Below are 72089 nucleotides of genomic sequence, written 5' to 3' on the forward strand. Positions count from 1 at the left end.
TGGGAGTGGGAGGGGCTACTCCAGACAGGTGGTCAGGGAAGGCTTCTCTGTGGAGGTGATATTTGACCTGAAAGCATTCCAGGCAGCTGGACCAGCATATGCAAAGGGCCTGAGGTAGGAATAAGTTGGCCTGTTCAGAAGTCAGGAAGTTTAGTGATATTAACATGAAACCACAGAAATAGTACAGGACAGATTATGAGGGTCCATAGGCCCATGATGGAAAGTTCAAATTTAATTGTAAGTAAAACTGGTAGCCATTGAGGATTTTAAAGCAGGGGAAGAACTGATCTGATTCACATATTCAGAAGACCAGGGGATGGATTGTTAGAGGCAAGAGTGAATGGAGATATAAAATCAGGGGAAGGGTAATGTGATGGTTAGTTTTATGTGTTAGCTAGGCTAGTCTAGAAACCCAGTTATTCAATTACGCACTAATCTAGGTGCTGCTGTGAAGGCATTTTGTAGATATGGTTAACATCTGTAATCAGTTGACTTTGCATAAAGAAGACTGTCCTCCATAATGTGGGTGGGCCTCATCTAAGCAGTTGAAGGCCTTAAGAGCAAAAATTGATTTTCCCAGAGAAGTTCAGCCTTTCAACACTGCAGCATCAATAGGAGTTTTCAGCCTGCTGGTCTGTCCTATAAATTTCAGGCTTGCCAGCTCCCACAATCATGTGAAAAAATTCCTTAGCAAAAATAGACAGACAGATAGACAGATAGATAGATAGATAGATAGGTAGCTATAGAGATAGACATGTATCCTATTGGTTCTGTTCTCTCAGTGAACCCTGACTAATACAAGTAGTTAACCTCTCAGAGTTTCTCTGAGGACTAGAAAAGATGTTTGTGAAAGTGTCTACTATGTGCCCAACTCACAGTGGGCACTCGATGACTGTTATTCCCCTACGTTCCTTCTCCTATAAGGCTCAGGAAGAACAGAAGTTTGATTAGGTCAGAAAAGAAAATAAAATCCTAGAAGGAAACATACTAAAAATCTCTCAGGGAGAGAGCTGAGGAACAGCATAGAGTGTGTACATGAAGTTTTCCATACCTCTCAAATTCATATGATTATGCATTTCTTTTATCATCACAAATAAATTTGCTAATTGAACCTGGAACTTAAGGTTTTCATTTAAATATTAATTTAAAAGAAACATATTAAGTCTCACTGAATTCCCTGTTCTACCATGAGGAAACTTTCATCTTGTGATATATTCTGCAAGATCTTTGATCAGCTCACGGAACTTTTGCTATGCTCAGAAATGTCCCCCTATCTTTGCTGACTTAAGCGTTGTTTCATTTTTGCCATGCCCTGAACAGTTCAAAGTCCATATTAAAATGCCAGTGTTCTGCGACCTTTGTCAATGCTAGACTAGCAAGAATTCCCAAGCCCTCAGTTTCCTTATCAACAAAGGTGAAAAATACTACTTTAGCTTCCTTGAAAGCTCTTTCCGAAAGATGTTTATTTAAAACAATGGTAGGAACACACGTGGACACCTGCTTTTTATTCTTTAAACCTTAGCTCATTTCTTCTTCCTTCATCTGCCTTCTTTTCCTTGATTTTTCAAATTTGATTTCATTCAGCTCAAATGTCACCACTTCTGTGAAGCCCCCAGTCAGTTAGAGACAGAACTTCAACTCAAAAGAGCTTATGATTAAAAAAAAAAAACCTGTATGTGGGTGGATTTATTGGCTCTTATAACTGGAAGCTTAGGAGGCAGACCTAGCTTCAGGATTGGCTGAGCCCAGGGCCTGCAGTGATGTCATCTGAACTCTCTCTCTTGCCACCTTTCAGCTTAGTTTCAATCCTTCAAACAGGCAAAAAGAGCAGCCCTGGCAGCCCCTGATCCACATTCTCCCAGCTTAGCAACCCCTATAGGGTCAGAGGAGGGTGATGACTTCTCTTTTTCCCAGTGTCTACATATAACTTCAGGGCAGGATTCTGTTTAGCCAAGCTTGGGTCACATACCCATGGCAGTGGCAGGCATGAGAAGATAAAAGTCCCATGACTGACAATCTGACCAGGATCAAATGAAGTGAGAGTGAGGAGATCCCCAAAAGAAACTGGGATGCTGGGAAGGCAAAATACACACAAGAAAGAATTTTTGAAAAAGAAAGCCCCCAAATTCTCCACTTGTCTATATATCACATCTATTTATAATGTCACTTTGCAGCTCATCCCATCAAGAGATAAAGACTCTGGGCTGGTCTTGTGACTTGGTTTGACCACTAGGCTAAAGCAGAAGTGAAGGCAGCCTTGAATATTCTCTCTCCATAACTTTGCTGGAAAAATGAGACCTGGAACAGAGCCAAGTCAGTCCACATGTCCTAGCTGGAGCCTCAGACAGTGAGCAAACCCTGCCAAGACCCACAAAGCCACCAACTGAGGAAGCCTTGCAGAGCCCAGCTCTGATCAGCAGAACTGCCAGCCAACCCATAGATGCAGAAACAAAAATAACCTTTTTTTTTTTTTTGCATACTCCTGAGGTTTTTGTGGTTCTGCTGTAGCATCACCGTGGCAACAGATAATGGATACACTTTGTATCTACCAGACCTCTATCACATCACCATTCTGCGGGCAGAGCGGGGCATCCCTCCTGTGCTCTCATAGCACGCACTTACATAACCCAAAGTATGCTGTTGCAATATTTATACTGAGTTGTAATCACCTATTGTAACTACTTGTTTACATATATATCTCCTTGGCACTAAGCTCTTTGAGGTAGGAATTTTTAAAAATCTTTTTGAGCCCAACACTTGGCACAGAGTGTAGTAAAGAACAGAAACCGGTTGAACGTTCCTAGGAATTCTGAGGATGAGGAGTCCCACCAAAAAACTATCTGTGAAACCTACGCTGAGTGCCCAAATCCCTAGCCAGGTTGATTTTTTTTTTTAGGTATCAGGGTCATTTGTTTTTCCTTCTCTGTGAATTGCATGTTTCTTGTTTTTTATTTGTTTATCTATTGGATTGTTTCTCTTTTTTCTTATTAATTTGAAAACTTTTTAATATTTTCTCCATATGTATTCTTTGCCAGATCCATGTATTGAAAATATTTCCTGCCAGTCTGTGAACTCTTTCCCTTTTATTATGCTATCATTGGTGAGCATGACTTTTTTAGCTTTAATGAGGTTTAACTTTTCAATCTTTCCTTTATATTCCATCCATTTTGTGTTTATTTAAGGATGCATCCTTAACCTCAGTCATAAAGATACCCTCCTATATTGTCTGCTAAAAAGTTGGGAGTTTTGTTTTTCATATTTGGGTCTTTAATCTGCTTGGAGTTCAGTTTTATATATGGTTTAAGGTAGGGGTTCAATTGCCCCAGCATCATTTAATGAATATCTAACCTTCCCGTTCACTTGGGATACAGCTAATAAAAGGTTTCTGTATGTGCAGGGTGTGTGTCTGGTACCTCTTATTTGGCTGCACTATTTCTTGATCCCTGCACAAACACACAACCTCTCTGTGTTCATAGGATGAGTCACTCCACCCTGCTTTTTCTTCAAAATTGTTTTGGCTATTTCTGGCTCTTTATTTTTTCATATACATTTTACAGTCACCCTGTCAAGTTATACACCAAACTCTTATACCCACTAGAGTTGACAGAATTTTGTTTGGTATTGCATTATATTTTTAGGTTAATTTGGGGAGAATTTACGACTTTAAAAATGGAATCTTCCTATCCATGAACATGATGTAATTTCACTACCTATTAAATTTCACTTGTCTCCAAGATATACCAAGAATCCAGTAATTCTCATCGCCTCTCCTGCTACCAACCTGGTCCAAGCCACCATCATCTCTCCCCTGGTTAGCCCCGGTAGCCTCCCTGCTGGCTTCTCTGCCTCCACGTCATCTCCTCTACAGCCTATTCACACAGCAGCCAGGATGATGATTCTTGTTTAGACATAAATCAGGTCGTGGCCCTTGTACCACCTAAAATCGCCTTGTAGCCCCAGTGGTGCCAAATTCCACACTTTGGGAAACAATGGTTTGAATGAATGAATGAGAGGATGCTGACTGTATGTAAGACCCTGGGAATTGAGAAATGATCAAGTAAGGGGTCGGTCTCGGGGAAACCAAAATGGGAAACATGGCACGGAGCCCCGCACCACGGTGAGGGTGAACTTGGGAGTTCATGATGGAGCCAGAAGCAAAAGCGCGGGCACAGAGGATCGCGCCGGGACCAGGCGGAGGCTGCTTCCAGAGCGCAGCGACTGCGAGGGCGCGTCCGGGGCCTCCCGCGCGCGGCCGCCGCCCAGCCCAGCCCAGCCGGGCCTCTGGGCTCCGCGCGGGGACGCGCTCTGAGGGCGCGCTCCGGACGGCGGCGGCGCGCAGGGCCGCCGTGGCGGCAGAAGCGCTTCCGGTGGCGGCGGAGGCGGTGTTGAGCGGGTCCCGAGAGCGGCGCGGGCGGTGGCCGGGGGGGAGCGGTGAGTCGTGGGCCGCGGACCCGGGTGCTGTGGGTTGGAAACGCGCAGGGAGCCTGGCGGAGGGGCGCGGGCTGGAGCGGGGGCGCGCTCCCGCGGGCCGGCTGCCGGGAGACACCGGGGCTGGGAGGTCAGAAGCCCCCTCGCCATGCCCGGGACTTCCCGGGCCAGGGGTCCCTGCACCTTGGAGACCCCTGTCATCCCGCTGCCTGAGCTCCCCACCTCCAGCAGCCTGACCTCCTCTGAGCTCCCCCTGAGCCCCCGCGGTGGAGTGGGTCTCCCGGCATGGGAGGGGGCTCACCCATCCACGCCCGCACGCGCCCTGCCACGCTGTCCCCGCGGCCGCGTGACGAAACTCGCCGCGGGGAGGACACCCAAGATGGCTGCCGCGGGGACAGGCCACGGCGGGGACTGGCGCGAGCGATTGCTAGGTGGCCCGGTGGCACCGACCCCCACGCCCCTCCAGCTCCTAGCTCCTGGCTTCTTCTCCTGGCGCAGAGGCGGGGCTCGGAGGTCAGAGACCACCTGGCCCCTGCCCTAGAACTCGCAATCTAGTAAGGAAGAGGAAAGCAGGTAATGGGAACAGGAGTGATCCTGCCCGGACCTTGCATTTCCGTGCTGACCGCCTGAGCTTTCCCACTTGTCACGAGTCTCTGACCTTCTCAGAATGACAATAGCCACAGTGCCTACTAAGAGTTTGCAGGTGATTCAGGTCCATCTACTTTTACATTCCTCCAGCCCCATGAGGTACTTGGCCTTGCCTTCCTAATCCAGATGGGGAAGGAAACTGGGGCTCAGAGAGGTTGTGTAACCTGCCTAAAGTCACACAGTTGGTCATCTGTAGTCTCAGCTTACATGTTACTTCCTCAAAGATGCTCTCCCTTGGCTGTGTTGTTTGAAATTGCCCCTTCATGCACACATCCTTTGTTAGATTACCCCTGTGATTTTTCCTTAAGAGAATTTGTCACCAGGTGAAATTAACTGTTTACTTGCTTGTTTGATTCTCTGCTTGTGATCAGGGCCTCTGTTTGTCTTGCTCATCTGTCTGTTCCCTGCACCAGGGAGACCCTCACTGAATATTTGTTGAGTGCCTGAATGAAAAAGCTCAGCATGAGTGACTTCAGAGCTCGGGCACTTAACCACTCCATGGGCAACTGCCTTCTGAACCCCCATGGCATTTTGGTTTTACTTTTCTCAAAGTCATAATCTCTCTTCTGCCTCATCTTCTAGATTTTTACTTGCGTGTCTCTAGCTTTCCTCTTCCTATGCCCATCCCCAGTTTGCTGAGCTGCTTCCGTGTTCCAGGCACTGTAATAGGTGCAAGGTGGGTATACAGGTAAATAAGGAGACTTCGCAGCTCTTGTGGTGCTGAACTTGCCATATAAGAGCTGTAAGCTGAGAGGGAAATCTGTGAGGATGAGTGGAGGCTCCACCAGGAGGTTCTGGGACCTCAAGCAGCTCCTTTCTCCCCTCAGGACTGCAGGTGTCTAGTTTGCAAAAAATGATGGTGTTTGGAGAGGAGGATATATCGGTTTCTATCCAGCTCTAACATATGATTGCTTTAAGTATGTATTCAAGGGTTTGCTTGAGCAGGCAAGCATTTAATTTAAGTCCCATGGGCTTTCAGGAAAGGGATATCTGTGGTTGCAGTTGTCAGAGAAGAAGCTGTATAGCAAGGGGTAGATGTAACTCAGGATCAGCAAAATATTTAGAATGCTTTTAATATTCTGTAAAAGTTTATGAAGTCCCATGTGGATGAGCATAGAAAGATTTTGTCAGAGGGAGGGGAGCCCTTCTTCCTCCTCACTTCCTGCAAAGGAAGCTGAGAAGACAACCAGAGCAGCAGTGACCCTTAGAGCAGATCCATCATACAACTTCTTTGCTCTCTGATGCTTTAGAATGAAATATGGCATCTACATCCTACTAAGCAAGCCGTGGTTAGATGCATTCGGTTGGAGTATAATTGTGAATGGAACCAACCTTTTGTTTGAGGTTAAAGGTAAGAAATCAGCACTAAGTCATTTTTTTAAAAGGCTGACTCTTGCCTAGACAGTGAAAAATTATTGTCAGAATACATATCAAACCTATAATTATACAAAGTTCAAAGTTATTAAGTTTTTAGTTAACTACTATTACTTTGTGAAATAGTTTCATACACAGTATATATAATCTGTTACTTGATTCTTTAAAGTAGATGGGAAAATATTCAACTGAATATGTCCAAAATACTACAGTTCGGGAGTACTTTATTATTTTTACAGGCTGATACCACCATCTCAAATAAAAACTAATAGAATTTTTTTTTTAAAAAATGGATAAGAGCTTCACTCATCATAAGAAATAGATTAAGAAACCCAAAGTTGATCTTGAGGTTCACCAGAATATGAACAATGATTGTATTGTTACCTGGGTGTTTTAAAGTTCATAGAAGAATGGGATCTGCCTTGTGGATGGGGAGGTGGAGGCAGGGAGTATGGTGGCAGGGAGACAGACAGAAGGCAGTCATTCCCCATGGCTTCCTGATTCTACACAGGCCCCATGTCTCCATGCAGACCTGTCCCTGGAATAGAGGAGAGTATGCAACAGAAAGCCATTGCTGAGTGGAAATGCCCTTTGAAAGAATCTACTTCTTAGCACAGGATTCAACTTTCTGATCTATAATTTGATCTCTTGTGTGGCCATGCCCATAAGAAAGGAATGCTGCGTGTGGATGACCAGCACAAAGCCAAATTAGGAAATGTGCTCCTTCAGTGAACGTGATTGCCCTTGCCAGACACATCACTTCTGGCCCCGCAAGGGTCAGAAGTGGGGTATAAAGTCAGGCCGAACTGCCTTCTTGGGCATGGCACTTGATTTCTCTGAGTAACTCTGCAAAATAGGGGGAGATTTCTTAGAGAGCTGAAGTGAGAATTTAGCAGTCTAGTGACACATGGAACACCCTGTGTCTGGCACACAGTGGACGCTCAGCCATGTCCCCCTACGGTGACTTTGATAGGGTATATCACACCCCTCTGGCCCTAACTAAATAAACCAAGAGCAACCAGACTCTTTTCCAACTCTTTCAAATGCAGTAAACAACTGCATTATGTTAGTTAAAACATAACTAACAATAAGTTTCCAGTTTAATAATTTAATTATCGTTGTTAATCTTTAGCCAGGGTTAAAGGTCTTTCTTACCAAGTCCCTGAGAAAGCACATTCCCTGCTAGTTTGTCTTCTGTGAAGTTTTGGAAAATTCCTCTTTTTTTCCAGTAGCTAAGCATTTTCTTGGCATGTAGCTAAAAGTTTGAAATAAAGCTTATCTCAGAGAAAAGTCATTTTTCTTAGGCATCGTCTTCAGGAAGCTCAGGAAGCCAAGTGCCATTCCATTCCCCACCCTCCCCCCACCACCAACCCCACCAGTACTACCAGCCACTATGTTTCTGGGCAGGACTTGAGCCAATGAGGGCAGGAGATTCCTTGCGTGGAGAATGACATGTTAGTAATGACCCTACCTTTGTTTAGCCCTTTACACTTAATAAAGGTCAATAAAGCCCTCTTGCACACCTCAGTTTCCTGATTCTTCCCACTGTGTCAGCCAACTCTCATCTCCATCTTACAGACGAGAAAACTGAGGCTGAGAGCGGTGAGGTGACTCACCCAGTGACATGCTTAGAAAGGAAGAGGCAGAGTCAGGACTCTAATCCACATTGCAGTGGTTCAAGTCCAGTTCTCATTCCGTGGGTTGTCAGCGTAGGTACTCAGCGGACCAGGCTACAGGGCAGGGAGCCTTTCTCGACAGGACTCAACCAGCAACCGGCCTGAGTGGCCATGGGGTCATCTAAATATTTATATTGCCCCTGAAAGAGGGTAAGAATCTTTCCTTAGCTGGTAGGGCATTTGGTTATTTATTTATAAGTTTTATATTCTTTCCCACATAGTGTTTCCCAAACTTAGCTAATCATAGGATACCCCTGGTGTATTTTTTTTTTTTAATTTTTTTTATTTAGTTGTGCTGGGTCTTAGTTGCTGCATGTGGGCTTCTTAGTTGGGGCATGTGAACTCTTAGTTGAAGCATGCATGTGGGATCTAGTTCCCTGGCCAGGGATCGAACTCCGGCCCCCTGCATTGGGAGTGCAGGGTCTTAGCCACTGCGCCACCAGGGAAGTCCCCCCCCCCTGGTGTATTTCTTAAAGATCGCCTTCCTAGGCTCCACTCCCCGCTTTACTGAATCAGGATTTCCAGGAAGCTGCTTTCCAGGTCAGAACCACCTCCCCAGGGAGCAGGGATTCTGGAGCCAGGTAATAAAACGTCACACTCCAGCAGCACCGCTTCCTTGAGCAAGCTCATTAACCACCCTTGTAACCAAACCGTTATGAGGGTTACATGGGGTAATATAAGGCAGACTCTTATGATAAGTGGTTATTAAACATTAGTGTTATTATTAAGCAGCATCCTAATTTTGCTGATAAAGATGCAGAAACTTGGGGCAGTGGAATAATGTGTACAAGGTCACAGAGTCGTCGGTGGAGCTGACATTTGAACTCAGGTCTGTTGCCTCCACAAGCATAAGCCCCTAACCACTACACACCCCTTCCCTCATCACCTCCATCGGAGGATTCCAGGTTACAGGGCAGTTAGGGAGGTGCGGCTTGGAGCCAGAAATTCAAGTTCCACTAACCAACTGGTTCAGTAAACTTATTTGGAAATGAAACTGATCACCGTTGTCTAATTGGAACAGACTGTTTACCAGCCATGAAGGCTTTTATATGTGGTGGGAAGCGGTCCTGGGCCTCTGAGTCAGGGGGTGGTCCTCGCCCTTGCATAGCTGTGCACTGACTGTGTAACATCTAACCTAAAAGGGAGGCAGTATTGCCCTCCCAGAATTGGTGATGAAGGTTGTGATATAACTTAGATAATGACTTGAAAAAAGCTGGAGTTAAGTACCATTTCCGGTAGGCCTATAATGTGTAATACAGTATTATGACTAGAGAATCTTGGTCATGGCACTCATTTTGGCTTTAAAAGCTTATAAATTCTGTGACTGAGTTATCGTGGATGTTAAAGCAGGTTTACTTCATTGAAATAATGGATATTTTTGAAAAGTGTGTACAGATTTGGATATGAGAATCATTCATATCACAGTCTTCAGTAAGGTTTACCCAGGTTAGTAATCTGATAACTCAGTTGAAGACTGCATGGACAGAGGTGGGTGAGGTCCATGCATAATAAGCTCTATATGAGAAGGGTGTCTATAAGCACGTTTGGGGAAATTTAGGCTCTATTCATTAGAATGTGTTTGCTTTTCAGTTTATTTACTGCATGTTGGGTCTTTCCAAATCCAGGGCCAAGCCAGCGCTGGGTATAGGAGAGGCCTTCAGTGCATATTGAATGCATATATTAATTTTGTTCATGAATGAATGAATAAAGAAAACTTGGAGAAATTCATTTTGATGAGTTTTGATGAGGCTTCATGATACTATATTTACCCAAAACCTTAGCCAAGAGATTGAATTTTAACAGGATTTTTTTCCCCTCTAGGAGATTATTTCTATCCCCTTTGAGGGGTTAATTAATGTATTAACATATATAATATGTAAAATAATATCTTTAGGAATGACTCATTTAAATGCAATCTAATGCTATAATTATTAATGGCCCCAGATAGCTATCATTCTTAGTTTATTGATTTTGTCTTCAGGTAACAAAGCCTTGACTTTATTTCTTAGCATAAGTGATGTCAGTCACTACAGAAATTTTTTTTGAATCCCACTTTTTTTCTCATACAAAAAAATATTTTCATACCTTTAAAACCCAAATTTTTCTTTGAAATCATTCATTTAAAAAAAAGATTCTTAAGTCAGAATTAACACCTCAGTTGGCCAAGTGTCAAAAAGCAACATTTTAACTATTTAAATATACAGAGACCTCCTTTCACAGGTCGGTTCCCGTTAACGCCTCTGTTCCAGAATCTTCCAACCTCCTTTGCTTCTCTACACCCCCTATTCCATCATTTCTTCAGGTCATGGAAACTGAGTTTGTTGAACATCAGAAATCTACTCATATGATTATGTGTAAACCATAACATTGCACAGTTGGCCATCTGCAGCTAGCTGGTCACTGGTTAGTAAATTTCTCCTTGGGAAGCTCTTCACTCAATCTATGTGTAGCTGTGATATTTCTACCTTTCCTGTCTCTCCTTCTATAGCCTCTCTAAATTTCTGAAGATATTTCTGCCCTTCTGCATAACTGTCAAAGCCTCAGATAGACGTGGCAGAGGGAAGATCCTCCCACTGATGTCTTCTAAGTCCGTCCATGGCATCTTTCACTTGCATGACTTGTAAAGCTGATAAACTCGCACATTCTTGAACACATTGGTGTCCCGTGCAGTCTGTCCCTTGGAGGTGTGGCATTTTCCCTTATCCCTGCCACCCCTGAAATTGGATGATATATACATATATGTTTGTATATATACATATATATATACCTTGTTCTCTGAAGCTTTCTTTTGAGCCGTTGTGGCTTCGCAATCATCCGCATGGTCCCCAGTATCATCACTAGGGCTGTGCAGCAGAATGACTTACCCAGTCTACTTTGCAGAAGTTCTTAGCTGAGAAGCACTTGTTCTAAACCGTCACCATACATTGTCATGAAATACTGTCAGAACCGCGTGGTCAGTGGTGCTTAAGAACTCTCTGGAAAGGTATCTGATCTTTGACCAATGCCAACCTTGGTGAGGAGACAGAGAGGAAAGTCCAGGAACCACAAGTTCAGGGATGGCTGTGCTCTTCATGCATAAACCAGACAGTGGGGAAACCAAATCCGTTTCTTCCCCTACCACCCCTGGGACTTCGCTTCCTTCCCACGAAGGTGCCCCGCGGTGGCCCCAGCCCCACGGCCTGGCCCGCTGGTCGGTACCGAGCGTGTGGGGTGGATGACCCCAAAGTGCAGACCCCGGCAGCCGGTGGGCGCCCTGGATGCTGCAGGTCGCCGACCAAGTGACCAGCCCACCAAGCCCTGGCGATGAGGCAGGTAGGAAGGCGATGTGCCCCAGGGACCCCCGCGTAGCGGCCAAGGCCATGGGGGTGCCTTGGCCCCGGAGGCCGCTACTGGATCAGGAGCCCCAGCCGTGGCCCCCTGCCTCTTGGCCGGATGTGCAGAGCTGCTCCCGGGTCCACAACTGGAGGGAGACCAGTGTCCAGGGCAGCAGCGCCTGGATGCACTGGTTTTTTAGTGCAAAATAAGAAATAATTGTTTTGAAAACTGGACCCCTAGTTATAGAAACTGGTTATTTATTTAGAGTGGGGAAGAAAGTGAAAACTGTTCCTGGGCTTGAAGGTTGGTGTGTGAAAATGCTTGTCTAATTGGAACATGGGAGTCCTAGTCAATAATTAAAATTTTATCTGGTTTGAGATCAGCTGTCTTTGTAAGAATGTTCATATGGCATTCCTGATTAGCCTTATGGTTTTGAAATTGGTGGGGGCAGGACAGGTTCTCAAGTCTAGTTGGTATTTCTTATGCCAGTATAGAGTTCTACTAAAATCCTTTTTAAAATTTTTTATTTATTTATTCTTATTGAAGTTTAGTTGATTTACAATGTTGTGTTAGTTTCAGGTGTACAGTAAAGTGATTCAGATATATATATATATATGTATGTTCTTTTTCAGATTCTTTTCCCATATAGGTTATTACAAAATTCCAAGTATAGTTCCCTGTGCTATACACACAGGGAACTATAGGTGTAGGTCCTTGTTGTTTATTTTATATATAGTAGTGTATATATGTTACTCCCAAATTCCTAATTTATCCCTCCCCCGCCCCCCACCTCCTTTCCCCTTTGGTAACCGTAAGTTTGTTTTCTAAATGAACTTATTTACAAAATAAAATCCTTTTAAATAGGGAAAAAGAGTGCTGAATTAGTAGCCTATTGCTATTTAGCATATTACCACAAATGTACCTTAAGACAAAACAACTATGTGTTAGCTTACTGTTCTGAAGTCAGAAGCCGACAGTGGTTCTGTATTGCTTCTGGAGGCTCCGAGGGAGAATCTGTTTCCCTGCTGTTTCCAGCTTCCAGAGGCTGTGCACCTGCCTTGGCTCGTGGCCCTGCATCACTCCAAATCTGCTTGTCCCTTGTCACATCTACTTCTCTGACTCTGCCTCTCCTGCCTGCCTCTTTCTCTTATAAGGACCCTTGTGATTATCAGGCCCCCCTAAGTAATCCAAGGTGGTTTCCTAGTCTCAAGAGCCTTAACTTAATCATACCAGCAACCCCCTTTGCCGCGTAAGGTTATCTATTCAGAGTCTGTGGCGGTTGGGAGGTGGACATCTTTGGGCGGGCACGATTCTGCCTACCCCAAGTCTATACAAAGTGGATCAGTATGAGTGTTCAGTGTTGGGGTGTTGGTGGGCTTGGCCTGTAGTCTGATGATAAGCCTGCTTCCTCCCTTGCCGGGGAGATAAGGGGGTAGCTGTGAGTGACATCTCAGAATCTTACTTTCCTCTTCTGTGAAATGTGCATAATATGCGTAAAGCACAGCGTTGTGAAAACTGACATAGACTATTCTGCCACTGGCACATAGTAGGGGCTTGCACTCTTAGGCAAGCATCCAGCCCAGTTCCTTGTATGTAATAGAAACTCCGAAAATGTGGGGTTTCCTTTCCCCATCTGTCTCCTTTTTCTTTGCCTTTTTAAGAAGCGACTTTGTACACACTACTCTATATAAAATAGATAAATAACAAGGTCCTACTGTATAGCACAGGGAACTGTATTCAATATCTTATAATAACCTATAATGGAAAAGAATCTGAAAAAGAATACAGACACACATACACACACACACACACACATACACACATACATACATACGTAGGTATGTATATATATATCTGAATCACTTTGCTTTACACCAGAAACTAACGCAACATTGTAAATCGACTGTACTTCAATTAAAAACAAAAAAGAGACTTTGTGAGGCCTCCACAGCATTCTTCTCACGTATACTATGGAGGCACCAAAGGGTTAGCGTAGCACAGAGCTTCGTGGTGTGAGTAGAGCTGTTTTTATTTAAAGGAAAGAAGGAGGGCTTCAAAGATACCAATTCTGTGCAGACATTAATTGCTGTACTTTGGCGGGGGGGAGGGGAATAGCTAACAGAGAGTAATAGAGTAGAAAGAGTGAACTTTCTGACCAGTGCTCAGGAGTCCAGTCTGGCTTTGCGTCCTCGCCCACTGCCTTCTGCCACCAGCACCAGGAGCACGCCCTGGACAAGTTATTTCCCCCCTGTGTGCCTCTGTTTCCTATATGATGAGAACATTGGGTGGATTATTTTTAAGATCTTCTCCAGGTCTTATGCAGTAGAACATTTTTATTTTATGAAGCACCATGTTGTAAAACCAGATCATGTTTTCAACAGCTTGACCTAAAGTTTGCCCTATATTTAACAAATTGGAGATGGTTTGTCATTAAGAACTAGAATTCTGTGAAAGCTACATTTTAATTTTTTGTTCGTGCTATTGTTATATATATTAAGTGTGAAGGGGAAATAGTGAGAATTATACTTCAAAAGGAAGATAGATTGCTTGGTACTCAATTTTATGAGAAAAAATCAGTATCAGATATCCACTGGGAAGCATTGCAGATTGCTCAGGCCTGGGGGAAGGCATAGGCAGCACAGAGAAAGATGCAGGGAAGGAAACAGCTCCCAGCTTCATGTAGAGTCACAGCCTGGTGCCCAGAGAGCTGGAGGTCCAGACCCAGAGCACCTGCAGAATCACATGCCCAGCCTTATGTTAGACCTTCTAGGTCTGAATCTCTAGAAGGGGGATAGTATTTGTCTTTTTCAGAAGCTCTCCAGGTGATTTCAATGCGTTCTGTTGGTTAGGAATCACCAGTCAGTGCCGGTGACTTTGCAGGAATAAACAGTGCCCCAAAGAGGGGGCATTTAATGTGCTGTGCATTCACTCCCTACTTGCCATCACCATTGCTAAGAATTTTTAGAATTTGCCAAGATAACCATCTTTGCAGTGTTCCCATTCCCTAGATGGCCCTTCAGGAGTTGTATCCCCCTCTTCACTAGCCCAAGATGGGAGTAACCAACTACCAAGGTGTTCTTCCTTTTGGCCGATGGGACTACCAATAGACTCACTTCACCTGTCCTCCAGGACACCACACTCTGCTGAGTTCCTACCCACTGGTCACTCTTTCTCAGCCTCCTTTGCTATAACTTAGTCTTTCCTGACCTCTTAACATTGGAGGTCTTGGATCTCTTCTCTGTTTACATTCACATGCCTGTTGCTCTCCCATTGCATGAGTTTCAGTCGTCTCTGCTCACAGATGAAAATCTGCAGACTAAATGTCTCCTCTGAACTCTGGACTCTTGTATGCAACTGCCTCCTGGACATCTCCACTTGGAAGTCCCCTAGGCATCACAAACTCCATCCATCCAAACCTGAACTTGCTGTTTGATCCCTGACACCGGCTCCTCCTCCAGTCAAACATCTTAGGAGTCATGCCTTTTCTTTCTCTCACACCCCACAACCAAGATTTCAGGAAATCCTGTTGGCTCCATCAACAAAATATCCAGAACGTCAGCACTTCTTGCCCCTCCTTGCTACCACCTGTGCCACCATCAGCCCTCTCCTGGATGCCTGCAGGAGCTTTACAATTGCTCTTCCTGCCTCCACTCTTATAGCGCCACTGCATTCTCCACACAGCAGCCAGAGAGATCCTTTTCAGTTGTAAGTCAGATCATTTTAGTCCTCTGATTGGAACCCACCAATGACTCCCATTTCCCTCAGGGTAAAATGCAAAGGCCTCACGATGGCCACGAGGCGCCAAACAGTGTGATTCCAACTAAACCCCTCCCCATACCTCTCTGACCCCTCATCTCCTGTCTCCTTCCCTCTTCCTCTCTCCACCCCAGTTGCATGCCTTCTTGCTGTTCTTTGAAGACACCTGCTTCGGGGTCTTTGCAATGTCTGTTCCTTCTCCCTGGAATGCTGTTCCCCTGGATACGCACATGATTCAGTTCCTTACTTCTTTTTGATCTTGCTCCATTGTTATTTTCTCAGTGAGGCCTACCCCGACTGCCTTGTTTAAAAATGCAGTCTGTCCTCATGATGCTTCCCATTGTGATTCTTCCCCAAACCATTTATTACCTTCTAATATAGTGTATACTTGGCTTACCTTGCTTATTGTCTGTCTACCCTTCCGTTGCCAACACCCAACATCAGCTCCACCAAGGCAGGAATTTTTGTCTTTTGTTCACTGATTTAGCCCAAGAATCTGTCACATGGTGGGTGCCCAGTCAGTGAACACTAAAGGTAGGAGCACTTTCTAGACCTTAAAGAAAAAACAAAGCTAAAAGTTTTGTCCTGGTCAGAATTTCATCTGTTCTGTATTTAATCTGTGATCTACTAGAGGGTAGGAATTATACCTTCTAGTGGTCCATTCAAAAACAGAAGTGAGTTAGACCAGATTATCTGTCTTTTCTAGTTACATGATTATATGTAGCATTTATTTGGTGACGTTTAAGTATAGAAACAAATTGTGATCTATACGCCTAAGTGTAAATTCAAATTATGACCCTTGGACGAGGCCAGTGTCCTCATATTGGGGAAAATACAGAAATTGGGGGTAAGCATTTAGGAACTTTCATAACAATATGATAGAGTTCTAGTATATCTGCTGAACCTAATAATAAAAAATGGGGGCTTTTATATGTGTCCCACTTTTTTATTTCATTTTTTCAAAATTTATTTTTAATATAGTTTACAAAAGTATTGGTTCATGATGGGACTAGAAATTAGAACAACCAAAGCAGGTCCTTCACCGCACATAGTTGAAGAGGCACTAATCAAATGGATGCCAGGGCTGACTTAGGAAGCTGGAGTAAAAAAAAAGCTTGAAACCTTCTGGACCTTTATGAATCGTCTCATAGATCTTCAGATTGTCCTCTCCTATAGTGATTTTCAACTTTTTTCTTTTTTGCTTTTTCTTCCCCCCCGCAAGCATTAGAACCCTCCCTTTAAATGATCATTGCCATAAATCCCAGATGTGGAGAGCAGATGAAAGCAGACCTGCTCTAGTTGACTATAAACTCAGGGCCTCAGAACCCACCTGCTTGAATCCCCTCCACTCCCTGCAGGTCACTAACATGCCTCAGCAGAGCCCTAGGTCCCTGCACACAAGTCTGAAAACTGTTCTCCTGGATGGGAATTAGAGTTTTTGTTTTACTTTTTGTATGTTTTATAAATAATACATTTGATACATTCTTATTCAAAATTGAGACATTTCTTCATACAATGACACAGCTCTTTGAAGTGCATTATATCCTTACATCCCTGGACTTGACGTTCATGACTTAGAGGTGTCCTAATTTGAAATTCAGACACTTCTCTTATCATAGCCCAGCTGACTGAAAACCAGCAGGGACAAACCTTAAACAAAGTCATGTGTATTTCAATGAGGGAGACCACACACTGGAGGAACTGGGAGTGTCTCACCAACAAAAGAAAAGATAGGTTTTTCAGAGCATCTTGGAGAATGGTGGAACTTAGGGAAGTTTAATGAAGCAATATTTTGATTGGCTCAAAGCAGGGCTGGGTGTAAAGATCTGAACTGTGAAGTAGCCCATGACCTGGAAACTACAAAGCTTCCTTGGAAACTACAGAGTTAAGAAATACATGGAAGGGACTTCCCTGGTGGTGCAGTGGTTAAGAATCCTCCTGCCAATGCAGGGGACACAAGTTCAAGCCCTGGTCCGGGAAGATTCCACATGCTGTGGAGCAACTAAGCCCGTGCGCCACAACTACTGAGCCTGTGCTCTAGAGCCCGCAAGGCACAACTGCTGAGCCTGCCTGCCACAACTGCTGAAGCCCATGCACGGAGAACCCATGCTCCGCAACAAAGAGAAGCCACCGCAATGAGAAGCCCATGCACCACAAGGAAGAGTAGCCCCCGCTCGCCACAACTAGAGAAAGCCTGTGTGCAGCAACGAAAGCCCAACGCAGCCAAAAAAATAATACTAATAAATTAATTTTTTTTAAAAAGAAAAAAGACATGGAATGTTGTGTCCAGAAACTCCCTAATCTGAAACTCCGCACCTGGGCTGGAAATCCAGGCTCCTTTTCTGTGTCAAAAGTGGGATGATTCACTCTTCCTAGTATGATTTCAAACAGCAAAGTTTCTGACAGTCTGTGATTGTGGAAAACAAGGTTTCTCAATGAGATAAGAAAGCAGTGGTCACCCAAAGAAGGGGGTTGTTATGACACCTTTTAGCTTCAGTGTGACCTTGGGAGAAATATGGTTTCCTGTCAGCTTTGCAGCTGACTCTATCTGTGTTTGTCATCCCAGCCTGCTTTATGAATAATGGGGCTGATTTTTACTTTCTTACTCTCACTGACCAGCTGTTTTACATATACTAGATTCCTGACATCTCTGGGCCTAACATGCTTGATTTTGATCCAGTGGGCCGTGAAATGTGTTAATTTGAGATTCTGATAAAGTTCAAATGACAGGCATCTGCACCTGACATCTTAACACACCTATGATCTAGTGAAGCACTGAAAAATAACTTAATGAAAAATACCTGGAAAAGAAAGCCACTATAAGAACCAATATTAGAAATATAGAAAGAGGAAAGAGGTATGAGAAAGCAATGGTTTGAAACCTTAATAGTGATAAGATCCTTTGACCTGCTAATATCACATAGATCTAGTTTAAGGAAGTCACCAGTTGTGAGGAAAAAAATTAATAGACAAGGATACAGTATTATTTTTCATGGTGAAAAACTGAAAATAACATAAAGGTTGAAGGTGTTGCTAAATACCTGAAATGAATATTTAGTGCCGTAGGGAGTGCTCATGAAATAAGTACAGCAGGAAACAATCAGGATATTAAAATATAGAGTATGATATCAACTTTATTTTTTTAGTTAGAGGGTAATATGTGTAGAAAATGTCTGCAAGGAAATATATCAAAACATCAACAATGGTTATTTCAGCATGGATAAATTATAGCAGATTTTGTTTCTTTATTCTTTATTTTCTACAATAAGCTTATATTATTCAAAATACTACAATAAGCATGTATTACAGCAATACAAAGCAGCTCTAAAAATAAGCATATATTACTCAGGGAAAGAAACTAGTTACTTTAGAAAAAAGTAATGGTTCTTAGCCAGAAAATAAGTATTTTATGAGGAAAATTATATGCTCTTATGTTATTACTATTTTTGGGGTTGTCAAAATGTGTTTTTCCCACTATGACTCTGTTATATTGAGGAGAATAATTTTTCGTTTTTGATTGGTGGTTTATACGCTGAATAAGGCTGAATGAACCTGAATCTTTTTTTAATTGTAGAATTTTTAGCATGTAAGCCTTTTTGCATAATTAGTCACTTCTAGTTGTAGGAAAAACAAATTTAGTAAACCAGAATGCCGCAGTAGTTTGACGTTGGTTCTTTCATCCAGAAAAAGTGTTTCAGACTTCAGACCCTATTATTGTTGATGTTATTTTTAACTTTTTATATTTTTATTTTTTTCTGAAGAATAGATTTCCAAAGTAAGGGATGATGAAATACTATGTCCTTATAAAAAGAACTATGTGGGAAATTATTGAAATTTGGTTAAGATAAATTGAGATTTACAGACAAATTTAGCTTTGGATTTAAATAGCCTTTCTGCCATTTATAGCAAAATTATTTTCATAAATAAGAATGTACATAACTCTTTATTTGAAGATTAGTGTGACTACAAAGTTTCTAAATGTGTAGTGACTTTATAAGTCTTAACTAGGCCTGTCCTTTTGACCCTCTACAGTCCAGGACAATGTCTGGAGAACTTCCACCAAACATTAACATCAAGGAACCTCGATGGGATCAAAGCACTTTCATTGGACGAGCCAATCATTTCTTCACTGTAACTGATCCCAGGAATATTCTGTTAACCAACGAACAACTAGAGGATGCAAGGAAAGTAGTGCATGATTACAGGTAACATTAACAAGTATGCTTTGGGGCTTAATATATTAATAGATCATCATGTTAGCCTATTGTCTTTAAACCTTCCCTTAGTGATTTTTCAACATTTTTTTTTGCAATTGAATCCTTTTTATAAAAAATAAAAATAAAAATGTAAGAAATAGGAAGACGTGTTCCATTCCCCATTGTTGACCCTTAACACAGATATCCAGGGTTCGTAGTAACCTGAAAATAAGCCAACCATCCCTCCAACTCATAGGTGCCAATCCGTGAGGTCCCCTTTCTAGAGCCTTGTCTTCTGCTCGCCAATACAGCCACACCTGCATCCACATCCTTCTGTCTCCAGATGGAGACTGCATCTTACAAAAAGCAAGTCTTCAAGAATTAGGGTAGGTTGTTCGCTTCTTCTCAGATTAAGCCCCAGTGAATAAACCCCACATATAGTAGCTCAGATGGGAAGGATGCTGGTGGCACAGTTTGTAGGTTTGGGATGGACTCCGTCAGTTCAAAGAGCCAGGCATGAGGTGAGAGAAGAGACATGCTCTAAGGCAATGGTCACAACTTTCTTTTTTTTTTAATTTATTTAATCTTTTAATACAATTTTTAAAGGTTACACTCTGTTTACAGTTACTACAAAATATTGGCTATATTCCCCGTGTTGTACAGTACATCCTTGAGCCTATCTTACATCCAGTAGTTTGTACCTCCCACTCCCCCACCCCTATGTTGCCCCGCCACACTAGTAACCGCTAGTTTGTTCTCTATATCTGTGAGCCTGCGTCTTTTTTGTTACATTTACTAGTTTGTTGTATATATATGTATATATTCCACATATAAGTGACATCATACAGTATTTGTCTTTCTTATTTCACTTAGCATAATGCCCTCCAAGTCCATCCATGTTGCTGCAAATGGCAGAATTTCATTCTTTTTTATGGCTGAGTACTATTCCAGTGTGTGTGTGCGTGTGTGTGTGTGTGTGTGTGTGCCACATCTTCTTTAGCCATTCATCTGTTGATGGACGTGCAGCTTTCTTGATAAAAGACCATATAAGAAATATTTCCGCCTTCGTGGACCACAGAGGATTTCCGTCTTATTCTGCATGTTCTGCCTATTCTTCTTAGTGTCTTGGGGGTTTGTTTGCTTGTTTGTTTGTTTTCTAGGGCTTTTTGTTTGGTTGGTTGTTTTATAATCCTTTAAAAGATGTAAAAATCACTCTTAGCTAGCCAGCCATACAGACCACAGACAGTAGTTTGCTGACTCCTGCTCTCAGGGAAAGTCAGCCAGAAGCTGAGAATTGGATTAGTGGGAGCTATGAGCCTAAACATGCCAAGAATAATCCATGCAAGGTACGTATTTGACTGTCACATGGCTAGTCAGTGAGGCCACCAAGGGCGGTCTATAAACTTTGTTACCAAACACTGAGTCTGGCCAGGTCTTAGCATGCACAGCCGTGCAGAAAGAGGGCTCCCGGAGCAGCAGAACGTCATGGAGCCCTATGAGCAAGTCCTGAGGAACGAGGCAGAGGAAGACAGCAGAAGCGCATTTCAGAATTCCATCAAGTAAATGTTCCATGATTCTGGAACAAAAGCCATAAAAAGAGGAAAGGTGGAGATGTCAAGACAGCTAGAGGACTTGAAAAGAAGCCATAAAAGAGATTGCAAAGCCCCTAAACTTGTAAGAGCAAAATTAAAATCTTCACTGGAGGCAGTGGTGGAGAAGTAATGACATCAATGGTCCCGAGAAAAAGTGGAAACAGAGATGCTGGGGATAAACCTGAGTCACTCTCCAAGGATGAAGATCTGAGGTCGGCACACTTTTTCTGCAAAGGGCCAGATGGTAAAAATTTTCAGCTGTGCAGGCCCTACAGTCTCATTCTGTGTTGTTTTGCTTGTTCACCACCCTTTAAAAATGGAAAAACCATTCTTAGTGCACCAGCCATTCAGAAATAGGCGTGGGCTGTAGTTTGTCAACTCCTGATACAGATGAAAAGGTGAGAGCGTGAAAAGGATTATACTTCAGGGGACTAGAGGATGGAGAGTGAAGATGTCATTTATTGATGCTTCTCAAGGGGAAACTAGAAAAATGCGAAAGAGGTCGTAGTAAGTAGATAAAAGAATTTTCCTGTAGTGAGGACAAACAGCCACAAATTAGGCTCACCCTGTTTCAGGCAAAGAGACCCACATATGGAGTTTTTTTTCTTTTTTCTACAAAGCAACTTTTTAAAATTTCATAAGCATTCGAACAGGGAAAAAAGTCATTAAAAAAGAACAAATGACAGAGAAGTCTCAATCTTCTTATCTATGCACTGAGCGCCAGAGGACAGTAAAGGAATGTGTGCCGAGTTTCCAGGAGAAAGCATGAAACCCAGGAATTTTATACCAGAGTGACTCTGTTTACAGAGGCAACAGAAAAATATATAACAACATCAAAAATAAACTCCTCATAAATCCTTCTTGAGAGGTCAGGAGATGAAGCAAAATTGAGTTCAAAAATAAGAAATCCATAGTATGTTGTGATTCCTCAAACAATTCAAAATGGAATTACCGTATGATCCAGCCATTCTACTTCTGAGTATATACCCAAAAGAATTGGAAGCAGGGTCTTGAACAAACATTTGCACACCCATGTTCATAGTGGCATTACTCATAATAGCCAAAGGTGGAAGCAACCCAAGTGTCCGTGGATGGATGAATGGAAAAATAAAACGTGGTATATTCACACAATAGAATACTATTCAGCCTTAAAAATGAAGGAAATCCTAACACGTGCTACAACATGGATTAACCTTGAAGACATTATGCTAAGTGAAATAAGCCAGTCACAAGAGGACAAATTATTGTACAATACTACTTATATAATGTGCCTGGAGTAGCCAAGTTCATAGAGACGGAAAATAGAATTGGTGGTTGCCAGGGCCTAGGGGGCCAGGGAATCAGGAGTTATTGTTTAATGAATACAGTCTCAGTTGGGGATGATGAAGACATTCTGGAGATAGATGGATGGTGGCAATAGTTGGACGGTTACATGAATATGCTTAGTACCACAAAACTGTACAGGTAAAAATGGTTGAGATGGTAAACTTTATGTTACATATTGTATTACAGTAAAAAAAAAAAAAAGTAAGAAAGCTGTAATATAAATAGACTAGTGACGAATGTCGAAACTGTTAAAATAGAAATAGTTGTTGCATTTCTAGTTATAAAGCATTGTATAGGCAAAAAGAAATTTTAAGTGTTTTGTAAAAAATAGTAATAGCTATCTGAATCTAAAGCCCTAGATTGTAGTATCAAAAAAAAATGTTTTTAACAAAAAAAAAACAACAAGAAGAGGAGGAATTAAAAGTATACCAAATATTTATCTTAAATAGGAGGTGGGATCAAAAGTATATATGGTTTGGCTCTTTACCATGTTAGAGAAATGTATTGTAGAATGGTTTTGAGAATCTTAATGGTAACCACTAGTCAAGTTAAATCTTAGTATATATCTTCTAAAACCCCAAAGGCATAAAAACAAAGACAGTGTAATAAGTGTAGCTAAAGGTAAAACCAAAAAACTGTCATAGAAGCTTTTAAAATAACGTAAAACAAGATGGAGAAGGCCAGACAGCTTAGTAATAACAGTATGTGTAAAAGGGATTAAAACCCTCTATTAAAATCAGAGACTTTAAAATAGTGTAAAAACACTTTAAAAGCTCAACAGTGACATGGCATTCCAATTAGAATGCATGAGGGTTGCTAGCTACATGACTAATCTCTGTATGAGGTCGTTGTGCATGGAAAAATACAATGCCTTCCTCCAAGAATCGCTGAGCACCTCACCTTCTTTTCTCTTCACCTTTTAAGGAATATAAAACCCTTAAAGTCTGTGCCATAAATTGCTGCACTGGGGATTAGGGGTAATGCTGCTTTTATCATGTCTGCTTTTATATACATTATATATCTATATCTATATATCTGTATCTATATCTATATCTTTATATATTCATCAGTAAAACCAATTGGTGAATTAATGGTGAATTCACCAATTGGTGAATTAAGAAATATTCCAGAGTTCTCCCCCTACCCACTAAGAGACAAATTAGCTGTGAACTCTCAGAGGAGAATAGCTCAAAGGGTTAGTTGGGATCAAGGAAGTATCATGTACAGTGTACCTTCAAGGAATATGAATACCAATGATCTATAGTCCTCATGGGATACCAACGTGCTATTTTAGTATGAATCCAAAGGGAGGTAATAAAAATGACTAACATCACAAAGCAGGACGAAGGTAACTGCAAATAAAAAGGAAGCTGTATGAAAATCAGACAAAATTCAATTCAGGGCGAATAGATCAGAAAAATTTGATATTTATAAAATGACCATGTTCGGTATTCATGAACTAGTTAATGTTACATCAAAATATACAAAGAAAAGACTGTTAGAAATACAGACAGAACTTGATTAATCATGTCAGAATTGTTCCGTACTTTCCTTTAACTGTACAAAAAGAAAAACCAAAAGTAAAATTACAAAGTAAAAATAATGAGAAAATTAATATGAAAACTTAAGGGATTGCGCCAAAATTGTACTCTGAGTGGAAGTTTATAGTTTTACATGTCTCTCTGATTAAATGTTAAAGGCTTACAACAAATGAACTGAGACTTCAGCTTAAGAAATTAAAGAACAGCACAAAATAATAAAAAGAAAATAGCAATAGCACATGCTGTGTAATGATACTGCCTGAATCACTTCATGTGCATTCGTTTAAGCCTCAACAGCCCTTGAAGGTAGGAGCTCTTGTTATGCCCATTTTTCAGATGAAAGAACTAAGGCAGAAAAGTCAATGTCCTGCCACTGTTAAGTGGCAGAGCCAGCATAGAAACTCAGACAGTCTGACTCCAGAGTTCATGCTGTTAACCACTATATAGACTGTTTTTCAAAGAAAACAGAGAGAAGGTCATTTTTTTAAGGTCAGAAATTAACAGAATTGAAAAATACATGAAAAACTGGTTCTCTGATAAGCCCAGAGAAAGATAAGCCTCTGGCACGTCTAATCAATATAAAATAAATAAATAAAACTCAAAATATGTAACAAGAGGATAAGAAAGTTGCCTGTGAGAAATAGAAATATAAAAATGAAGGGGCTTCCCTGGTGGCGCAGTGGTTAAGAATCCTCCTGCCAGTGCAGGGGACATGGGTTCGAGCCCTGGTCCAGGAAGATCCCACATGCCGCAGAGCAGCTAAGCCTGTGTTCCACAGCTCTGAGCCTGCGCTCTTGAGCCCGCAAGCCACAACTACTGAAACCTGTGTGCCTAGAGCCTGCGCACCACAATGAAGAGTAGCCCCCGCTCACCACAACTAGAGAAAGCCCGTGCACAGCAATGAAGACCCAATGCAGCCAAAAATAAATAAGTTGAATAAATAATTTTTTTTAAAATTGAAGCCTACTATGTAGCTCTTTGCTAAAAATTTTAGAAATATTAGTGACATGTCTAGCCTTCTATGAATATATAAATTACCAAAATTGACTCAGTCCAAAATAAGGCAGGGAAAGAGAAAAAAAAGGAACCAGGAGAGATGAGGCAAACAGAAAACAAAGAGCAAGATGGCAAAATAAATAAATAAAAATAAAACTTTCCCACAAAAATCAAGGCCAATTAGCATCACAGGTGAAAGAAATTATTTCTTCACAGAAAGAAACTATATCAATTCCATCACAAACTCTCTCAGAAAATAGAAGAGGGGGAAAGACTTCTTCATCCATTTTATGAGACCACTGATAGCAAAACCAAAGAGATTACAAGACAAAAATTACAAACCAATATCCCTCATAAACATAGACACAAAAAATCCTCAACAAAATTTACAACTTAAATCTAGCCATCTTTAAAAGGGATAATACCCAAAATAAGCAGAACCCAAATATAGTTCATCACAAGATTGCAAGGTCATTTTAACATTTAGAAATCACTGTATCAGTAGACTATGACAGAAGAACATACAATCTTCTCAATAGGTGCAGAAAAAGCAGACAAAATCCAACATCCCTTCATGAGAAAACTCTCAGCAAACTAGGAATAGAAGGAATAAAGTACATCTAAGAAAAGCCTATAACGAACACCAAACTTAATGATGAAAGAATGAAAACTTTCCCCCTGAGATCAGGAACAAGGCAGGGAGTTCAGCTTTCACTACTTTTATTCAGCATTGGACTAGCATAGCTAGTCCAATAAGAAAAAAAGAGCAACAAAAATAAAAGATGTACAGATAGGAAAGGAATTAAACTCTCTTCATTCACAGAAAACATGATCATCTATATAGAAAGAATCTACCAAAAATGCAAATAGAGTGTGTTTAGCACAGACACAAGATATAAGATTAATATACAAAAATCAATTGGGTTTCTGTATAGTAACAACTAACAACTGGAAATTGAAATTTTAAAAATCATATTTTCAGTAGCAACAAAAATATTAAATGCCTGATTTCAAGACTTACTGTAAAGCTCAAGTAATCAAAACAGTATAGATATATAGATCAGTGGAACAGTATAGAGAATCCTGAAATAAACTCAAACATATATAGTCAATTGATTTTTAAATAAAGATGTCAGGATAATTCAATAGAGAAAGAATATTCTGTTCAATGAGTGGTTCTGGAAAAATGGATTTCCACATTAAAAAAAAGAGTATTAATCTTAACAAAATCATAAACATAACTTGAAATGGATGATAGACCTAAATATAGAAGCTAACACTGTAAAACTTCTAGAAGAAAGCAAGATAAAATCTGTATGACTTTGGGATAGGCAAAGATTTCTTAGATAAGACATAAGCATGAACAATAAGGGAAAAGATATGTCTCTCCACTTTGTAAGACACTGTTTAGAAAACAAAAATGCAATTCACAGACTGGAAGAAAATATTTGCAAAACGTATAGCTTATAAAGGACTTATGTCCAGAAGAGATAAAGAATTATTTTCATTCCAACCCAATTTGTTTAAATGGTCAAAAGATTTGAATAGGCTGATGACACTAAACCAAAGAAAATATAGAAATATCAAGTAAGCATATGGAAAGAAGCTGAGCATCATTAGTTGCTAGGGAAATGCAAATTAAAACCACAATGAAATATCACCTCACACCTGTCAGAATCAAAAAGACAACAAATAACAACTGTTGGCGAGGATGTGGAGAAAAGGGAACCCTTCTGCCCTTTTAATGGGAATGTAAATTGGTGCAGCCACCTATGGAAAATAGTATGGAGGTTTCTTTAAAAATTAAAAATAGAAGTACCATACGATCCATCAATTCCATTCCTGGGTATTTATTCAAAGAAAACAAAAACACTAATTAGAAAAAGATATATGTACCCCTGTGTTTATTACAGCATTATTTACAATAGCCAAGATATAGAAGCAACATAAGTGCCAATCAATAGATGAATGGATAAGAAGATGTGGTATATATAGATATGTAAAACATCTATTACTCAGCCATAAAAAAGAATGAAATCTTGTCATTTCCAACAACACGGATGGACTTGGGTGTATTATGCTAAGTGAAAATAAGTCAGACAGCGAAAGACAAATACTGTATGATTTTACTTATACGTAGAATCTAAAAAATAAAACAAATGAACATAACAAAACAAAAACAAAGTCATAGATACGGAGAACAAACAGGTGGTTGCCATAGGAAAGGGGGTCGGGGGAAGGAGAGAAATTGGTGAGGGAGATTAAGAGGTACAAACTCTCAATTGCAAAATAAATGAGTCACAGGTATACATGAGACACAGTACAGTGTGGGGATATGTCAATAACTGTAATTTTAATATCTTTGTAAGATGACAGATGGTAACTAGACTTATCGTGGTGATCATTTTGAAATGTACAGAAGTACCGAATCACTATGTTGTGTACCAGGAACTAACATAGTGTTGTAGGTCAATTATACTTCAAAAACAAACAAACAGACAGACAAGCTCGTAGAAAAAGAGATCAGATTTGTGGTTTCCAGAGGCGGGGGTTGGGAGAGGGGGAATTGGCTGAAGGCAGTCAGAAGGTACAAACTACCAGTTATAAAATAAATAAGTACTTGGAATGTGATGTACAACATGATAAATAGAATTAACACTGCTGTACATTATATATGAAAGTTACGAGAGTAAAGTCTGAGTTCGCATCAGCAGGAAAAATATTTCTTTCTATGTCTTTAATTTTGTATCTGTATGAGGTGATGAATGTTCACTAAACTATTGTGCTGATCATTTCATGATGTATGTAAGTCAAGTCATCATGCTGGATACGTTCAACTTAGATAGTGCTGTATGTCAACTATATCTGAACAAAACTGGAAGAAAAGAAAAGAGTATACATTGGAAAGTCTAAAAATAAAAAACAAAACAAAAATCACAATGAGATACCACTTTATACCTACTAAAATGGTTAAAAAGAGAATTGATAAATACCTGTGGTTCATTCATTGAATGGAGTACCACTCAGCAATTAACCAGTCACTGATACAACAAAGATGCATCTGAAAGCACTATGCAAAGTTGAAGAAACCAGACACATAGTACTACTCACTCACATGATTCCATTCGTGTGAAATTCTCAAAGAGGCAATACTGTAGTAGTAGAAGGCAGATCTGTGGTTGCCAGGAAGTGAGGGAATGACTCCTAAGGGGCCTGAGGGAAGTTTTGGGGAGATGAAAATATTCTATACCATGATTCTGAAGGTGGTTACACCACCGTGTACATTTTTCAAAACTCATCAAATTGTATACTTAAATGAATGACTTTTATAATATTTAAATGATACCTTAATAAAGAGATTTAATTTCTTTTAATGTTATGAGAACATAGAAAACAAAAAGAGATGCTTTCCCCTTTGGTAACCATAAGTTTGTTTTCTATTAGACAGTATTTTTCAATTTCATTCCTAAGAACAATATATATATATATATATTTTTAAATATATATAAATAAATAAAATACCTGGGAATTAACTTACCCAGAAGTATGAGGCAAGTACAGACCACTGGGCGACATTAAAAGATGCCTTTGAGTAACTGGAGAAATATGTGGTAGGCCTGGATAGAAAGTCTTATTGCTGTAGAGATAGCAGTTCTCTCCAGATTAATACAGTTTTGGTCAAAATACAATTGCGATCCCCTATAAAATTAACAAAATAATTCTAAGAGTTATCTGGAAGAACAAATTACTGGGTATAACTAAGGCACTTTTGAGAAAGCTGAAGAAGAGTAGTGGAGGGAAGGACCACTGCTCTACCAGATAATAAAATGGACCCTCAGTTACAATGGTGGGTTTGGCAGCATGAGGTGTAGATGATGGGCACACTGTAGAAAGTCCAGAAATCAAGCCTAACGTTCACAAAAGTTCATGATGGTAAATATAGCATGGAAATCTTGGTATTGGAAGGGCAGACCAGCCAACTGGAATCTAAAATTAAGCAATTTCACATATTCATATCTTAAGATAAATTTCAAATAGATTAAAACTGTGACCAAAAAAAAAAAAAAAAAACTATTAGGAAAATGCAAAGACGTATATAGGTGAACATACCTATAATCTTGAAGTGGGTCACACCCTTCTAGGCAGAAACTTCATTTGTTCCTACCTGACTGCATAATAGTAAAAATTTTCAGGGTGGCAGATAACATAACTAACCAAAATTATCCATATTGTATAAAGAATACAACAGGTTACCTAAATAATAATAATGCCACTGCTGCTGAGGATAAAAAAGAAAAAGACATACTCAAGTACAGAAAAAGGATAAAAGATATATTTACAGTTTTAATATTTTACATAGCTTTTGTCTCAGCAAATGTGCTCATTTCTTTCTAAATAATCTTGGATGTGGGAAAAATTTTATTTATAAGGATATTTACTTCCTTATCCCTTACCAATGGAAAAGGTTAAAAGCAATTAAAATGTCCAACAGTAGGGGATTGGTATAATTTCTAAGGCTGCCATAACACATTACCACAAACTGAGTGGCTTAATACAACAGAAATTTATTCTCTCACAGTTCCAGACTCTAGAAGTCTGAAATCAAGGTGTTGGCAGGGCCCTGCTCCCTCTGACGGCTCTAGGGCAGAATCCCTCCTTTCCTCTTCCAGCTTCTAGTGGTCCTAGGCTTGTAACTACGTCACTCAAATCTCTGCCTCTGTCATCACATGTCCTTCTTCTTTGTGTGGCTGCACTTGGTCTTATAAAGGCATCAATCATTTGATTTGCTCCTCCCCCGCCCCCACCAATCCAGCATGACCTCACCTTAACTATGTAATTACATCTGCAAAGACCCTGTTTATAAATAAGGTCACATTTTGAGGTTCCAGGTGGACAAGAATTTTAGGGGGGACACTATTCAACCCAGTACAGATGATATAGAAGAATATCATAGAGAAATGTTTGCAAAATATTATTGAATAAAAAAGGTGATTGGATACAATGCCTTTAAATAAAAACATCATGTATAATAGATCCAATAAAAGCCTGAAAGGGCATTTACCAAAGCATTTTGCCAGTGGTGCTAAGTTGGGAAAGGCTTGAATGATTTTAATTGTGTTAATGAATTCCTGTATTTTCTAAATTTCTTGCAATGAATATGTGTTTCTTTGATAAAGAGGAAAAATAGTGAGCCTTTCTTATCTAGGTTTTCAAACTATAGGTTTAAAAATGAATTCATATTCTTGATTGCTACAGCTTTTGTCTAATGAGTTAAAAATATCTTAGCATTTACAGAGTTCAAAGTACATTTTTAAATGTCATTTAAAACAAAGAATATTTCAAAGTTGAATACTTCCCTATTCTACAAGATGCTTTTGTTTTTCCAAATTATAGACAATTTGAGGTTTATGGGTTTGACATGCTCATTTTAAGTGTTTATTGTCTTTTTTGTGTTATTAGAATTTCCCTGACTCTGTAATAGTTAGATTTGTCACTCCATGCAGACACAGATGTTCTAGGTAAACATAAACTCCAGAACATTCTAGCTACATGTCTCTAGAGCACTGGTGAGATATTTGGAATGAACAATTGCCATGTTATTTGTTGCTGTTTTCCTAGGCAAGGAATTGTTCCTCCGGGTCTCACAGAAAATGAGTTATGGAGAGCAAAGTACATCTATGATTCAGCTTTTCATCCCGACACTGGTGAAAAGATGATTTTGATAGGAAGGATGTCAGCTCAGGTTCCAATGAACATGACCATCACAGGTTGTATGATGACATTTTATAGGTGAGTTCTGGCAATGTAACGACAGTTTGTTTGCTTTATATTCCAGAAGCTTAAAGTACATTTTTTTATGTGAGTGGTTTTATCGAAATAAATGTCATTTCATGTGGAGTTTCATTTTGTTGCAACTCTAGGGGGTTGTTTTACCTTTTCCCTCTGTTGAATAGAACTCTCCTTGTTGCCCAAAAGGAGGTTGAATTTCTCCCGAAATCTTAGACCCAAAAGAAAATGAGAAAGAAAATAAAAAGATCCTCTAAGCAGATTCTGTTTTTAATCCATTCATATGATATAGGTATAAGTATAGGTGTAGGTGTAGACACAGAGGCTTATACATGTAGTGAGGAGGGACCAGAAATAGCCTACAAACGGCTTTTTTTCCCTAAGAGAAGGGACCTGACATTAATCACATTAATTGAGTGCCTACTCTTTGCTGGGCTCCCTTACAAATTTAAGATAAAATTTAAATAAGTTAGCTCCATCCTCACCCTAACCCTCTGAGTTTGTTGCTATCCATATCTAACAAATGAGGAAACTGAGAATCAGACAAGATAAAAATCTGCCCAGCCACACCGGTCCTCGGCCTTTGACCCAGAACACACAGTCCTGGACCCAGCGTTCTCCCTTCTCCAGTCCATCTCCCCTCTGGTTACTGATGCTCACATTGTCCATTCTGCATGGCGGCGAGTTCACAGGCGCTGGTGGGCATGTGACGGGTCGCTCTGTTTCAGGACCACGCCGGCCGTGCTGTTCTGGCAGTGGATCAACCAGTCCTTCAATGCCGTGGTCAATTACACCAACAGAAGTGGAGACGCTCCCCTCACTGTAAAGTAAGACTGGAAGATGTAACTGTCCTCTGCACGTCTCTGGGGTTCATTTGATTCGCTGGTGATGCTCTCCTGGTTAAAAAAGTATATTCGGACAAATTGCTTATATGGTTTGGAATCCTAGGGAGCATATTTTTCAGTGGTGTTTCTTTTCCTCCCTTTCTATGTAGGTAACGATTTTTTGCAGCCTGCCTTTTCAGACGTTATCCGTGCTGTTAGTGGCTCTGGTAGGAGGACATGGCTCCCACACCCTAGGGCGCATCCCCCCCTCGCCCCCGCAGAACACACAGCAGGCAGCTCAGGGCTGGCCTGTGTGAAGTGACACACTGTACCCCCATCCACCCTGTGGGTGTAGAAAGATACCAACATCAAAAGTAGCAGAATCAACAGTGTGATCTCTGCAGAAATCCAGGGGAATTTTATATCTGATTTGTCTTTAAGATAGGACGCCTCCGGAACCCAAAAGAAAGTGAATGGATTTAAAATTTTGCCTCCTGTGAAAAGATGTTCAGATAGGCTAAAGTGATTAGTTAACCAAAACTTTGAGCCTAACTTAATGACACTTCAAAGCATTTTCTTTTTTGTTTTAACTCTTAAATTGCTGTTGACAACCTGTAGTCTTCTATTATCATCCTAGGGAACAAAGAATATTGAAATCTGCAACCCAGCAGTGCTGACCACACCTTCATTTCATCCAATCCTTGAATTAAAATTTATTTTAAAATAAGAGAGAACTGCTTGGGCTTAATTGTATTTTGAGGATGAGACTTTCAGTATTTTTATACCATAAGATGTCATTTTTAGAATGGCAGCACTGCATTTTTACTCTCAGTATGTATAGTGATATTATGAGAAGTATTTTTTTTATTTAAGCAAATATGCTACAAACATTTAAGCTAATATGCATTTTCCCACATTTGTAGCTTCCTGCACAGTCCCTGCTTCCTTCCCCCCCGCCCCACGCATACATATATACATATTCTCTATGTCTACTCATTTGGCGTGGTAGTTAGATTCTATGTGAAGAATGCCATTTTTGTACGGCTCTGCTTGCTTTTTCTATAAATATCTCTGCTTGTAGAGTGATGATGAATGTTGTTTTGTGGAATCTCCTTTTTTTAATTTATTTTATTGAACTATAGTTGATTTACAATGTTGTGTTAATTTCTGCTGTACAGCAAAGTGATTCAGTTGCACATATATACATTCTTTTTCATATTCTTTTCCATTATGGCTTATCACGGGATGCTGAATATAGTTCCCTGTGCTATACAGTAGGACCTTGTTGTTTATCCATTCTGTATATAATAGTTTGCATCAGCTAACCCCAAACTCCCAATCCATCCCTCCCCCACCCTGCTCCCCCTTGGCAACCACAAGTCTGTTCTCTATGTCTGTGAGTCTGTTTCTGTTTCTTCGATAAGTTCATTTGTGTCATGTTTTATGGAATGTCTATTCTTAATCTTCTTCATTTCTTCCAAAAATGTTGGGCTTGAGTTTTCTGACATACACTTGTTGTTTATGTACTATTTTCCTTCTTTTCAGTGAATTGGGAACAGCTTATGTTTCTGCAACAACAGGTGCTGTAGCAACAGCTCTAGGACTCAATGCGTTAACCAAGGTACTCAGATTTTTATTTCCATAGCAGTAAAGCTTCTTAATTTGTTCTCACCTGCCTGGCTCTAAGTCTCTCTGTTAATTTCTCAAAATAGTTCAAGCCCTATGACTCTCTTATTACAGTCATTATCTTCGACTGCTTTCTTAAAGTATATCTTTCAATACGTTTGGGAAGGAGTGTCACTAATAACATCTGCCAAGATCCTTGTCTGTACCTGGCACTGTGTATTCAATGCTAAATGCTCACCCACCCATACAGCCCACCAGAGGCTGGGTGCCGGGCTGGGTACCTCCAGGCACACCCCTGAAGAGGTAGAGGAGTCAGCACCTGAACCCAAGACTGTGGGACTCCAAATCCCCTGCTCCGTCAGCCATACAAAGCCATCAAAATATCTTGGAAGTCTGCCTTGTCCCAGTATGCCCAGGCTGGAAATAGAAAAATACCTCTAGGAAACCAAGTTTTGAACGTACTCTTGGCCCAAGTTTCTATACAAATAGGACTCTGCATTTGTAGAGGTTTTCAAGAAGAAATAAGTACTTGCATTCAGTACTACAGGAAAAATAAGATCTTGCTTTTGGAATTATCTTTTCTGCAGCATGTCTCTCCGCTCATAGGACGCTTTGTTCCCTTCGCTGCGGTAGCTGCTGCTAATTGCATTAATATTCCGTTAATGAGGCAAAGGTAAGGTTAATATGCCCTCTTAGAGAGGACTTGTGCTTGACAGTAGGGTCTTATAATAATCTGCTTTGTTGAAACTTAAATAAATTTGTTTTATTTTAATATTTACAGATGAAGTTTTATGAGATCTGGGATCTGCTTCCAAATAATCTGGTTTTGGGGGTGAGGATGGGTCCATTGATGAAACAAGCTCAGCTCTGAGTTGCTGATTATTAAAGCAGGCTGATGGCCTTATGGGGTTTAGAATAGTCTTTCTACCTCTGTATAATAAAAAGTTTAAAAAATAGATCTCAAACTTACGTCTATGCCTAGAAAGCTTCTTCTATAAAATAGGTTTTCCCCCTTCCCCCAAATTTTCTCTTGGGGTTTCAAATAATATTAATCTATATCTTTGGAAGTATTTTTTAGTGCTGGCAAAAATTAAAGGAGAAGAAAAAACGAGAAAAAAGCATTTTGGAATGGATAACGAAAAACAGGGTAACAGTAGGAGCTATAATTGTAGCAGTAGTGACCATAGTTAAATATCCAATAGTTCCGTGTACTTGTGACTCCTATGTCAGTATAGTTAGTTTATTTTTTAATAATTATATCTATCTCTTATTTGGAAAGTTGCTCAAATTTGCACACGAGCTTAGAAATCAGCCTTATCTCTAAGTTAGCGTATTCACCTGTTGAGTCCTATTGTTATTCAAAATGCTATACCCTTTTTTTTACAAAGTTTACTAGCATTATTTTACTTGTGTGTCTATCACACAAGGATTAAGCATGTTTGTGGTTTTAAAAATAGACTTACTAGTGCCAAAAATGACACTGGAGTGGATTTTTGGATTAAGTAGGGACTCAGGCTTTCACAGCTTCAGTACTGTTTCCAGCCATTCCGCGAAGGCACCTGTGAACTTCTTTGCCTGTGTCTTGCTCTCTAGGGAACTCAAAGTTGGCATTCCTGTCACAGATGAAAACGGGAACCGCCTGGGCGAGTCAGCAAACGCTGCCAAACAAGCCATCACGCAAGTAGTCGTCTCCAGGATCCTCATGGCAGCCCCTGGCATGGGTGAGTAGAACTTTGCCATCCATTCATTTATTCAGTACGTTTCAATCAAACAAGCATTGGTGCACCAGTGAGCAATAACCACAAAGGATCCCTTCCCTTGGTGGAACTTACTTTCTGGCAGGGGAGGCAGAAAACTAACAAAAACTAATAAAAATATGAATATGTGAGATGGTTATAGAGCTAAGGGGGAGAAAAGAGGGTTGGGGATCTTGGGGTGGAAGTGCTATCGAACGTAAGTCCGTGTGCCCGACATATAGTGAGGCCAAACGATACCAAAATGCCGGAGTTTGGAGCAGAGAAAGGTTTATGGCAGGGCCATGCAAGGACAACGGGTGGCTCATGCCCCCAGAAACCCCCGAAGGGTTTCAGCAAAGCATGTTGAAAGGCCAGGTGAGGGAGGGTGGGGCACAAGGTGTGTGATCAACTCATGCACAATTCTCTGATTGGTTGATGGCGAGACAACAGGACAGTTAACATTATCAATCCTTAGGCACCAGAAGGTCTGGGGGCTACATGCTCATAATCATCAAGTAGTTAATTTCTTCCATTTGGTGGTGGTTTTTAGCATCTGAAAAACTCGGGAAATATCCATGAGGTACTGTTAGCTGGGTACTTCAGAGAGGAGATGCAGCAGAGGATATGGGGAAGGGGTCTGTCCCAGGAAGACCCCATGGGGTCCTGCTCGGTTACAGAAGTAGACTGGACAGATGGGAGGGAGGGAGCCAAGTGGTTCCAGGGTCGAATATTCTGGGCAGACGGAACAGCAGGAGAGCAGGGAGCTGTGCCCGGTGTGATGGAAGCATCACAGGAGGCAGGTGCAGTGGGAGGAGAGAGAAGGGGGTGGGAACAGTAGAAAGGAGTAGACGAGGCCCCAGTGGGCAGAACGCAGATGGCCCCGCAAGCGTTTGGAGCCCTGGCTTTTAGTCTGAGGGGTAGGAGGCCATGGAGGGTTTCGAGCACAGGAGTGGTAATAATAATCCGGCTTAGGTTTTAACTGAGTGACTCAGGGTCCTGTGTTGAGAGTAGGCTGAAGAGGGACCAAGAATGGTGGTTGGAGACTGTTCAGGAAGCTGTTGACTACTGCAGGCAAGAGATTATGGTAGTTGGACCAGGGCAGTGACAGTGAAGGTGATGACAATTTGAAGGAAAAGAATTTGATCTTTGTAAACCTTGAAAAGAAACTTCCAAAAGTTCTTGAATAGGAATAACTTCTACTGAAGATTTATTTGTATCAATTGGAAACCCTTAGAGCACGAACCAAGTTGGGTTAGTTATAGCAGCTATTAATATATGACTCAGTTTTGTCCGTAGGACTTGGACTCAACATGACCAAAAGCAGAAAATCTCCATTGTGATTTAGTTACTCTGAGAATCTCTGGTCCACTCCTAAGGCTTCTTCAGCTACCCTCAGACCAGGGCTCTCGAGAAGGTTCTCAGACTTACTCAGAAACCAGAGGGCCCAGGAAGTACATAACTCTTTGCAGAAACATATAAATATATATTATACAGAGAGAAATGAGTATGTTTACTTTCCTTGTCTAAATCAAATGCAAACAGCACTTGGCTATTAACTAAGCTCTCAAAAGAAGCATACTTAATCAAGTGCTGTCAGGTTTTCTCACTAATATTTTTTGTTGTCTTTAAATTCCTTTTGTCACTGGGAAAGCTCATCAGCAGACAAGTAGGAGTGGGCAAAGGAAAGTTGAAGAAAAGGGCATGAAAGAAAACTTTGAGGCGCATTCCAGCTAATTGCACTCCAGCTAATTGGTTATCTGATTTAACCACATTAAGTGATTTAACAAAGAAGCACCTCAGTGCCCTCATGAGACAGCGGTGTGCACCGTAGGGGTGAGTGAATGGTGGAAACCACAGTCTTGAACTGTAGGCCAAGAGTCCCCTGAGTCCGGGACCAGCATGTTGTCACTAACCTATGAGGAGGCTGGGGAGGCCACCCCAGAACACCTGCTGAGCCCAGATTTCCAGTTTGCCGAAATCAAGGTGGCCATTCCAGTTTCTACCCTGGGTGGGCTTCTGGTTTTGTTCTTTCCCATTTTGAAATACGGCGCTCCTCTTTGGAGTTCAGCCAGCCCGACAAATTTGTTTCCAGTGGCTTGGTTACCTTAAACATTATTTAGTCCCTGGAGAAGGAACACAATCTTTCTATCCCAGCGAAATCTCTAAAGATAATTGATATATTGAAATTGATGTGACAGTTTAGTCTGATAAAAATCATGAATCAATGAACTAACCGCTATCCAATGTTTTACGTGCATCATTGCATCTAATCATCCTGGCTAGTTTGATACAATTGTCCCTATTATATAGATGAGGAAACAGAAAACTGAGGCTCAGAGAAGTGTTTTCCAGGATCACCCAGCTAGCAAGTGGTCTGCGTGACTCAAAGCAGGAATCTTTATACTGGACTCTACGTGGGATGGACACCCCGGGAAGGCTGCATTTGTTTCATTGGTATAGGAGGGAAAAGTTCCTGATGTTTGTACTGTTGCATATTTAATGTTAGATATAAAGTTCTCTTCAAGATCATAAAATTTTCTGGCTGGCAAAGAGCATTGTGTTATTTTTCAAAAATCTAGAGAATGGAAACAATGGATTTTTTTAAAAATACTAAGGTATTTGAAAGAATTATTGCAATTACTTTTACTCTGCCAGTGTGAAAATAGCCTAAAAGTAATATAAGCCTTTTGTGAAATTGTTGGGGGAAAAAAAAAAAAAAGTGAGCTGAAAATAGACATGAAGATTTAAGTGGATCTATCTTTACTTCCAGCCATCCCTCCATTTATCATGAACACTTTGGAAAAGAAAGCCTTTCTCAAGGTAAGCCCCAGTTCTGTTTAACCTTGTCTCAATCCTTTCAATTTGTTTTCAGACTTCAAACTGAACAGAATATTTCCCACATGAATAGTGAGTAAAGAATTTGAAGGCCCATGGCAATTGGGCACTTCAGGGGATATTTTATTTCTAATATCAGATATTTGAAAAAGCTCTCATAAATCTTCATTTATTGAATGCTGCCCACTCCTCTTGAGAGGTTATAACCCAGGTACACGTTCATTGTCGTCATCAGTCGGATCCCTAGGTAGGTAATAATGAGGAGATGGTGCGAATTTGGAATGATTTGTTTGTTAAGTCCCTATACATACTATCAGAAAGGAAAAATAATCTGGAGTAGTAGCTTCACAGAACACTGAATTTAGTGCCCTGCTGTATTTTTCTTTGGTGATGATATCTAATAATCTATTAATCTATCAGCCGCCTCCCCTCAGGGTCTGAAAATATTATAGGATGAAACTGTCACTGAGAAATCTCTGTGCATTGTCTGCATTCTTTTTGTAACTTCCATGATTTAATGCAATCATATTTATGCTTCATCTTAGCTTTCCAGTTCTTGTAACAAGTAGGAAAGAGTGGGATAGGGTGACTCGTTTGGCTCCTGCTGTGTTTGGAAACTGACACCATTACACCTGCCGGGAGGAATGGGTCCAGTTCCTCGCTGGAGGAGCAGGTGTGTTGTAAACACTGCAGCTCTCTTGGGGTGAATTGTTTTGGGTCTTAGCAACAGAACCGTCACACTGAGAGGACAGTATCGGACTTTGAAAAAAGGACATGGTTCACAGACCAAACACTTCCTGAATGATTTCTGTGATTAGGAGAATTCTAAGTGTCCAACAGGTAAATGTTCATTGACCTGTATTCACCCTATGGGCTCCAGGAGGAAAATTAAGGCCAACACTAAATACTTTCGATACAATCACGTTCTTGGAAAAATAAGCCAAGAAAGTATGCTTTGAAAAAATAGTAGTGTTGCGTGCCTCATTTGACCGGCATGTCGATGCCCCAACCCCATGTGAGGGAAAGGGGACCCTCTCTTCAGCAGCCCCTTCACAGTCTTTCTTGGGAGCTTTGGGTACGTGAGCAGATTGTATTCCCTGAGCTTCTTCCTCTGGCAATCTTACATGTCGATGTGAATTGCAAGATAGGGCGTCACAGTGGCTCTGTAGTGATTGAACTGTCCCATTGCTCCTGGGAACGTTCCCAGGGGGGATCCACAGACCCCCCGGGCCACCCCAGGAGGCTGCACCCTCAAATGTGCTCTACGTCCCCGTCCATCTCCTGTGAGGGTTTCTACAGCCTTAAGTGTAAGATTAAACAAAAATATAAAACAGTTACACTGATTTAATCAGTAAAGCTATTAGTGATGACCAAAATGTAAATGTGACCTCATTTGGCATAATTTACCTACTTCGATAAGCCCTGATTTTGAGGATTCATGAAAAGGCTTTGCTGAAGTCTGTTTCTGCTGCAAAATTTAGAAAAGATGAATTCTTTAAAACTGCTCAGGGATTAGTTTATGTACTAGAACAGGGACTAGATCTTGAAATTACCAAATTATGTAAACAGATGAACTCTTTAAAGCTGCCAAGGAATTAGTTTATGTACTGGAACAGTGACTAGATCTTAAAACTACTAAATTATGTAAACATCTAAAACTCACCAACTTTGACATCTCAGCGATTTTCAAATAATCTACAAAAATAAAACCAAAAATTAATGCTCCTTCCTCTATCCATCCCTGCTTTCCTTATGGGAAGTAATTTAGACTTTGAGGGAGAAAACCTAGCAAATGAACTTAGAAAGGGGGCCATCAACATTATTCTCCAGGATGCTAATAGGAAGTGACCCACCCAGTAGATCCATAACTTTGCAGACATGGAATTGATGCCCTGGGTTCTTCTCCGCTGGCTCTTGATCTGATAAGTCATTAGGATTATAGTCTTTCTGCAAGGGCATATGTTGACCCAGGCAACCTTTGGATTTGCCTGGTTGTTAATTTCTTAAGGTATTGGCATGCCAACTTTGGGAGCAATGGAGAATCAAAAACCATGTTTAATAAACCCAACTTCCCCCTCCCATGGAATTTAAGCAAAATCCGGTTTTTAAAGCAAGACCAGACTTCTGGGTAGATACAAGGCTTGGAAAGTGTCATCTCATCATGTTAGTTTGTCTGGCATAAAAGTGAACTTTTGCAAGAGAGGAATACTTTCGCAAGTGTGGGTCATTCCATCAATAATATATGATTGTCGTGAATTTGCAGGTGACTGTGAGAGCAGGTGGGAGGCCACCTTCAGTGGCAGTGTCCCCACCATTGAAGCTTTCCCATCCCCTTCTCTCTGCCTCTCAAACATCACCCAGCACCCGGTTAGCAGAGGTATGTCAGCAGCCCGGCTCTGGAGTGGAGCGGGGCCTTATTCCCCAGAGTCTTACTCCAGGCTGTGGATATTGAGCACACATGGCTGCTTACATGTGAGCTGATCATGGCGTGGGATTCCAGAAATTCTGTAGGAAAGTCTGCGTTCGAACCTACATTCATGCTAAAGAGTTAGGTCACCGGGGAAGACATGTGAAATGAACTTGGTCCTTTACTCTCCCAACTGTCATGCCTTTGAACTCCTGGGGTCTCAGTGTTGTTGGAAAAGTTGCCACGGTTACTCTAATAGCTTGGTGACAAACACTGGGCAGGAGACGTAGCTGGGCATATTGCATCGTCTTCTTGCTGGGACAGACAGAAACTGCTGTAGATACACCTGGCATTTTCTTCCAGAAGCAGCCAGCAAATGATACAAGCAGTTAGCCACTGTTGCCACACTGCCCTAGGCTTTTCACAACAATACATGAATAAATATTGTGTTTTCCTCCCTTGTTTTTGTTTGTGGTTTTCAGCTTTGCTTGGTACCATACCCTTCAATAATCATATAGAGGTGTGCCACCTCGATTCCCCTCTGCCCGCCCCACTCCACCACTGAAGGGCCTCATGTGGACCCGGAAGGGGCCGCTGGCATCAGAAGCCATGGGGCAGGGTTGGGGGAGGCGGTCAGAGTAGCTCATGGGTCAGTCCGAGCGCCTCGCTAGCTACAGAGGGTCTGGCTGCAGCTGAACTCGTTCAGACCTCTGTGGAGGATGGTGCTTTGAAAAAGCAATGGCTAAATGTTGAACTCCTCAGACATACACCCCATTCCCACATTCAGGGTTGCTGTTACACCGAAATATCGCATTTTGCCCATGTAGCGAGGACTGTAGGACTTCACTGATACCTATGGCCATTACAAAAGCATAGGCAGAGCCAGCTTATCTTCCTATCCATATGTTTCCATCTGCAAAGCACTTTCACATGCTATTTGGAAGGGCAGGCTTTTCTGAGCCCTCTTACAAAGGCTTAGAGGTCATTTCCTCAGCCGTTCATCATGCCCATGTGGGTGGCATCTGCCTGGGTCGGTTAGCGCTCTGATTGTTCCCGCAGCTCCAGCGGCCAGATGTGCCTCTCTGCAAGGATGTACTTATCTGGGCTTTTACCTTGACTATGACCAGACTCCTCTGCAAACATGAAATGAATTGAATGTTCTTGGCTTTTTTAAACGGTGAGCTTGGGGAGCATTCAGCATGACTCATCCTTCCCCCTACGCTTTATCTTTTCCCAAATGGAGCGCTGGCAAAAAGCATCAGCTGTGGGCAGGTGACTCACAGAGATCTTTGCAGTAAACCAAAAAGTTCACTGCTTAAAATCTGGTGCTTTTCCCAACAGTGTTCTTGAAGAATAGCTCCTGTGGTCTCTTTACTTTGCTGGCACTTTCATTGGGAATAAAGTTGATATGGTTTGGGTCAGATAAGAGCTCCTCATTCCTTAAGTTCTAGTTCGTTTATATTTTCTGTAATAAAAGTGGACGGCCCTGTCTACTCAGTAGATTTTCAGGATTGTCTGCTAATGGAGTGTGAATGTAGCATTTATTTGTTCATTCGTTTATTTTATTCAGCAGCCCTTTGTTGAATGCCTGTTGCATGCCAAGCAATGTGCTAGGTCCTAGCATCAGAGAAATAGGGCTTGGGCCCTGCTCTCAGGGACCATATAGCATGGTGGTGGGGAGAGGCACAGGGCAAATGGTTCCAATACATGGCGAGTACAGCGTGGGGCACAGAGGGAGCGTAGAAGAGGTTTCGCCCCCAACTGCCATAGGTGGGCAGAGACTTGAAGACAATTGGCCAGGGGCACCTGCTTTGCAGAAGCTCAGAGAAGACACAGAGCATGGCTTGTTGGGAGACTTGTAGATGGTCAGGTTGCCTGGGCTGTGGGCCGTGTGTAGGGAATTGACTGTACCATATATAAAAATCAACTCCCAATAGTTCATGGAATCTAAATGTAAAAATCTACAATTGTCAAACTTCTAGAAGAAAATATAGCAGAACATCTTTGAGATCTAGAGTTGGGCAAAGATTTCTTAGACATAACACCAAAAGCACAGTCCATAAAAGAAAAAATTGACAAATTGGGCTTCAACAAAGTGTTAAAGTTCTGTTTTTTGAAAACTGTAAAGAGATTGAAAAGACAAGAAACAGACTGGGAGAAAATTTATGCAAAGTATGTGTCTGATAAAGGACTTGTATCCAGAATATATAAAGAATCCTCAATACTTGTTAAACAACCCAGTTTTTTTTTTTTAAAAAAAGGGCAAAAGGTTTGAACAGACATTTCACCAAGTATATATAGATATAAAATAATATCACATGTAAAGATGCTCAGTATCTTTAGTCATTGGAGAAATTCAAGTTAAAAACCACATTAGCTACCATTAAACGCCTATTGGAATGGCTAAAATCAAAAAGACTGACCATAACAAGTGTTGGCAAGGATGTGGAGGACCTGAAACTCTCATTCCCTGCTGGTGGGAATGTAAAATGATACAACCACTTTGGAGAATAGTTTGGCAGTTTCTTAAAAAGTTAAACATATGCTTACCATGTGACCCAGCCATTTCACTCCTAGGTATTTACCTAGAAGAAATGAAAACATATGTCCATAAAAGACAAATGTTCAAAGCAGCTTTATTTGCAATAGCCCCAAACTGGAAACAATCCAAATGTTCATCAACAGGAGAATGAATGGATTATCAAAGCAATACATTCCATGCAATGGAATACCTAACCCAGCAATAAAAAGTCCTGAACTATGGATACATACAACAGCATGAATGAATCTCAAAACAATTACACGAAAAAGTAGATACTGTATATAAAATCCTAGAAATTATAACCTAGTATATAATGACAGAAAGTAGATCAGAGGTTGCCAGGGAATGGGTACAGGGTTTAGGGAAGATGGTGGAATAGCCAAGGGCACAAGGAACAAGGAAAACATTAAGGATGATGGCTATGTTAATTATTTTGATTGTGGTGATGGCTTCACAGCTGAATACTTATGTCAAAACTTTTATCATACACAGTAAGTATGTGCAATTTATTGTATTTCATAAAGCTATTGGAGAAAAGATCATTGGGAGGAGAAAGAATTTACTCATATTAACTTTTTGAGCTTTTACTTCATTGAATATATATCTTTTAAACTTGTGATTACTGTCTTTAATTCATCTAAACTTTTCATTTAAAATATCCTCTGTTTGCACAATTCTGTGCTAAATAAGGTATGTCCCTCCCTCACAGAGTTCTGTGATTATCTAGGGGAAAACCAGTCATCCTCAGCTCGCTTATTTAATCTCAGACTAAGTTCTGTTTAAGAAGTAGGGATGAACGAGGCAGGATGGGATGCTGGGAAGGAGTCGGGAGGAGGGATGACATCCAGGTGGGGTTTCACGGGAGAGATCAGAATTCTCCAGGATCCTTGTCGTTACCGAGAGCCTTTCCAACAAAACCCTCTGCACAAGCCACCATCAGCCTTTGGTTTGTACACATCCATCGTTGAGATTACACGCAACTGTTCAAGAGTCCACTTGACGTGAGGGTGGGCTCTCATGGGTTCATCTTCCCGCAAGATCTCATTCACGGCTTAGCTTGCCTTCCCATCATCAAGTCTGTGTACCCGCGCAGATGACACACATCTGGGAAGTGCTAGGAAGAGGATTTACCATCTCCTTATGAAAATCCTTCATCATCAGACAGAGCCAGTTGCCCCAGATACAATATTTCCTTTTCCTGCTTTCCTTTGAGGGGTGGGGCCCCTCTGTGCGAGCTGCATGGTCTGTCTCTGCTTGATGACATCTCTCCCTTCCTCTCCAGTCCACGTCTCTCTCCCTTCACGTTCACCCATGTGATGTACCTTTTTGCCAGAGGAGTCTTCTCGGGGACCAGGGTATGCCTATCACGCAAGCCTCCTTGGAGTCGTGTGATCTTTTAACAGCTTGTGTTGACACTTAACTAAGTTGGCTGATTTCATTACAACCAGTTCACAGCTTGGTTGCAGCTCTTTCAGTGGCCTTATTTATATAATCTATATATTTCGTTGCTCTTTATATTGCATATTATGCTTTTTTAAAACTCCCTTTTGAAAACTAAAAATCTAATAGCACTTATTCTCTAAAAGACCAACCAACTCATTCATTTCCATTACCAAAAAATTGACAGGCAAAAATTTGTCATGCCAGCAATAGTTTTAGCCATACCGACAGCAACTAAAACCAAGAAAGGAAAGGTGCAGAGGAGGAGGGGGGATACTTGTTGGGTCTCTGCTACGTTCCGGGCACGTTACTAGGTGCTTTATTTATCTGGCATATCTTCACCCACACGCTTTTAGGAAGCTGCTGTGATCCTCCTTCTACAGAGAAGGAACTAAAGGTTGGAGACCGTGCCCTTTTCCCACAGTGGGGATGAACTGGTAGGGCAGAGATTTTTTTTTTTTTTTTTTTTTAATTTATTTATTTATTTTTGGCTGTGTTGGGTCTTCGTTTCTGTGCGAGGGCTTTCTCTAGTTGCGGCAAGCGGGGGCCACTCTTCATCGCGGTGCGCGGGCCTCTCACTATCACGGCCTCTCTTGTTGCGGAGCACAGGCTCCAGACGCGCAGGCTCAGTAGTTGTGGCTCACAGGCCTAGTTGCTCCGCGGCATGTGGGATCCTCCCAGACTAGGGCTCGAACCCGTGTCCCCTGCATTAGCAGGCAGATTCTCAACCACTGCGCCACCAGGGAAGCCCTAGGGCAGAGATTTGATTGCAGCTTTGTTTGTCTTCCAGCCTTGGAACCACCTATACAGATCCCCAGCCAGGAGAGAAATTATAGCTTAGTGATAACGATTTCTCCAGCTCCCATATAGCCAGGCATCTCTCAGATTATATGTGCAAGGGAGAAAAATGAGAAGCCGCTTAATCTTTGCATGTGCATTCATGGACAGATCGAAGAGGGAAGTCAGGACTAACTGTAATGCTGTTACAGTGTTAGCCCTGCATTTCACTAATCGCATTCCAGCTGGATCTTGTAATGTGGCGAGGTTCCTGTCCCAGTTAACCAGCAGAAGAAATTGTTTCTAATAGCCTGTATAAAAAGTACTCAAAATAACTTATTTCTCAACACAGAGGTTCCCATGGATGAGCGCACCTATTCAAGTTGGATTAGTTGGCTTCTGGTGAGTAGAATTACTTTGATGTCATTAATTTCTTTTTTTAAGATAAATATACAGCATATGAAATGTGAGGGATAATATGGGACACACGTTTTGAAAATGAGACCAGCCCAGAACATCTGGAACTATGGTCCCAGTCATTAGCTAGACATAAACTGTCTTTAGAGAAACCTACAACATTTGGGGCTATTTGTGTGATTCTTTTTTAAACTCCTTTTATCTCTTTGATTTAAAAAAAAATTATTTTGGCAGCCCTTGGTAGTAAAATTATACAAACAGGACATATTTTTGTGAGGCAGCATAATACTCGAAAGAAAGAAAGGGGAGTGTTATCAAAGTAAAATAATAGAAAAAGAATCTGAAAAGTCGACCATTTCAAAAATGCTCTGATTTTTTTCTTTTTTTTTTTTTTAAGTTTGGTATTTGCTACACCTCTGTGCTGTGCTCTGTTTCCTCAGAAAAGGTATGTATTTGTTATTCTTCAGAGTGATCATGCGTTTTAATCCTAAAAACCAGTTGAAGAGACAGGTCCATTTCACTAGTAGGAAAGTTGAGTCTCGAAAAGATAATGAAGCCAAGTCTCTAAAAGGAAGAGATAAGAGGCAGAAATCAAATGCATGTCTGTTTAATATCAAAATTCTCTTTGCCCGGCTCTTTTCTACCTGCTACTGTTACATTTGAAAATTCTTTATTCTTGTGTAAGACTCAGGTTAACTCTGGTGCCAATTTGCTCTTATAAAAATTTAAATATGGCTCGATGTCCAATCCATTGGCAAATGCATCTATAATGCAGATATATTCGAATTTAAGTTCCACCCCCAGGGACAGCAGTTATATGCACTTAGCTTTGGTGGTTGGTATATTTGCTTCCCTTCTTCCTACTTAGGGTTTTTTTTTTCTTTTTTTGCCTTAAAATCTTGATTGTGCACGTGTCTTTCATCACAAGCTGCCCTTGAATCCTGCCTTTGATGTAAGAACTGTGTTGACAGGCATTAAATCAGCATCACATAAATCTAAGGCTTCAGCTTTTTTCTATTCTAACATCAAGGCACAGAGGAGCAGCATTTTGTTGTTTTGCTGTGGTTTGTGTTACCAGACTCCTGCCCTTGTAATATCTTTCGTGGGCCAGCAGGCCACAAACATATGGCCTTTAATGCCCTAGGCTTTCTTCACAGTAGGTTTGGGATGAGGTATTCTGTTCTAGAACTAACTTCATCAGGTCCCTCTACCTGATAGAAAAATCCATCTTTTATCTGGTCTTTCACTTCTGCCTTTGACCCCCACTGTTCTTAGTTGGGGATTTAAATTTCAAGGAGAGGAAACGTTTATCACCTTGATGCCTATAGCTAAGCCCTCCTTGAAGAGGGCGGGACCTTCAGAACCTCTGCTGAAGCCCAATACAGATGAATTTCCTAAAGAGGAGCACTCATACCTATTTAATTGTACAAACCCCAGAATCTCAGGGCTTAAGGTAAGAAATGTTTATTTCCTTAGTATATTGCATTGGAATATGTGTTCAGCCCTTGACCTTGCACTCGGTGACTTAGGAACATGGCATTTGGGTTGAGAAAGATCTGATTTCAAATCTCAGTTACACCTCCAGTTTCCTTATCTGTAAAATTAGGATAATACCTGACTTGCCAGGTTTTTATAAGGGTTAAAATGCATAATGTCTGACCCAAAAACTGAGTGCTAACTCATACCCATTATCATTATCATCAGCAACATCATTTTAAAATTACTCAAGTTCCCACTATATGGAAAAAAATAGCCATTGTGGTTTTTTTTCTAGTTTTTTCCTATATTCATAATTTTTCTCTTTTTTGCATATGTTTATAAATCTATATCCTACCTTTTTTACCTCGTAGTTTACCACATCTCAACTATATTGAAGAACAGATCTTTTTAAAAGACTGATTATATAGTCTTACCAAACCCAGGTTCGGCTGCTCGCCACTCAGAAGCCAATAATTCAAGAGGCAGGTGTCAGTAGAAAGGAAAGGTGCTTTAATCATAAAAGCTGGCAATCTGGGGAGATGGTGGACTTGTGTCCAGAGACCAACTCTGATGATTCTTCTCAGCCATGACAGTTTTTAAAGGGAAAAATGGAGGGGAAAGAATCTCAGTGAATCATCGAGGCAGGAGGTTGGATTCTGCATCATTCTCCGTTGCGTGCAGACTGGCTGACTCTCTTAGGATGTTATCTTGCCCACATGATCTGCCTGCGGGATTGCTTAGGGGGATTCGTTGGGGGTAGAGAGCTAGTCATTTTCTTAACTGCTTACTTCTTCATTCTTTTTATCTAGGAAAAGAATCAACAGGTTAGACACGGCATGGTGTGCATTCAGGACAGCACAAGTCAGGAGTTAGGTTAATTGCCTAGTGATCTCATCCCTGTAATTAGGTTCTTTTAAGATTAGAGGGGAACAGAAATGGGCAAACAGGAAAGGGGCAAACGAGTTGCTTTCAATAACAAAACGTCCACAGTTTTTCTGGACAGTTTTTCTTCATCCTTAATACATATGCACATGTAAAACATTCAAGTACATTTTTAAATGCATAAAGCAAACACGAACAGTGGTCCTCTCAGTAGTGTGACAACAAGAGATGTTTCTTCTCGTACATTTTAGTATTTTCTGAAAGTTTTAGAATAAGTATGTTTTACCATACCATGGACAAAAGCACATTAACGCAAGTGAATTTTTAGTGCTAAAAAACTCCACTGAGTGCATATATCTTTTTTTCATTAACGGTGAACATTTATGTTGTTTTCCGTGGGAAGTGGCATGACCACAGGTTGTTTTCCAATACCATCAGGGTCTATGAGTGTCATCACCATACCTCCTTGCTGGCAAAAGTGGTTTTTAAGGCTTGTAATAAGATGAGAGGTAAAAAGGGTTGGGTTCTGATGGCGCCTTTCTTTGATATTTAGTGACAGTTTTCTGAGAGGAACAGGATACTTGTTTTCTGGGCACGTGAAGCCTTTTTCAAACAGGACTCTGTCGCCCTAGTCACGGGGGTGGGTGGGGCCACTCTGTCTCCTCTCTCCAGGTTCTAATTCCCACCTCCGCCCGTGGAATGACCCTGTCTGTCGTCTCTCCCTTCTCCCAGTTCCATGTCTGTGACAAGCTTGGAGGCCGAGCTGCAAGCCAGGATCCGAGAGACCCATCCTGAATTACGGCGGGTGTACTTTAACAAGGGATTATAAAGTAGGGAAAGAAACATCTTCAGAGGATCCTACCAACCGCAAGTGTGGTGTAGCCAAGTTGGTAAGGAATATCCTGGTCCTGGTCAACTGGTGACAGAAACCTTTTAACAATCCACATTAGCCTTTTAGAGTCAAGCTGCTACTTATAGCACAGCACCTGGGGTGGCCTCCCCTTACATTTGAATCATGGTATAATTTACAGAAACACCCTTCCTGTAGCTTTTATAGCCACTGTTTTTTCAAAGACAATATCCCAACCCTCACCCAGAGTTTTCAAAAGCACCGTTAGGCATACCGTAGATGTTCAGTATATTGACTGTCAGTCAGTGAAAAGGAAATCTGTTTAAAATACTGAATTTTTATCCTACTCTTGTTTCAAATCAAGGAGAGCTCTCAGTAGTGAGTTGAGAAAACACAAAAGCCCTGAAGCTAAACTGTAAAAGAAAATGACTCATAAATATTAAGGACAGTTTACTTTCCTGCCCAGTTTGGGCTGGAGGCAACCCGAAGTAGAAGATGAGTTCTTTGCATTTGTAAGATAAAAGCTCCTTCATACACCTCCGGGAAAAGTCAGAGTGATAGACAATGGTGAAAAGTCCCTGCTGTCAACAGCTGTATGCTTTCATATTGCTGATGGATTTCTTCGGTTGAGTTTGAAATTTATTCTATTTTACATTCTTATGAAGATATTAATCTTACCTTGCATTTGTTGACTTTATATTCAATCATTTAAATCAACTAATCAAATAACGGAAATGCACAAATGTCAAATTTTGGAAGTATATTCGAAACCAACGCTGTATGACTGGGTTGAATCTGGCGTGTTTGATTTTTTTTTTTTTATAAGCGAGAGAACAGTTCCATCTGCCTGCATGTCTTTTCTTGTCATCCTCGTAGATCTCTTTGGCTTTCAGGAAGATACGGAAATAATGTGTATGTGAATCAATGACTCAATGAGTTTTACTTGAATGTTGTATATTACATTCCACCCTGTTTGAAAATAATGAACCCGTGGACCACTGTTTACATCATCTGTAGTAGCTCCACATATAATATATTTAATGTAACAGATTATGTTTCAATTCTGTAGAGGTTCAAAGGCATATGTGAGGTGGTCATTTCACTGAGTGTAGACCACTTGATTCAATTTGTAATTCAGAGACTTATAAGTGGGAAAAAAATGTAGAAACTAGTTTGGGCAAATTTTTCCTGACAATGTGACCAGACTGAATTTCCTCATAAAGAAAAAATGGTGTGCCTCGTGTCTGTGTTTCTCTTTTCTCTAAAATGATGAATGGACCTGAAGCTTTTGGGCCACTCTGAGCCTTCCTTTATACTGCCAAAATATTCTCATTTAGATTTTCTGCCTTAAACCATTTGAAGCAAAAGAGCTTCCCCATGACATTCTGGCCTTGGATGTCTTTTGTTGCCATAGATGCTTCTCTTTAAAAATGGGTAAAAGCGGGAAATTCAAGGCAGAGCTCCACGAGGTGCTTAAAGGGCACTTTTAACAAGAAACTAAAGCACTTGAGGCCTACCCCACTCGCCCCAGCTAATCTCAGAATTCTTACCTCCAGTCAAGTGGCAGCTCTATGTCAAAATCTTAACCTTCGTTGAAAAATTAATGAATGCCTGGTTGGAAGATTGACAAACTAACCGAAATTTTAATACACACCAGGATGAGATGACCAAAGGATCATTATAAAAGGGATAAGGAGCCTGGAGATGTGTCTTTTTAAACATTATCTGTTGAAGCTTCTGACTCTTGATGCTTTTATAGAGAACTATGAACTGTATAGTTGAATCATGGTTTATAAAAAGGAACAAAATGAACAAAGATTGGCAGTCTTCGCTGATCTCTTAGGAATACCTCTTCTGGAGAAAATTCACATGAAGTGCAATATGCTTGTAAAGGTAAATAGTTATTAATATTTCTAGTAAAATGATATAAAGAATTACGACTGTAAGTATTAACTGACTGGCAGCTTTTTTTCAGTATTAGCACAGTGTCTGGCCAGTGTTGGAGTCAATGTATTATTTCAGTTCAACTGGATGAAATGTTAAATAAACTCAGAATGAAAAAAAATTCTCTCTTTTATTTGTATGTAAAGGATGATGCAGTTTTTATGTTATAGTCAATGGTACCTTTCATTCTAACTTAATATCTGGGTACCATCAGTAACTCCTGATGAAGAGATATTTTTGTATTATGCCTTTAGCAGGAAATATATTTCTAGTTTTGGCTACCAGTTTTCCACCTTCTTGAACACCACAGAGGCTCCCACCCACCCCCGGCAGCCCCACACAGCGTAATTCCAGGTAACGTTCATTATGACACAGGGGGAATGAGATTCTGCCCTAGACCCTGATGACTGACACCCTTACACATGGTGGTGAGGTAAATTTGTTTTTGTATTGTTTGTCAGGTTCTAATGTGGAACTAACGTTTACCATAGTTCACAGAGAAAATCTAAATTTAACCCAGGATTGGGGAGTGCCTTATTAACAGACGTAAAAAAGAACTGAGCATTTTACCCACCTTGGTCACGTCTCTGCCCTGTTTTGCTACAGGACCTCCGTTCATCACTTAAATTATTGAAATATATTCAAGAGCTTGGGTCTAGGAGTCAGACAGAGCCGGTACAATCTTGGTTGTACCCACTTTTAAAATAAGCATATCTGGGCTGCTGACATTCTCTGTGACCTTCAGTTTTATTAGTTTGGATTGTTTGGAGAGAATAATTGAATCTACCTCATAGAGTTGTTGTAAACAAGATAATTCCAGCACAGCGGTTTACGTAGTGCCTGGCACAGAGTAAACATTCAGTGGATGATTGCTGATTGTATATTTGTCTACAGATGCTGGACGTGCATTCAAAATGCCAGTATATCAATATACTGGTAAGATTTCAGAATCTTGGCGGCTTCCCCACAGATAACCCACAACCTCACTAAAAGTAGCAGATTAAAGTGGCCACGGCGAGACACTTGAATCCATCCTTTTAAAACGTCCAACAATTAAGGTTTTGCCTAAATGAGACAGAGGTAGGAAAGTCTCTGCTCACAGATGAGAAAGCCGGGGCTTCAGTAGTACAAGTTCAAGGCTGCTCCTGGTCGCTTGAAAACTATAGTGGCAGCCAAGGTCTGACACGTGAATCTACAGCCCTGTCCAAAAGTGTAAACAACTGGAACACTCCAGTAAAATTAGTTTTCAAACTGGTATATTCTTGAGTATTCAGAATTTCACTGAAAGCCGAAGAAAAATAAGGTTACATTTGTTAGTGATGTTATAAAGTATCACTTAAATTCTAGATGTTCAAAGTATGGTCCATAGCCCAGCAACATCCAAATTGGTTAGAAACGCAAGTTCTTGGGCCCCAGCCCAGACCTGCTGAGCCAACATCTGCCAGATGACAGGAGCCCTGAGATCCCTGTACGCATCACAGCTGGAGAAGTTCTGGCTGTGCCATGTCTCCAATGTTCCCAGGGACCCGAGCTTCACTGGGTCAATTTCAGATCAACTTCTAATACTCGGTGAATTTGCGTATTTACCCCTCACCAGATTCCAAGGAAGCTTCCAGCTTCAGTGTTGACGGTCTTAGGGACATAGGATCAACAAGCTTACGAGGGCAGGGATTTCTGTTTTGTCCACGGCCGTAGCTCCATCACCTAGAACAACTGGCACCAGCCAAGGGTCCCCCTGGTCATCGGGTTCATCCTGGGCTCTTTCTGGAAATCTGAAGAAGGGTCTTCACATTTCCAATTTCCAGTTGTGGAAAGGAATCCACTTGGTGTCACGGAGAGGTCGTCACCAAGATGTGGAAAGAACAGGGAATCTGAGGGTTTCTGGGACCAGAGCTGGCAATGAATGTTATCCTTGGGAACCGAGAGGCAAAATGACTGGGGGCGTCCAAGTTGTAAGCATTGTTCTGGAGACAGCCCAACTGTCACGGAGGACACCACCGCCCCTGTAGCTTTTGGAGCGGAAGGAGCACTTGGGACAAGACACACAGGGGCTTGTTTAACCCTCAAGGAGACCACGATATGCCCAGTTTTAAAGAGAAGGAACTTGAGGCTCAGAGATGTGGGCTGATTTGTCTAATGTCATGCGGTGGTCCAACCGCTCTCTCAGTCCACGCCTGTCAGACTCCACTGTCTTCCACTGTACTTCACAGCTTCTCCATCAATAGGAATAATTAGAACTAGCTTCGGTACAGCATTTTACAATCTTCAACATGTTTTTATTTCTGCATACATTACTCCTTGTAATACCCCCAGCAGTTCCTCTGAGATCACCTCCATTAAAAAAGTGGGGAAACAGTCTTGAAGAAGTGAAATCACTTACCACCAACCTAACTTGGTGGATTCACAGGATTATAAAAGATGTATTCATGTTCCCACACACCCCCCCCGCCACAGACAAAAGGTTTATGGAACATACAGAATTCCAATCAGGACCCAACCAAGGTCAAAGGCAGATCAGCAAGGTCATTTCCAGATAGGATCCCCTATTAGAGTAATAGGAACAATGGTTTTCAAAGTGTGGTACCTGGTCCAGCAGCATCAGCTTCACTGGGAACTAGAAATGCATGTTCTCAGGCCCTTTGGTACTGAATCAAAAACTCTAAGGTGGGACCCGGCCAACTTCTAACAAGCCCTCTGAGTGATTCTGACACAGTCCATTCAAACTTGAGAACCACTGGGTGGATGTTAGGATGAATGCTAGAGTCGCGTTCAGCTCCGTTCTGTGAACTGAGGCAGGCTAATCGCTCTAAACCTCAGTTTCCTCATCTGTAAAATGAAGTTAATACCACTTCCATCACTGGGTTATTGGGAGGATTCAATGAGAATTAATAAATGGACAGCACTGAGCCTGGCACAGGGCACACTCAACGCATTGTAGCTAAATTTATGTGATCCCCGGGGCCGGAAGTTTGACAACACTGTTCGTGATCCTACAGGGAAACAGGCACTCTTGTGACTGCTGGTAGACATGACATCCACATTGCTGCAGTTTTCCTGCAAGACAGTTTGGGTGTATCTATCGAAACTTATTAAAGCACGTACCCTCCTTAAAGCAATTTCACGTCTAAGAATTAATCCCACAGATGGATACACTCGGGTTCACAGGAGACCTGGCTACTGCTGGGAGGGAACCATATGAATGGAATGGTCGGGGGAGGTGAAGGAAGGGGGAGGTTGGAGAATATTTCCAGAAGATGGTGAGAAACTGCCAGGTAGGAAAAAAAAAAGTGTACACTATTGTGGGTAATCCCAAGTATAAGAATAAATTTTCCCTTGGGGAAAAGAATTTTTTAATTTCTGAATTGGATTTTTGCAAGATAGAAGGATAAATAACAGGTGATTGTCACAAATATGAGCTAATTTGGGAAGAAAGGCTATCTCTGGATGGTGGGATTTTTAAGTGATTTTAAAATTTTCTCCTTTATGCTTTTCTAGTTTTACAGATTTTCTTCTGTTTCTGAACTCAGGACATATTAAATGCTACTTAAAAAAAACCAAAACCCTGTAGGTGACAGTTCCAATTTTATAATAATAAATGCACTGATATGTATAAAAAGACATATTAGAGGAATATATGCCATAATGGTTAACAGTTGGTATCTCTGGATTTACAGGTAATCTTTATTTTCTTTACAGTTTTCTGTTTCTCATATTTTCTGGAATGCACCTGTATTGGTTCTAAAATCAGAAACACGTCAAGTTCAGGCCATTGAGTGACCCCCAGCTCAGGCTTGGAAGCGGGTGCCTCTCAGCTCCCAAGCCCTGGGATTACCGAGCCAATCATTGACCCTCCCCTTGATTCCATCTCTCTCCTGGAAATGATGGAAACGGTATCTACCGTATAGACAGGCCTGAACCTGTGGTTTTGGAACTCCAGGCCGGAGAGATCCGCAACTCCGAGAGACGCCGCCAGGGGGCAGCATTGCCTCCAAGATCGCGCGGCTGGAGCCCACCGATCCCCAGAGCTGCCGGCAGGTGGCGCAAGGCAACAGACTGCGGCCCTCGAACGTGCATCTCTGGATTTCCAAGGCCAGGTCCGGAAGATGGTGCAAGAAGCCAGGAGAAGGACATGATCTCTCTAGCTTCAAGAAGCTGTAAAGATGCCGACAAGCAGGAATGGGGCTTATTGTACAGGGCACCTGATTCCCGGTAGGAGGGGGGCAGTGCGGAACACAGAACAATTGTAGACCAGACCCAGTCCCTGCCCTCAGGGCCATCAGTGCTGCGACACAGGCCAATCACACTTGAAGCCGGCTCAGGGAATGGGAGCTGGGAATCAGTGAGGGCTTTAAAGAGTGGCATCTCAACTGATACCGGGAAGAGGAGTAGAAATTTCTCACTGGGAGGAGAAAAGGGGCAGGAAGAAAACTAGGGCTTCTCCGTACTGGAAAGGGCTTCCCTTTCCATGGAAAGATCTGGAAACCAGGGAGAGTGTGGCTGAATGGTGTGTGCAAAGGAGGGAACTTTGGGGAAGATGCCACCAGGATCTCAGGGTCGTGAGGGCCCTTCAGTGCCCAGGGAAGGAGTGCAGGCTTCATCCTGAAAGCAGGGACTCCTTCTGGAGGCTTTTGTCCCTGGGAGGAACAGCAGTCAAATCCTAACTCTGTCACTTACTGTTTTTGTCACATGGGACCAGCCAGTTCCCCTCTCCGATCCTCAGTGTACTCATCTGTAAAATGGAGACAATAAAACCTACATTACAGTCTTGCTGTGAAGCTTAAAATGGGTAAATGGAGAACCTGAAGTCATGACTTTCCTTCCCTTGTCCTTTTATTTCTCTGCAATAAACCAAATGGAAAAGGCAGACAAGCAGGCCATTTCCAGGATGTCACAGCGTCGGTTTGGCAAGTGTGAAGTTTCCAGGGGCCAGGAAATCGATTCATCATGTGTGATTGCAATCAAGAACAAGTTCTTTCCTCTTATTCTCATTTATGATGAAAATGTATTTTAATAATGTGCACTCTCCAAGATGGTAGCAGGAGAGAACAATTTTTAATAATGAAAAGCTAAAAATAGAGACGAAGATGACGATGCTATTGAAACTCCAAAGGATGCCACCTCCTGATACAAACCCTGAATAATAATTTTGGTCCATAACTAGGAGGGGGGTTGCCGGGAACCCTGTTCCCCAGGGGAGCAGCCTCAGGTGCAGCCGGGTGGCTTACCCTCTGGATGGCTGAAATAGGAAAGAAGCAGAAAGTTTTCTTCCCACGGCCTTCTCGCTGGGCGGGGTGAGTCACATCGGCAAATCTAGTGAGGATGACCCGATGAGGAGGAAGAGGATGCTGTCACCGACAGAGAAACTGGGACTGGATTCCACTTGTGCAGCGCACCTCCAGCTTCCCAGGGCTCCTTTGCAAGGCAAAATCTGGACAATGGCGAAACAAAAGAAAACAAAGCAAAGGACTCCCAAGTAGAGGCTGACAATAAAAAATGGAGAGAGGAAGAGGAGAAGCCTGGACAGAAAAGCCACTTGGACCAGGTGTAGACAGCAGCTCTCAAGTCTGGGAATTGAGAGAGGGGAAGACAGGGTTTGGGGGGAGGGGACACAAAGAGGCAGCAATGGGGAGCCCCCATCCTTGATGCTGGGCATGAAGAGGGCACCCCCGTTTGGGTGTAGGGCAGGGTTTCTCCCCCTTGGCTTCACTCCAGAATCACCTGAAGAGCCTTTCACAAGTCTCATTGCTCAGGTCCCATCCAAACCAATCACATCCCAATATTCGGAGGTGGCCTGGGAACCGGCATTTTAGGCTCCCCAGGGCTCAGGTTCTAAGAGCAGCCAGGGTTGAGAACTGTTGTTCTCGAGATCGAGGAGTACATTAAGGTGATTCCACGGCTCTGGAAGTGCTGGGGACTGGGGGGAGTGGTTAGTGCACTGCCGTGGTGGGAACGGAACGTCCCGCAGTGAACTAGGAGTGTGGACGCTACGAGCGCGGACCTGTGTTATCATTTATTGCGTGGCAGAGGTAGGCAGAACGCCCTCTGCCTACGTGTGCTGCCCAGACCCTCCCCTCAGCGTGCCATCCATCGCGGGGGGGGGGGGTGTCGAGCCAGCCTCTGACCCCAGGGTAAGCACAACCAAGGCTCCATTCCCACAGGCCTGGGAGAAGGAATCTGGAACATCGCCAGAGGCAAACAGATGTGCCCAGGACCGCAGTGGCTTGTTAGTTCTGGACAATGTGGCTCTGGAAGGATTCCAGTGGGAGTGGAGTTTGCGATGTGAAAGATGAAGCTTCTGGAGCCCTGCAGCGTGCTCTCTTCTGGGCGCGTGGCTGCTTCCTGCATCCTTTCCCATCCAGGGTCCTCCTCCTCCTCCTTCTTCAGCCTTCTTTTCTTTTCTTTTTTTTTTTTAACATCTTTATTGGAGTATAATTGCTTTACGATGGTGTGTTAGTTTCTGCTTTATAACAAAGTGAATCAGCTATATATATACATATATCCCCATATCTCCTCCCTCTTGCATCTCCCTCCCACCCTCCCTATCCCACCCCTCTAGGTGGTCACAAAGCACCGAGCTGATCTCCCTGTGCTACACGGCTGCGGCTGCTTCCCACTAGCTATCTATTTTACGTTTGGTAGTGTCTGCCTCAACCTCTCTGACCTGAGAAGCACTTTATTTTCACCACCAAAATAATACACGCTCATAAGAATAAACTAAGATGATGCAGAAGTGTATAGAGATCGCTTCCTTCCTCTCCTTTCCTAATCTCAACCCCAAGGCTACCTTCTCCAGGGGTTAACGGCTGTGGACTTTGATCTCCGTTCATCTGGCCACTGAATATGTTATGCGCTCACCTGTAAGTGTATTTGGTTTGACTTTACACAAATGAAATATACATATTCTACTACAACCTCATTTTTCCCCATAAAATTTTTTATTTTTTAGGTAATATTTATAGATCTTCCTCATTGTTGTTAAGAGCTTCATAGAATTCTGAAACGTTAATTCCTATAATGTGTTAATCATTCCTCTGTTGACGGGCATTTCTGTTATTTCCACAATTTTGCTACTACAAAAAAAATTCTGTTGTGAATATCCTTGTGCAAAGCTTTATATTCTTATGCTGTTGTTTCTTTAATAGGGGTTCCTAGAAGGGAAATTAGTTAGGTCCTAGGATGTGAGCATTTAAAATTTTGTTGATGATGATGAAAGCTAACTGTATTTAGCCTTTATTTTGACGTGCCAGGCCTGATAAGCGCAATTTAGTCACTATCCCATTTGAGCCTCTGATCAACTCTATAAGATAAACTCTCTTATTAGCCTCACTTTTCACACAATAAATTGAGGCCTAGAGAGGTTGAAACCCTTGCCCCGAATCACCCAAGGAGTAAATGGACTGTCCTCCAAAAAGGTATTTCACTCTAGCAACAGGGCCCACACCCTCCCCAAGATAGGATATAGTTGTCTTTGTAAGAACTAAACATCTAAAGGTCACTTTTTAAAAATTTACTTCTCATCCCTTGGAGTAAACCTTTTGAACCTCCACTGTTACCATTCTCTTTTGGACCATTGTCTCCCCTACTTGGACCAGAGCCTCCACTGGCTCCTGCTGCCAGGCTTCCCTCTTTTAGCCCATCCTCCACATTTGCCTAAGCAGGCACACCCTCCCCTGAAGCCATTTGACAAAGTCCTGGCTCCTCGGTCTGACATGTGAGACCTTCCATGACTTCCTCCCTGCCAGACTATCCAAGTGAATATCCTCTCTCTGGCCCTCCTGTCCTTTTCCCGTTGGCTTTTGCAAACCAAGTCCATGTACTTTCACATCTCCAGGCCTGTGCACATGCCATTTCCTCTTCCTGGAAAGCTTTCCTATCTTTAATATGCCTGGTGAACTCCTACTCATCCTTCAAAGCCCAGTTAAAATGGCCCCTCTTGAGACCAGGGTAAAACCAAGAAGAACACCAATATATTAATATTGAAGTGAGACTGATATTTATTTCTGTTTTATACTTTTTTGTGCTTTCTAAATGTTTCAACATGAGTAACTATTTCATAATTAGAAAGAAATAAAATAACTTTAATCTTTGAGCATTTTTCAGTTGAAATGTCTTAGTCTGTGCTTTCTAAAGTAGTGCTTTAGGGGCCTGACCTAGATAATTCTAAATTACTCTCTGAGAGGAAACTTGGCCTTGCCTCTTTGTTCATATTCGGGTCCAAGTAGGTGTCTTTTTCCTCTGAGAGAATTTCCAGGCGCCTGGCACATAGGTGACACTCAATAAGTGGCTGCTAAATACATTAATTAATTAACTAACTAACAAAAAAGTCAAGCCCACGCACACACCTTGGCTGACCTCTAAAGCATAAGCTTCTCATGCATTCAAAAGAAGATTCCTTCCTGGGCTCCTCTCCCCCAGACACAAGGACAGACATGCCCTCAAGGAAGTCCCTACATGTGATTGCTTCTGGGTTCCTCTGGGTCTTCGGCAGCTAAGAGAGCAGATGTTACATATTTGGCTCAGTGTTGGACCGCTGTCTCATTCTCCAAAGCTGGGAGGCACAGTTTAAGAGCAGAGGGATTGAGACTTCCCTGGTGGTGCAGTGGTTAAGAATCCACCTGCCAATGCAGGGGACATGGGTTCGAGCCCTGGTCTGGGAAGATCCCACATGCCATGGAGCAACTAAGCCCGTGTGCCACTACTGAGCCTGCACTCTAGTGCCCGTGAGCCACAACTACTGAGCCCACATGCCACAACTACTGAAGCCCACGCACCTAGAGCCCGTGATCCACAACAAGAGAAGCCATCACAATGAGAAGCCCACACACTGCAACGAAGGGTAGCCCCCGGTCCCGCAACTAGGGAAAGCCTGCGCGCAGCAATGAAGACCCAACTCAGCCAAAAAAAAAATAAAGTAAAAAATAATAAAATAAATAAATTTATTTAAAAAAAAAAAAAAAGAGCAGAGGGATGGAGGAGAGGGTCAGGGGTACTCAGGTCTGGCTATTTCTGTCCAATGCAGATTCTTCTAAAAACAACCTTTGCTCTAGAACTTGATGCTGCCTTGGCTGAACGTCAGAGCTGCACCACCGTCTGAAACTTTCCCTGCCTCTTCCCCCTTTTATCTTTCATGGGCATTATGCCCATTAACCTCGTTGCTCTGCTAATTTTTACCGAGCCTTTAGCACACATCAGGCACTGATGTTCTCCGTGCACTGCCATTTAGTCCCCACAGGAATCCTCGGCTGTAGGAAACGATATCATCCCCCTTTTATAGATGAGGAAACCGAGGAATGGAAAGATTATGTGGCTCCCCGCCGGGGGCCAAAGCCAATGGGAGGAGGAGCCAGGCTTGGACTCAGAGGCGGTGTCTGCATCCCTCCCAAAGGGAGAATGCCAAGCAGCTTTCCAGCATTCTCGTTGCTCCGTCCTCTCACCTGGATGTTTTCCAGACTCTCATTAACTCCAGATTTTTAAAAATACACTTTCCTTCTTGGAATTTGTCCAATTAGGAAATGACGTTTCCTGGTAATCTGGTCATAGATTCCTTAGCAAGAGCTGAAATGAAAGGCTTCTCCTTGGTAAAGGTGCATCAGAAGTCCCACCTTGGAGACGTGAGTCAGAATGTGGGAAGGAGAGCGCTCGGTGTGCACAGAGTGGAGGAGGATCTGCCTCGGTCTCCCCGTGGTTGGCAACCCTCGAAGGCCAGAGACCCAAGTTCGGGAGATGCTGTAGGTTAGAGGAAGAGCAGGGTTGGCTGACCCCTTGCATCAGAAATGCACCTCCAACCTACACTGTTGGTGGGAATGTAAACTGGTGCAGCCAATGTGGAAAACAGCATGGAGTGTTCTCAAAAAACTAAAAATAGAACTACCGTATGACCCAGCAGTTCCACTCCTGGGCATATATCTGGAAAAAACAAAAACTCTAATTCAAAAAGATACATGCACCACAGTGTTCATTGCAGCATTATTTACGATTGCCAAGATATGGAAGCAACCTAAGTGTCCATCAACAGGTGAATGGATAAGGAAGATGGGGTGTATATCTACAGTAGAATACTACTCAGCCATAAAAAAGAATGAAATTTTGCCATTTGCAGCAACATGGATGGACTTGGAGGGTATTATGCAAGTGACATAAATCAGGCAGAGAAAGACAAATACTGTAAGATCTCACTTATATGTGGGATCTAAAAAATACAACAAACTAGTGAATACAACAGAAAAGAAGCAGACTCACAAAAAAGGAAGGAAGGAAAGAAGGAAGGGAGGGAGGGAGGGAGGGAGGGAGGAGGGAAGAAAGGAAAGAAATGTGGTTCCCAGTGTGGTAGCTGCCCCACCACAGATGTGATGCATTAGCTGCCCCTCTTGTTCCAGGAGGCCCACCTCCTTCCCAGGCGTCAAGCAGACAGAGAATGGCTGAGAGAACTTAATTCCTTTGTGCCTCTAGTAATATCATCAAAACACACTGATGGCCTCTTCCCAGGGCTCGACTGAGCTCTTCTATGGCTCAGAACCCCACTTTCATCAATATCTCATGACCCATAGATCTCTAGAGCCTGGATATTCTCCCCCCATCCCCTTGGAGGTGGTCTCTAAAGTCCCCGCTGAAGAAGGCTCTTCACGTTAAATCAGTGAAATAGACATAGAACAGAATCAACCAGTGCAACCTTGGCTTCTGGCCCAGGATCTCTGTCCTGGAAAATTACTAAGTCACGGTGTGAACTTGGGTAAATCACTTCCCTCTTGAGCTTTGGTTTTCTCATTTGTAAAATAGGGCTAATAATAGGACCTGCCTCATGGGGCTTTTAGGAGGATCACGTGCAGTGATGCTTAGGGAGGGCTAAGCACAGCACCCGCACACAGCCAGCACTTAAGTGTTAGGTACTATCTTGATCTGCTAGGGCTGCTGTAACAAAAATACTATAGACTGGATGGCTTATAAACAATGGAAATTTAGTCCTCACGGTTCTGGGGGCTGGGGAGTGGAAATCAGCTGGGGACTGGCTTCCTCACTGAGGGCCATCTCCTCACTATAACCTCTCGGGGTGGAAGGGACCAGCTGGCTGTCCAGTGTCTCTTTTATAAGAGAACTTATCCCCATCAGGAGGGTTCCGCCCTCAAGGCCTAATCTCCTCCCAAAGGTCCCACCTCCTAATACCATCACTTTGGGGGTTAATTTCAAATATGAATTTGGGGGGTTGGGGACACAAACATTCAGACTACAGCAGTTACCATCTCATCTGGGGTTCCTCAAAGAGTAGAATTTGGGCTCGTGTTTTTTCTATGAGGTGATGGCAGGAAGCACGGGGGGAACAGGGAGGAGTGACAGGAGGAAAGCCAGTACTGGGTGTTGTTTTGAGCGGGTTCCTGCTGTGGACATCTGGGGCCCAGGCCCTCGTGGGAGCCTCTGAGAAAGAGCTTGGAATCATGTCAGTATCATCCCCCCGGAGGATGGGAAGGAGGCTGGGACGTTTACCCGGACTCTCACCCCCATGATGTAGGGGTCTGCCCTGGGAGGCAGTGACCAGCCCCACTGTGCATCTGGGCACAGCTGCACGAGGAGAGAAGCCCTTGGCAGAGAAGAGAGATGCAGAAGCTCGGGAAGGGAGGTGCTCAGCTTTCGGGTCAACCCTGGAGGGCCAGGGGCATGTACAGAGGGGCTTCCATCACTTCTGTTACCGTTACCATTATTATTACTAGTAGCAACAAGTATGCATGGTAGGGTATTTTTTCTTTCACTACCCACTTAAATATAACAGACTGCTATGACCAACTCAATCTGATTTTCCTTGTCCTCTGTGATGCTTGGATTTTAATAAATACTCGAACAGCCTCCATGGTCCATGCAAAGGAAAGAAGGGAAACGACCAGTTATGGAGGGCTTCCGTGTGCCAGGGACCATGCTAAGCACCCAATCCTCGCACAACTTGTGCACTTGGGGATTCATAGCCCCATTTTGCAGGAAACAAAAATGGGGCCTAGAGAGGTTATGTATCTTGTCCCAGATCACACAGCTTGTAAGAGATTCAAATATTCAAAATAAGACTGGCATTGCAAACGTAGAGAATGGACTTGAGGACACAGGAGGGGGATGGGTAAGCTGGGACAAAGTGAGAGAGTGGCATGGACATATATACACTACCAAATGTAAAATAGATAGCTAGTGGGAAGCAGCCGCATAGCACAGGGAGATCAGCTTGGTGCTTGGTGACCACCCAGAGGGGTGGGATATGCAAGGTGGGAGGGAGACGCAACAGGGAGGGGATATGGGAATATATGTGTATGTATAGCTGATTCACTTTGTTATACAGCAGAAACAAACACAACATTGTAAAGCAATTATACTCCAATAAAGATGTTAAAAAAAAAAAAAAGACTCTGGCATCGATCATCCCGACCACTGCTGAGTTAAACCAAAAACGGCTCCATTCTATGAAGTGACGCAGAGATCTAGTGAGTGAGTAGGACAGAGCAAGGTACTCAAAGTCAGGTGCCTAGAGGGCTGAGTTACTGACCTTAAAACACTTCCCAAGGGTCTCCTCCTGCAGGATATCCCTTCTATTCTCAGGGAAGCCAGGAGATAATTTGCACATTGAGAAGGAGAATGGTCCTGCATTCAGGTTGACTGGGTGTCATTGGTAATAGAGCCCCTTTCCAAATCATCCTGGTTTGGACAATATATTGTCCCCCTCTACAAAATGCTAGTTAACAAAGAGCTTCCTGTGGATAATTTTATTTTATCTTCCCCACAACCTTGAGAGAGCAAAGAGAGACCCAGAGAGGAAAGATAATTTGCACAAGGCCACACAGCAAGCCCCTGGCATATCTGAGACTGGCGCCCAGATGCCCAACCCCAAAGCCCATGTTCTTTCTGCTCTATCATCCTGCATTTTTCTTAGACTGGTATCCATTCATTTGTTCGTTTATTCTTTCATTCTTTCTTTCTTTTTCTTTTGAGCACATGATGCCAGTCCTCATGTTTGGCTCTGCTTCCAGAAGCTCAGGGTCCAGAAGGACACAAAACCCAGGCTTGCATCCCTGCCGTAAAGCCCATGAGATTCTGTGCATTGCACGTGGTGCCAACTCTGTGATCCTGCCCGTGGGTTTCAATCCTGGTTTGGGTGCTTACGAGCTGAGTGACCCCCCCTGGGTGAGTCTTGGACCCTCCATCTGCAAAATCAGATAATCCGAACCAGTGCCCACCTCATGCAGCTGTTGGGAGGCGGAAAGGAGGTACTGGATGGAGAGAGGGCTTGGCACTGTGCCTGGCACACAGGAAGTGCTCAGAAAAAAAAATGTGAGCCATTATTTCCTCTATCAGGCAGGAAACACCACCCAGATCTCAACCTGGATGATGGAGTCTCTAGGAAACCAGAGAATTGGGGTTTTGTTTTTGTTTTTAGCCCATGGCCAGGAACAGTCACTCAAAATTTATCTTCCCCCATGGAACAGGGACAACTTTCCAAAGAAACAACTGGGACTATGGAGAGGAGAGTTATTTGGCTTCTGAGGAAAGGGGACTTGAGAAATGTGGGTCCTTTATTTAAGCATCTGTGCTCTGTTTATCCTAAGAGAGTCTCCATTTAATCACACAGGAAAGGCGGAATCCAAGGGGGAGTATTTGCATAATAAAAGAGGTGACTGAATTCAAACGTGTACAGTCTTTACCTTTCAGAGGCTGCAGTCCTTTTGTTCTCCATTCTAATCATTTCTGGCAGTTTTTGCAAAGGCGAAAGCTTGTGTCACAGGGAGATATCAATTCAGGAGGAAAAAAAAAATGGTCATAAAAGGGGTTAATTTGAATCGTGAGCAGAAAGCCTCTTTTCTTTCTCTCTCTCTTTTTTTTTTTTTTTTTTTTTTTTTGCTGTGAGGGGCCCAGACGGGGACGGCAGTGACTGACAGCAGCAGAAGGAAAAGCAACTGATTTCCTGGTTTCTTTCTTCTTCTTCTTCTTCTTCCCCAGCAGGGGGTGAGGGAAGGGTATTTCTTCAAAGTGGAATTTTAAAACGTTCTGAATTCACACCCTTTTTTTTTAAAACAAAACAAAACAAGATGTAAAACTGCTTGATAAATGCAAACAAAACACTGGGAAATGTACTTGAGTTTCAACATTATGACCAGTTGGAGAGGCAGAAAGGCACTACTTGAGGACCTACCATATTCTAAATCTTCTCAAAGTCTCTGATGTGTTTATATTATTTTCATTTTACAGATGAGGAAATGAGGTTTAGGTGGTTCAAGAAAGTCCCAGGAAAGTGCTTGAGGAAGGGATTGAATCTCACTGTTTCCTACAAAGAAAGCAATATAGAAAAAAAACAAAAACAGATACCTGCCTCCCCCAAAAAAGAACACATGAACCAAGAAAGAAGGGAGGGGTGATTCCTTAGTTATTATAAAGAGAAAAAAATATAAAGAAAATATAAGCAGATAGATTCTGAAACACACTGAGCATCAGAAATAGACTGAGAAAAATAGAGGCTATGTGGAAACAGACCTCTGGAGGCCAGCAGGGTAATATGTCCTGAGTAAGGAAGTGAAGCCACCTGGTGGGGACCTTGGCACCGTGGACTGCACGTGTCCTGTCTAAAAGGGCACAATCAAGGATGGAAGAGATAGTGGCAGTGTAGTTTCCTCCTCTTACACACATGCACAGAATAACTAGGACAGCAAAAGAAAAGTAGCCACAGACAACATATTTAATAAAACCAGGTGACCAAGGATCCCAGAATACAGGAGGCTGCAGTGACACCGCTGATGGCAACAAGGTCACCTGGGTCGCAGCTGTGTAGGAGCAGATAGAGGGAAAACAAAGACTTCCAGACGTCCTAAGAGCCAGGAGCTGCAGAGAATGACAATAGTGAGTCCTTGAGAGGTGGTCTTGTTACAGCGGGCATGTAGCTAGATATGAGCAGAGAAACGGGGGGCACCAGCCAGGTGGCAGGAAACCACACATCTTGTGAACAGCGGGGGTCTATGGGCAGACAAAGAAAAGCAGGAACCTCCAGACTGACAGGAAACCACACATATGGGAGTGATAAGTGTCCTAGAGACAGACTAAGAAAGGCGGGAAAAGGCGGGAATCTCCAGCGTCCAAACGTAACCTTTTGCTCATCATTCTCTCATTACAATAAAATTAGCCTTGCAGCTAAAAGTACCCATCATGCACCGATGCCATGATACTATCAATCAGAGCTAAATAAGGACAAATATCCCTCTTCCTCTCGGGAAGGTGGAGCTGGGATGAAAATTAGGGAATTTGACCCCCACACCTCTTCCTCCGCAATGACTATTCTGCCCCTTCATTTGTACGCCCCTTATAACCGGCTTGCCAAAGAAACTCAGGGCAGCAGCTCCTTGCTTGTCTGCCTGCTGTCCCTCTGAGAATGTATTCTTTTTTTTTTATAAATTTATTTATTTATTTATTTTTGGCTGTGTTGGGTCTTCGTTTCTGTGCGAGGGCTTTCTCTAGTTGCGGCGAGCAGGGGCCGCTCTTCATCACGGTGCGCGGGCCTCTCTTGTTGCGGAGCACAGGCTCCAGACGCGCAGGCTCAGTAGTTGTGGCTCACAGGCCCAGTTGCTCCGCCGCATGTGGGATCTTCCCAGACCAGGGCTCGAACCTGTGTCCCCTGCATTGGCAGGCGGATTCTCAACCACTGCGCCACCAGGGAAGCCCTGAGAATGTATTCTTGCTTAAATAAATCCTCACTTTACTTTCTTGATCTCCCTGTCTCATTTCTGAATTCTTTCTGTGATGAGACAAGAGCCTCACTTCCACCGGAAACAGTCTGGAGTACACAGAACTGGGAGGGGCCTACAGGGCTCTGCTTTGCAGGTGGCTGCACAGGGACAGAAGGGGTCCGGGTGCTGGGATAACCTGGGACCTCGAAGCTCTCCAAAATGCTCAGGAAAGAGACAGAGTCACTCAGGGGGGAAACTGCTGAGAATAGTATGCAATACAACCAGGGTAGAAAGTTTGTGAGTAAAAGTGAAAAAAGGTTTAATTATTTGTGAGGGAAGTGACCAGAGGATACAGATCTCTGAAAATAAAAAGGAAGCTGGCTATACTGAGAGATAATAATTTTTAATACTTTGTGGAAGCAACAAAAAAGAGAGAGAAAAATGTGGAGTGTCAAAGAAAAACAGCACCAGACACGTGTTAAAGGCAGCAAGACAGATTTTATTCAGACCAGGGCAGTAGGACAGAAACCCAGGTACAAACTGAGCTCAACTCTGACTGGGACAAAGGTGACTGAAGTTTTTAAAGGGAGAACAGAAAGGGGCTGTGAGGAAACGGAAAATCACAGAAGGGAGTTCAATGAAGAATTACTGAAAATAGTTTGACCATGTGGGTTGGGACAAGGTACATTTTGTGGTTTGGCTGTATTATGTTTTTTTGAGTGCCAACTACAAATTGGCACTTGCCATCTACCTCTATAAGGATTAAGTCATGAGCTGCTACAGCCCCTGTCCTTCAACACCCCCTGAAAGGAGAGCAGGGTGGAGATCAGGAATGAGGCACTCTGTGCTCTGGGAAAAAACTGGCAGAACAGGTCTTCAGATAGTTAAATATTTTTAGGAGAAGATTTTATGAGCCAATTCTTGCGTCTCCTTTTATCTAGAAAAGCACTAAAATCCTTCATGGTGACGTCTGCTCCTCATGACTAGCAGCAACCTTCTGCAAAATATATATGCTTGATTGCATGTACTCCCCCTTCGCCAAAATCACATATATACTGGCCTTCCTCCCTACCTCTTTGGAGCAGTTTCTCAGAGCTATCTGAAATGCTGTCTCCCGGGCTATAGTCCTCATTTTGCCCCAAATAAAACTTAACTCACAGCTCTCACATTGTGCAATGTTTTTCAGTCGACATGAACAAAGACTCAGCACCCTGGCCTAGGGTCACCTGTTGAGACATGGCCTAGTGCAGGTGGAAGCCAGGCTAATGCTTAGCCAAGTCTCTTACCATGGTGTGGGCAAATCCTTTGTGCTATAGGGGAATCCATGGTTCACAGTAGCTGGGAGAGCTGGCCCACCCCATCTCCTGCACAGGGTAGAAAAAAATCTCATACTTCAGTGGAAAATTATGCATATTCTATAGAACACCCTTTGCCTTATTAGACTCTGATTCTGTGGGAGTCCTTTTACAACTCTGTACGTAGTTTGTAACTGATGGACACGTGGATTCTGTCCTGTCTTATACACATCCACACAAGTGCAAAAAGTTTGTCTTCATTTGCAATTCATTTCAACACTCCTGTACTCCGCATAGATTCGTGCTTTTCTGAGTTTTCCTTTGAATGGGTTATAACATCCACCTGGTTCTCTTGTTGATTAACAAATAGAATAAAATTTTTAACGTGTGTTCATATTTACACCTGCATGAGAGTCATGATTTTACCTGTTTCTGAAAATCATCTCTTAACATCAGAACTTCCTCCAAAATGTATGAAAACACATCCTGCTTAAATATGAGTGAACAGAGGAAGATTGTGGTCAAAGAATAAGAAAAACCGGATAATTATCAGAGTAATATATCTATGAAAAGCAATAACGCATTAGAAATATGTAGCTCCATGAGAGGAAAACTATTACCTAATATTTCAAAATGAGCTAGAAAACTGAAAAAAAAAATAGCAGTTAAAAAAGAACCTTATAAAACAGAATTAGAAAATCCCAAGAATGAATTAAATATAAAATTAATAGGCACCATAGAAAATTACTGTTAGAGAAGTATAGGGTGAAAAGAGAATAAAAAGAAACACAATGAAACAGAAATGAGGAAGTTAAAAAGAAAAGATTTGGGACTTCCCTGGTGGCACAGTGGTTAAGAATCTGCCTACCACTAGTCCTCTCCACCAGGAAGCCTACACAACCCACTGAACCAACCTTAGCCACTGGGGACAGACACCGAAAACAACGCGAACTACGAACCTGCAGACTGTGAAAAGGAGACCCCAAACACAGAAAGTTAAGCAAAATGAGAAGACAGAGAAACACACAGCAGATGAAGGAGCAAGGCAAAAACTCACCATACCTAACAAATGAAGAGGAAATAGGCAGTCTACATGAAAAAGAGTTCAGAATAATGATAGTAAAGATGATCCAAAATCTTGGAAATAGAATGGAGAAAATACAAGAAATGTTTAACAAGGCCGTAGAAGAACTAAAGAGCAAACAAACAGTGATGAACAACACAATAAATGAAATTAAAAATTCTCTAGAAGGGATCAATAGCAGAATAACTGAGGCAGAAGAACGGGTAAGTGACCTGGAAGATAAAATAGTGGAAATAAATACTGCAGAGCAGAATAAAGAAAAAAGAATGAAAAGACTTGAAGACAGTCTCAGAGACCTCTGGGACAACATTAAACACACCAACATTCGAATTATAGGGGTCCCAGAAGAAGAAGAGAAAAAGAAAGGGACTGAGAAAATATTTGAAGAGATTGTAGTTGAAAACTTCCCTAATATGGGAAAGGAAATAGTTAATCAAGTCCTGGAAGCACAGAGAGTCCCATACAGGATAAATCCAAGGAGAAACACGCCAAGACACATATTAATCAAACTATCAAAATTTAAATATAAAGAAAACATATTAAAAGCAGCAAGGGAAAAACAACAAATAACACACAAGGGAATCCCCATAAGGTTAACAGCTGATCTTTCAGCAGAAACTCTGCAAGCCAGAAAGGAGTGGCTGGACATATTTAAAGTAAAGAAGGAGAAAAACCTGCAACCAAGATTACTCTACCCAGCAAGGATCTCATTCAGATTTGACGGAGAAATTAAAACCTTTACAGACAAGCAAAAGCTAAGAGAATTCAGCACCACCTAAACAGCTTTACAACAAATGCTAAAGGAACTTCTCTAGGCAGGAACCACAATAGAAGGAAAAGACCTACAATAAACCCAAAACAATCAAGAAAATGGTAATAGGAACATACATATCGATAATTACGTTAAATGTAAATGGATTAAATGCTCCAACCAAAAGACATAGACTGGCTGAATGGATACAAAAACAAGACCCATATATATGCTGTCTATAAGAAACCCACTTCAGACCTAGGGACACATCCAGACTGAAAGTGAGGGGATGGAAAAAGATATTCCATGCAAATGGAAATCAGAAGAAAGCTGGAATAGCAATTCTCATATCAGACAAAATAGACTTTAAAACAAAGACTATTACAAGGGACAAAGAAGGACACTACATAATGATCAAGGGATCAATCCAAGAAGAAGATATAACAATTGTAAATGTTTATGCATCCAACATAGGAGCACCTCAATACATAAGGCAAATGCTAACAGACATAAAAGGGGAAATCGACAGTAACACAATCATAGTAGGGGACTTTAACACCCCACTTTCACCAATGGACGCATCATCCAAAATGAAAATAAATAAGGAAACACAAGCTTTAAATGATACATTAAACAAGATGGACTGAATTGATATTTAGCACATTCCATCCGAAAACAACAGAATACACTTTCTTCTCAAGTGCTCATGGAACATTTTCCAGGATAGATCATATCTTGGATCACAAATCAAGCCTTGGTAAATTTAAGAAAATTGAAATCATATCAAGTATCTTTTCCAACCACAACGCTATGAGACTAGATATCAATTACAGGAAAAAATCTGTAAAAAATACAAACACATGGAAGCTAAATAATACACTACTTAATAAGCAAGAGATTACTGAAGAAATCAAAGAGGAAATCAAAAAATACCTAGAAAGAAATGACAATGAAAACATGATGGGACCCAAAACCGATGGGACGCAGCAAATCAGTTCTAAGAGGGAAGTTTATAGCAATACAATCCAACCTTAAGAAACAAGAAACATCTCAACTAAACAACCTAACCTTACACCTAAAGCAATTAGAGAAAGAAGAACAAAAAACCCCAAAGCTAGCAGAAGGAAAGAAATCATAAAGATCAGATCAGAAATAAATGAAAAAGAAATGAAGGAAACGATAGCAAAGATCAATAAAACTAAAACCTGGTTCTTTGAGAAGATAAACAAAATTGATAAACCATTAGCCAGACTCATCAAGAATAAAAGGGAGAAGACTCAAATCAATAGAATTAGAAATGAAAAAGGAGAAGTAACAACTGACACTGCAGAAATACAAAGGATCATGAGAGATTACTACAAGCAACTCTATGCCAATAAAATGGACAACCTGGAAGAAATGGACAAATTCTTAGAAATGCACAACCCTCCGAGACTGAACCAGGAAGAAATAGAAAATATGAAGAGACCAATCACAAGCACTGAAATTGAAACTGTGATTAAAAATCTTCCAACAAACAAAAGTCCAGGACCAGATGGCTTCACAGGTGAATTCTATCAAACATTTAGAGAAGAGCTAACACCTATCCTTCTCAAACTCTTCCAAAATATATCAGAGGGAGGAACACTCGCAAACTCGTTCTACGAGGCCACCATCACCCTGATATCAAAACCAGACAAAGATGTCACAAAGAAAGAAAACTACAGGCCAATATCACTGATGAACATAGATGCAAAAATCCTCAACAAAATACTAGCAAACAGAATCCAACAGCACATTAAAAGGATCATACACCATGATCAAGTGGGGTTTATCCCAAGAATTCAAGGATTCTTCAATATATGGAAATCAATCAATGTGATACACCATACTAACAAATTGAAGGAGAAAAACCATATGATCATCTCAATAGATGCAGAGAAAGCTTTTGACAAAATTCAACACCCATTTATGATAAAAACCCTCCAGAAAGTAGGTATAGAGGGAACTTTCCTCAACATAATAAAGGCCATATATGACAAATCCACAGCCAACATTGTCCTCAATGGTGAAAAACTGAAACCATTTCCACTAAGATCAGGAACAAGACAAGGTTGCCCACTCTCACCACTATTATTCAACATAGTTTTGGAAGTTTTAGCCACAGCAATCAGAGAAGAGAAAGAAATAAAAGGAATCCAAATTGGAAAGAAGAAATAAAGTCGTCACTGTTTGCAGATGACCTGATACTATACATAGAGATTCCTAAAGACTCTACCAGAAAACTACAAGAGCTAATCAATGAATTTGGTAAAGTAGCAAGATACAAAATTAATGCACAGAAATCTCTTTCATTCCTATACACTAATGATGAAAAATCTGAAAGTGAAGTTAAGAAAACATTCCCATTTACCATTGCAACAAAAAGAATAAAATATCTAAGAATAAACCTACCTAAGGAGACAAAAGACCTGTACGCAGAAAATTATGAGATACTGATGAAAGAAATTAAAGATGATACAAATAGATGCAGAGATATACCATGTTCTTGGACTGGAAAAATCAACATTGTGAAAATGACTCTACTACCCAAAGCAATCTACATATTCAATGCAATCCCTGTCAAAGTACCAATGGCATTTTTCACAGAACTAGAACAAAAAATTTCACAATTTGTATGGAAACACAAAAGACCTTGAATAGCCAAAGCAATTTTGAGAAAGAAAAACGGAGCTGGAGGAATCAGGCTCCCTGACTTCAGACTATACTACAAAGCTACAGTAATCAAGACAGTTTGGTACTGGCACAGAAACAGAAATATAGATCAATGGAACAGGATAGAAAGCCCAGAGATAAACCCACACACGTATGGTCACCTTATCTTTGATAAAGGAGGCAAGAATATA

General features: G+C 41.8%; 1 protein-coding gene across 5 annotated transcripts; it reads left to right on the top strand.

Annotated features, from left to right (window-relative positions):
* The first annotated feature begins 4325 nt into the window (after window positions 1–4325).
* Window positions 4326–49684, top strand: SFXN1 (sideroflexin 1). Of its 5 annotated transcripts, none has more exons than XM_036846961.1 (12): window positions 4326–4431; window positions 19230–19402; window positions 30468–30638; window positions 31364–31462; window positions 33005–33080; window positions 33673–33758; window positions 34679–34806; window positions 37592–37641; window positions 43888–43960; window positions 45175–45224; window positions 45637–45684; window positions 48333–49684. In XM_036846961.1, the coding sequence occupies exons 2-12, from the start codon at window positions 19239–19241 to the stop codon at window positions 48393–48395; spliced, it is 1008 nt and encodes a 335-aa protein (XP_036702856.1). In that variant the 5' UTR covers window positions 4326–4431; window positions 19230–19238; the 3' UTR covers window positions 48396–49684. The 5 variants fall into 5 exon arrangements, with proteins under 5 accessions (XP_036702856.1, XP_036702857.1, XP_036702852.1 ...); XM_036846957.1 differs by lacking the exon at window positions 4326–4431 and adding an exon at window positions 4703–4941; XM_036846960.1 differs by lacking the exon at window positions 4326–4431 and adding an exon at window positions 6276–6427.
* Window positions 49685–72089: the final 22405 nt, after the last annotated feature.

This window comes from Balaenoptera musculus, chromosome 3 (assembly GCF_009873245.2).
Source record: "Balaenoptera musculus isolate JJ_BM4_2016_0621 chromosome 3, mBalMus1.pri.v3, whole genome shotgun sequence".
Taxonomy (NCBI): Eukaryota; Metazoa; Chordata; class Mammalia; order Artiodactyla; family Balaenopteridae; genus Balaenoptera; species Balaenoptera musculus.

Coding starts and splice junctions, on each gene's coding strand:
- SFXN1 (XM_036846957.1), top strand. CDS start 4,714: ATGGGAGGGGGCTCACCCATCCACGCCCGCACGCGCCCTGCCACGCTG. Junction 37,642..43,887: donor AAAAGAAAGCCTTTCTCAAG/GTAAGCCCCAGT, acceptor CTTCCTCTCCAG/TCCACGTCTCTCTCCCTTCA. Junction 45,685..48,332: donor GCTCTGTTTCCTCAGAAAAG/GTATGTATTTGT, acceptor CCCTTCTCCCAG/TTCCATGTCTGTGACAAGCT.